Below are 53,928 nucleotides of genomic sequence, written 5' to 3' on the forward strand. Positions count from 1 at the left end.
CGTTCCACCGGCCGACATCGAACGTTCGAAATGCAGACAGATCGTATTCGTGAATATCGGGCCCCGATATAGATAGGCAGATAGGAGTATAATGACGAGGCTGGCTCGTTCGAGCGAGGTACACGTCTATTCGAAGACACTAACTAAGATGGTATCTCGACACCCCGCTGGGACCCCGTGATGTATCGATCCTGTACGGTCCTGGGCAGCCTCCGAAGTCCGCCGCCGCGCCGCGCCGTACCGTCAACGTGAGACTGTGCGGCTCGTGCGGATTCTTATATGAGTATCCGGTGTAACAACGATATCAATACCGAATCGCCGCCCCCTTCAGCGACGCCACCGAAACGGCACGGATTTCCAAATGTATCCTCGAATTTTTCGGCCAAACATTTCAAGAAAAAAATTGTTTATTGATTAAGTTCGACGACATCTGCGTAAATAAGGAAGTGAAACGGCAGCGTCGCCAAGAAGCAAAGCGCCGGAAAATATTTCCTGCAAGAGATCCGCGGAAAGGAATTCCAAATGTTAACAGCGTTTTTCAAAGTTACAATCGCGTCGGTAGTAAATTTAGACAGAGCCGGTTCGGAATTCCACGATGAGAGCTTCCGGTTTCGCGCAATTATGTACCGCAAATCGAAGAATTTATATCGTGACAACTCCTTGGGAAATATTGGAAGGGTTAATACACCGGAGGAAGAAGATTCTCTTTCTATTTATTAATAATATAACTGTACAAACGACGATGCAAATGTAAAATAAATGTAAAAAGGTTCTCGGTATATTTTTACTGAAAGTAAATTAAAATATAGAATGAAATAACCGGAATGTCATATCAAAAACCAATTTGAAGAATCCGAGTCACGAGACGAAGTATAATCATTCTATAATCGACGATTCGAATATATGCGGGACAAAGATTATTCGAAGGGGGCGACGCAGCGCGCAAGAGGGTCGTTTTGAAACCGGAGTCCTGCGAAGGGGTCACGCATGGTCAGCGCCGCTAATGGTACGCTAATAGCCCCGCGTTTTCTCCTAGTTTTAATTTATCGCCTCGCGTTTCAACGGTCCCGGCGACGACGGTCCCTACGATGATTGCGTCGCGTTATTTCGTTTTATACGAGGTGGTCCGAGCTCCTCAAAACGCGTGAGGCGGCGTGACACGATGAATTTGTCACGCGTTTGGGTCAACGCTACGTATATACGCGCTACGGACTACTCGCTCGCTCTTTCTTCCACTCGCGGCCAGCCCCTCTTTTCATTATCGCCTCCTCTCGGCTTCGTTTTTTTTTCCCTACTGAGTTTACTCGCGAGACGGCGTAATAAATTTCCTGAATCCGAGGCACGAGAGGCGATACCACCGCGACATTACCTTTGGTGCCTTCCAGAGTTTATGAATGAGTCGCCTCAAAAAGTCTCCACGGCATCCGCTAGGTGTTTCCGTGGATAACCATAATATATTCTAAATAAATAGTGATAATTACAACTTACTATCTAGTCGCGATTAGCCATTTAAATCGGAGCTCAGTCATCGCGACACAAAATGTGTCGAAATTACAGCATCGGTTCGCCGATTGTTTAAAAATATTAATCACTTAGATTCTTCGTGAAAAGCAGATGAAATAAAGAATTATAATACATGCAGAATACAATTTAATTTGGTCAAAATGAATGGACAGTTGATACTAACTATGCGGAAGATTACATTTATCAAATTTATTTAAAAAATAGATAAGAAGAATCATTCTCTCTTACGACAAAGAGAGATTCTAAAATTTTCTCTCACACATACTTTAATCATCAAATTAATAAATTATTATTACATTTAGAATAAATCTCCTAAAAAAAGGTAATTAAATTGTAATTAAAGTAATTAATAACTGGTTAAAAGTAATTAAAAATTTTGTGCTCCGCTGTGTGGGAACCAACGTTCATGTTCATCGATCCGTACCGCGGATCTCGAAGATCGCTAACATCGTTGACCAACGGTGACGGAAATTGAGCTCGTGCCGTGAAACCGAGAGAAATCGCGGGCATTTCTCTCGATTTCCAGAAAATCGGGATCGGCTCGTCTCGGCACGTCGATCGAGGAGGTCTCGCCTTACAACGAGAAATCGCGATGACCGCGGTGTGGACAAGGTGGGAGCGCGACACAAAGGTGGATCCGGCGCAAGCAAGGGCATGCGCGAATCCGCGTCTAATCACGAGTTTAACGCTTTTTATCACGGCTCTTCGGGCTTCTTTCGCGCCGGGATCGTTTTCCCACAGTCACCGCGATACTATCGCGTACAGTCGGGGCATGAAATCGACGCTGCTCAACTCATTCCTCCTCACCTTTCTCATTCTCTCTCTCACTCTCTTTTTCTTTTCGTCTGTCTCGGTTCAATGTCGACAGTCGACGGTAGCGATCGATCGCGTTACTAGACGCGATTTCGCGCGAAAGCACCGAAACCATCTCGTGTCGAAGCGATGGTAACGTCGATCGATGGATTTGGCGCCGACTGAGATAGAGTCGATGATCGTTTCTTACGCCACGAGCCCTCCCGATCGATGCGATTGCGCGATAAAGATCGATCGTTCGTTTATTAAATACGTACCGGCCTCCAATCAGACTGGTGTGTACTTACAATTAGTAATTATCATTGTCGTCCATATTACGGTGTGCGATAACCATTCGTTACAATCCACGGCATATACGATTAAAACACAAATTAGTCGTTTCCGTTAAAGGGATAGCTCGATCGTATCGCGATCGTTTTTTTTTTTTAAATTGATGGGTTTATTGCAAGTGCTCGAGTCAGTGGCGAATCGACAGAATTTTTTCCGCCACGCCGCGTATCAATTAATTAAACGCGCGAGTAACGGGATAATCGTTGTCTGACATTACTGCTTGCGTTAAAAGTCGATCTGTAAAGCATGTACTTCGACACGGCGAACAGGTTTCAATCGTATTACGCGCGATTATTAGAGTAATGCGTTTTTATCCGTGCTTCCGTGACTAATTGCGACGATTACTCTACCTATAGGTATATTTGTCATGCGCGAGTGCTTCAATTGATTTTGCGTAATTCATTCTTGTTAATTATGACACATGTTACATATTTTTATGGAATAGGCCTAATTCATTCATTTCCTTGTACGAGCTCTTTGTAATAACATAAAGCTAATCTCTTATTATATTAATTATAAATATTTCATTAAATTATCTAGATTTTCAAGACTATAATGTTATTTCTTGTATTCTTAAACTTTAAACTCTTCCGCTTTTATCCCCATAGAAAGAATGGAAATTTGAGTAGGAATCACTGTTGAGACTACAGTCGGATAGAATGTATCAGATCGACTATCTTACAAGTCTTGCAGGTCCGGCTAATACTAAACGTGATGCAACTAGCGCATCTACATTGCAACGTCTGAAATCTTATGCGATCGCGTGATTCCTCCTTTCATGAGTTTCGAGTCGAATGCCTTCCAGCTCCCCTCGCTCCTTTATTAGCATTAAAATTATCATTTTCTTTACACATTTTGTACTTTCCCGCATGTGCGAATGTGAATTCTAAAATATTCTATTTGGAAACAAAAAGGATTTTATCCGATAGCTATAATTCTCTCAAGAATATTTTAAAGGATTTTCATTCTTCTACGTAGTCCTCTTATTCAATCATGAGAGAAAATTTTTTTTTCTTCTAATTACAAAGCAAATTATATAATATGTACTCGGGAATTGAGAGAATATATGTAAATATAGGAAAAGTAATAAAAAAGTAGTAAACTAAGGTCAGGCTCGTATTTGCAAAGCAAAGTGGAAAGGTCGTAGGACAATAAAAAAGCAAAAAAAGATATTATATATTACACGTATATGTATAATTTGATTTATTACCGTCTAATCAAAAGAAGTTAACGGAACGTTTCAAAACCTGTACTAATTGTGAGTCTTCAGCTAAAAAATAAATAATAACATAAAGAAAAATTTGGTCACGAATAATATAAATGCTTAATTTCGAATAATAAGTAACAATAATTAACGGTGAAACTGAACTAGTCCTAACCAGATAAATGAGAATAAAATATAAAATAATAGGATGAAAAGAAGACTAAAAACGAGTTACAATAAATCTAACAATAAGAGGCCACATCGAAGTTAAAAGCAAATAAAAATAAATAAATAAGAAAATTAAAGTGTTAATTACTACACTGAGTTACAATTAGGGTTATAATAGAGTGTAGTAAATAACAATCTAATTTTCTTATTTATTTGTTAGCCTCTTGTTAGACTTATTGTAACGTTTTTAGTCTTCGTTTTTTATACTATTACATTTTATTTTATTTTATCCAATTAGGACTAGTTCTTGTGTTATTCATAACCTAATATCTTTTTATATTATTATTTAATTTTTGGCTAATAAAAACTCAGTGATGTTTGAAACGTTCCGTTAACTTCTTTTGATTAGATAATAATAATAAATCAAATTAAATGAGATATATGTGTAATATCCTTTTTTGCTCATTATTCATTGTCCTAAAAAGTAAAAAATTTGTCTTAAAAATTATTTGTGAATTTAAGATTGCCATTCTCTCGGCGTTTAAATCAAAGTAAAAATAACCCAATCAAAATCTCCAAGGATTATCCGCATGTTTTTACAAATATCAGTGGTATCGAATGTATATAGGTATATACCCTAGACTCGTTTCTAATTGTATTGCGTTCGATCACATGACGCGTTGTCGGACCGCGGCTTGTATAATACATAAAACGGACGCACAAACGCGATGCTATCGCGAGGTTGAAGAAGATTCCGCGTAATCTATCCAATTATCATTTGATCAGAGCCGTATCCCTGGACGCCGGGCCCCTAGGTTGCCACCGGATCCCAGAGGTATCCTCATCCAGAGATAACCAGCTGGTCGGCGCCGCTGGTCATGGCCGGCTATCACAGACTTATTGCCGTGGTGTTATTAAACGCAATGCAAATAGTTATTTTTAAAATTTCAGTATTACATCACCACTAATTGCTTCCCATCGCCACTGTATGTCGGCGATTACTGAAAGGAAACATATACTGTATATATCAGAAAAGGCTATTTATAATATTATCGATAATATACATGGAACAATACTGTTTACTGTATTATTATTATTATTATGTTACATTGTTTCTATTTAAAAAAAATAATTTTGCATCATGTACAAATAATTGCAAAGGCTCTCAATGTCTACGAGAATGATTAATTAGCGATAAATGGCCTGCCGATTAAAAATTTATGTATTATTTTCTTGAAAATTAAATTTAACAGTTTTTTTTTACTTCTGAGGAGGGTAAAATAACGTGACAGTACTTTGGATAATACTTTTTAGTCTCGCGACGCATATCAAACGCGATTACAATTTCATCGAGAAAACCGTTTCTTCCGAGTGCTTCCGCCGCCGATCGCGACAGGATCGCGGGGGATCGATGCTAGCTGGCGGCGTGGGTTCGCCAATAGAGCCAGCTAAGGTTTTCCATGGTGTACGGCAACGTCCACGGTCCAAGCTGTGTAGGGTGGGGTCATCGAAGGTTGCGCAACTCGCGGCTATTGCGCGGCGGCGTTGCCTTCCACACGATTGCCACTTTAAGTGCGCCATAATGGCAGCGGGGCTCGCTAAGAAGAACGCGATCTTAAGAAACAGCTCACGGGGCTGCCTCACCGGCAAGGCCCTTCGTCGTCTCGGTTTTACACGCTCGCTCTTTCTCTCTCCATCTTCTTTTCGCTCGCCGAGAGAGTACAGGCCCGCCGGCTCTGCGCCGCCGATCTCACTCTCTTTCTCTCTCTCTCTCTCTCTCTCTCTTGCGCACTCCGTCTTCCTCTTCCTCGCTCTCGCTTAGGTCTGGCTCAGAGCCCCGCGGATGCGGATCGCCGTTGGGCCTTTCACTGAGGCCTATGGGCTACGGGTCGCGACCTCACCGTGGTCCACCACTCCCTCTTCGCCTTCCTCCGGCTCCCTCTCGTGTCTTCCTCCTTCCTCTCTTCCACGCTCGCCTCCTCTCTTTCTTTTTCTTCAAACATTTTTACCTTCCTCCCTGCCGCCTCTTCCTCCCCCGACCACCTCCTTCGCCTTTGTGCTTTAGCTTAACTCGGCTCCCTTTGCCTACACTTCGCTCTTTTCCGTCCTTTTCTTTACCGTCGTCCACTACCGCTTCTTCTTCTTCTTCTTCTTCTTCTTCTGCTTCTTCTTTTCCTCGCTCTTCCTACTACTCCCGTCGAGATCCTCGTTTATTCCACGTTATTCTTGTTACGTTTAGACAGCGAAAATCAACGCGTCGTATGTAGCGTGACTTTTTCAGTTTGAACGCGAGAGACGTGGACGTCCTTGATTCCTCGGCACGTCCAGCCAGAGCCCCGAGAAAGCTGCATATATTAGTGCGTTTGTTCGTTATTAACGGTTACCCGCGTAGCAATAATCAATATAAATCTCGCGAATAGCACGTGATGATTTTGACGAGGCGAATTTGTGCGAGCGACGCGAACAGCTTTTTACATCGCGCCGCGCTACAGAGAACGCTATACGTCGAACGGATCTTCTGAATCTCTTCTCCGTGTACCGTGACGATCCGCCTGGCCTGATTCCGCATATTCATAGCCTGCTCGTGATCATGACCCGCGCGATCGGAAGAACTTAATCATTGCGGTAGAGAACGTGTGCGAACGCGCGCGTCCGAGTGTGAGAGACTGGTTCGCCTCGGCGATGGAATCGCCTATTCGAGAAATGCTTAATTTCTCGCCCGGCCGCGATTAACTTGCGCGTTCCACTTCTATTTATTTGACGGAGTCAAGTCGAGAGTACATGCTAAAGCATCTCGTGTAATTGAATCACTGGTCAAAAATAATTTCAGCTTAAAAGTTAAAACTGTTTCTGAATGATAAATGTTATACATTCATTTTTAGGATCAACGAATTAGCGTGAAATCATATATGGCAGCGTTCTCCACAACACGCAAAATTTGTCACATCGGCTAATTTAAAGAGATAATCTGTAAATCTTTAATTTAAAAAATATATCGTTGCTAATTAATAATTTTCTTAAACATTAAGTGTCTTTAAAATAATTTCTAATGTGTAATGAAAAGTTATCTTTTTTGCGGAAATAATATATCATAATAAATATTGCTTATTAACTTGTTAACAGTAGACAGCACTGTTTGATGTATACAGTACATTAATGAACGTGTACAAAAAGTAGCACATTTTCGCCGCTCGTTATTGCGATTATCGACGGTTATCACAGAGACCGCAGTACCTTCTGCATTATTATCGAGTGAAAGCCTGGACTCACGCGACCAGCCTGATTACAAGCTGGTCCAATTAGACAGCAAGTTAAACTCGTTCTGATATAATAACATTATTGATTTAATCTCGTAACGAGAGTACGTGACGAAGGAAAAGAGAGGAGAGGTCGGAGAGGACTTTCTCCCGTCCGCGAGATTCTCTGGTAATTTGCAAATTATTACGGATTACACGATGCACCGCACGAACCGCGTTGTCCAAGCGAAAAGTTCAAGTACCGGCCTGTATACCCGGGATGTAGTCTAAATAACGGCGTAATGGATAAGAGAGGCATTCCTGCTCGCCCAGCAGGTATTTGCGCGCGAGGCTTGCACCTTGCGGTTGTTGCGCGGCTCTACGATAGTCCATACCCCATTACGACCGCTTTCATTCTCCTCTAAAGTGTTTTAGAGCTTCTCGAAGTGGGTGCTCGATCGTTTTCCTCGAGGCAAACTGCCTCATCGTCTCGCGGATCCTTGAAGCGAGTTGCAACGGCGTCGCTAACTCGGTTCTCTTTCTCTTCTTCTTCTTCTTCTTCTCTCTTTCTCTCGAAGATGCACCCCGCATGTCCCGTATCGGCGCACCAAGATCTTATAGTTTCTGATAACGACCTTTTCCGATCCACGTACGTGATTTAATAAATCACGTGAAGAACGAGCAAATAAACGAACGTTGCATATTGCATTTTGTGTACTTAACGGTTGACCCAAAGACGAGTGAAAAACGTACGTATCTTCATTCGTATGTATAATCGTGATTCGCTTGATTCCCCCGTTTTTGCCGCGGGAAGGATATTATCGTGGTGGCTGCACCGAGCTCGAACCACGACGGAGATATAACTAAAACGCGATTAACGCCGATGGGAGTTATCATTAAAGCGGAACTCGACTACAACCCATGAACATTTTAATTATATCTACCTTGTTTTTATTTCGATTAGCCGACGAGCCATTGCGACACGTAATTATCGATAATTGCAGATTTTTCCGAGAATAATGAAGGTATCAGGGGCGATCTCCTCTTAACGATCGCTGATTTCTGTGTGTCAAGAGCTTCCATATTTCATCGATCACGCTCATTGTTATCGCCCATCGTTGTTGCCATCGATTCCGTGTAATGTCATTAATCAATGTAATATCACTAATCGCCTGCCATTTTTCCGCGATTCCGAAAGCAAGAAAGGAGACAATAGTGACCAGCGAACAATTATTCACATACCGATAATTCGTGAAATTAAGAGCGTTCACGTTCTAATAATTGATCAAAGTTATCTTGTTAAAAGAAATCTAATAATACTTTACGATGTATGTGCTTCGATTATATTATTTGATCACGTGCTTTTAAACATAGAATTACTATATATATTATATAAATATTATCTCACAGAAACTTATTAAATATATTGATTGCAAAAAAGTATTAAGAAATTAAGTTTATCTTTCGTATAATTTTTACGTAGATAGGTACAGATAAATAAAAATATTCATTTTCGATTAAATCTAAGAATATACTCTGTCTAAAGAGATACAGAAAAAAAGTTTTATCGCTACATATTTGTTAACTACAGCAATTTTCATTTGGTTGCGCGTCATATCACGTATCATTCCATCATTCCAAAACACGCCTTTCGGCACGATTACCGTAACGTGTTGTCATAAAAAGATTATGAAACCGTGAGTTTGCCAGGATGGAAGATTGCACGTATAACACACTTGGTGCGTAAAAGCTCACGATCAAAACGTGTTTCCCGTTCCCAGGCGAAGGTGCAGAAACGTGAACGCTAACGTAAAGCGGACGGGAGGACGGCCTTGAGATTTAAACGCGCCTGTTCATTTTGGCGGTAAGTCTCTTTGTCGCTTCCAACGAAAATGATTGTTAAGGACGGTTTAACCGCCATGGAAGACCGTCATAACATAAATGTCAAGTCTAACGCAATTACCGCCCGGGTATTGCTGGGAGTCGTTGTCGTCACGAGTCATGGCGTTGGTCATTAATTCTCTTAATTTGTGACACAACCGAGCAAGAGAATCTGAAAGCAGTATCTTGGGTAAAGAATATCCCCGTCGTTCTTTTCCAGGTTCTTCTTTTCTCGAAGGTACGTACACGAGCATGAATGAGTTTACCTAACGAGACAGGGGAATATTTTTCGCGTCTTTTTCGTTGACAATTAACATACAATGGCATATTATCCTTGATATCATAACGGTACGCTTAACTATATGACAGTTAATCACGTCGAGTGGCGAATAATGGGGTGTTAATTCGTGCGGGCCATCTGTCGCGGATTAAACGTATGTTTAGCTTTTGCAAAAGTATAGGAATCATTCTTCCCGTAATCATTCGTGATACTATCTCTCTAAGAGTTCATTTTGTTCAATAATTTCGTAAAAGCTATGGTTTATAAGTCGCAGCGACGAGAAAAATACGGATCGCACCCGTTATTCTGCTATCGCATAATAATAATCTTTCAAATCGGAGCGTGAGAAAGACGAAGCAGACCTTGCCTTTTAACATCGCGTATGTCACATGCCATTAAATTCTGTCGTCACAGTTATGTGTTATATTTTCCATAATAACTTAATTTATACAATTTCGCATTTTGCAGCGTCAGCGTAACATATCGCGAACACCGTCTAATTAACTGCTATATTATAATAAATAGGCCGCGTTGCATAGTAATGCAATGTTATTTCACCTTAAGGCGAACTAAGCCGGTCGGCGAGGGGTTAAACATGGTAACGTCAATCTTTAACCTTTTATACTATCGCATCGACCGGGGCCTGCCTGGTAGCCCCGATACGGGATAACTATCCACTCATCGTCCGGTGAAACAATCTCCTAGCGAGCCACCTACGGCTCTTTCAGCGTGTTCGGGACACGCACGAGAACAAATTAGGATCCGCCGGTTGTTTGACAAATTTCGTCTAGCGCCGCAGGAGAAAATATCTTTTAATAGACCGATTATCCCTCTTTCTCTCTCTCTTTCTCTCTTTCTCTCTCCCTCGTTTTCTCTTTCTCTCCGTTCCATCTCACGACGGGCTGTCTCGTTTCATCACCACGAGACCTAGTTGGTCCGCCACGTAGTCATCGAGCAACGTCGGTTGCACTCTCAGGTATTCGTTGCACGAATACATTCCCCGGCCCTGCTCGGATACGAACCGCGCGGCGCGGCGCGGCGCATCGTCCACGAATACATTCGCGCGCAACGGGGAAACGTCTGTACTGGAGCGTGGAGAGATACCTACACCATTCTCGCGCGCGAGGGGAGATAGGCGGTAGGACGAGAGAGGCCTACCTCCGCGCAGAGAGGAAGGTACCGCTATCGCCCTCTGACCTCTCGAAGCGAGCGAACGAGGCCTCCTTCCACCGGCACCGGTAATTTTGTCTTCGATCCCCGGCTTCCTGGTGCTACCCAGATCTAGATCATCGAAAATCCGACTCCAGCTACGCTCGTGACGTCTTGTTTTTTTTTTATTCCGGCGAGCAATCGCGTCGCACGATCGCGATTCTCGCGAACGTACTCTCTTTCGAATTGATCACGTACTACTTAATGTTAATTAAATTGCTGTTGCATATGTAACTCGGGTAACGTTTTATCATTTAATAAATTTCGCATTGTCTAATAACGATTTTTTGGTTAAAATAACTTCAGACAAAACAGATAATACATATAATACTATATAATATAATATTTACAAAAAGATATCTTTTATTAGCATTTAAAAAAAATCCCTCAAAAGATGCTTTATTAAAGTTAATATTATGTAATATTCATGTTATGCGTTTAGAGTAATTGATAATTAGCAGTGATAATGAATTTGAACTGAATGTTATATGTCTTTTAAGATTAAATATTTCCACTAATAAAGTCTAAAAAGTCCATTCATTTTGATCCGTTGAGGCAACAGATTAATGAAATATTATAATGCAGTTTTAAACTCATAACTTGAATTTTTAGCTTTCCTCAAATATGACAATAACTACAAGAATAAATGATGAATTTATACATCGAGCAGTTTAAAAATGAATAATGCAGAATATTGTACATCTATTTTTACTATTGCAAATTGAAATTTTTATATAATAGCGAAAGAGACTTTTAATTTAACTCAGTTTTTTCTCATATCTTTTTTTATATGTACACAATACACAGGTCTGATGTAATTTTCACAAATCCATTGCCTCAAGATTTAAAAAATAATTAAACTCACCGGTACGATGTGCAGGCAGCGGAGTTGTAGTACACAATATTAATCTGTAACACACAAATTGATCCAAATTCAAACAATGTCCAAACTAATCAAAATATTTAAAAATAATTATTTTGCGTATTCCATTATTTTACAAACAGGTATATTTAATAAGAAATTACATAATTTCGAAAAACTTTTTTGATATATAAATATAAACTTGTGTAAAATATTAATATCTAACGATATATGCATGAGAGTTCATTTAATTATTAAGTACACGACGAACTAATATGCGAACTCAAATACAGGGTGAACGCTTTGGGTAAATTCCCGGGTAAATTATTAATATACCGCGAGTGACAAATAGATAAATAAATAAATAAATTACTCACACACACGGTGCTCCGCCGTTGCCCGATGCCTCCCAGGCCTCCTCCTCCTCCTCTCTCGTTTCTCCACGGCAGTTTCCTCGTTGCACCGGCACACACACTCGCGAAAATCGACTTACGATCGGGCACTATAATGATAATCGCGGAATGTAGTAACGTCGCGCGATACTTTGCACGGCACTCCCGACAGTCCCGACATTGTCGCGACGCGTTCGTTAACATTTTACAACGTAACGAAGTAATACTCGGTTTAAAAAAAAAAGCGATTGAACGAAGCTAACCAAGATTTGCTATTTGCTAACAATTTACTTGACAGTCTTGACACTCGTCAGATCTCCTTCCTCCTCCCTTGTTTGTCCGTGACGCCTTCTCACTCGCAGCACTCGCGCAAATAAGGTTATGATCGCGCTATCGCGCATTTTGATGACCGAAACTGACCGAAACGCAACGATCGTTGCGCGACGTACGCTTTGCGCAACACCGCCGATGGTTGATCACTTAATTCGTAACGTCGCGACGGATCAACACTAAAGAATCGAACGAAGCTACATCTCCGCTTGATCTCGCGACTCGTCCTACTCCTGTCGTCCTGTCCTGTAAATCCAGACGCAACGGGTGAACCTCGGGGGCCGGGGCGCAGGTGTAGGGAAGTGCGCGGGAACCGAGAACTATATTGCGTGACGACGCGCGCATAAGTAATTTCACGCACCACCGTGACGACGCGACGTTTACACTTGTCGCCCCCCAACCTGCATTTTCTTACATTTCCAGCATTTAATAAACAGTATATGCTCGCGTTTAAGATCGATTGCTATTCCGTGTTACAAGACGAACGAACACGCGAGTTAAAATCGAGGATAAAGAACGTCCGCGAAATATGTAGTATCCGAGAATATGGTTACATGGCCGTTGCCTTGCCGACTGCTCGCGCCGATAGATTTCGATCGAACGAATCTCGCGAGATACACGTTCCAAGACATTGCCGGCATTTTAACGCCGAATTTGTGTTAACGGCTACCGAAACATGGGGGGAGGAGATTAATTATGACGGTACTTACTAATTAAGCGGCACCCGAACGCGGAATCTCTCTCTCTCTCGTACCTCGGACGCTCCGCGAATGGCGCGAATGACCGAGAATGCCGAAACATCGTCGCCAACTTCATTCCGATACCGCGCGGTACGGCGCGAGTCATACTAATGTGTAACTAGAACGCGAGTCGTCTAAAAATATTAAATATTCTCATTATTCTCAATATGATATTAACATATAATTTATGTAAACTATTAGTATATAAATTAAATTATAATTAAATGCTTTGAATCTAAAAATGAGAAACAAATCACGTTTAGACTGTATAGGCAACGTTAAAGCGCGAATTCAAAGAGCGTTAAAGAGACGAATTCCGCAACGACAGAATAATTCGTAATCGTATTTCAAGGGAATTTATGAATAAATCACGCGAAATATTCGCCTTGACGAACGCCCGTCGCTTACGATAAGCTCGCGCATCGTTCGTCGCGGTGTACCTAATCGCGCAGATTGAGAGATCGTCGCGAATTTCTCTCGATACCTCTCGTAGTCACGTCTCGAGGGACAATGATACGGCGCGACGCGCGCGACACACCAATTGTGACTTGTGACTCCGCGCCCTGCCTCACCCCTCCCCCCCCCCCCCGCGAATGATAACAGGCTCGCCGCCTACATCACAACAATACGAGCTCCGACTCGGGTGGGGGGAGGGGACGATGACGCGCTGTTTACTTAACACACCCTCTGTAACGAACGCGCGCCGAACTCTTTCAATTATTGTACGCATGCCTCGCGCTTCGTTTCGCGAATATTATATCGTTCAATCTCTGATCAAAAAATATTTCATAAATTGGGACTTATGGAAAATTCAAAAAATATATATATAATTTCTTAGATACTTTTAGAAATAATTAGACTAAGGTTTTCGAAATATTTCAGTATGTACATAAAAATATCTGATAAATTGCACAGATTTTCGTGTATTTATTCAGATTTCTACAAAAATATATTAGCGCGAAATATTTTATTCTTATATCTTGTCTGAGTTTTTCTGAAAAACGTTTCAATTCGTATAAAAAGTCTGAAAAATTCTGAGCATTTTGAGAAAGTCTGAAAATTTTTATAGAAATTCTAATTAAATAATATGAAAAATTATGATATTTTTCTACCAGGGACACAATAACGATCCATTGATAAAATCTCATCAATTAATAAAATTTTTGCCTCGCGAGAATGCGCTGTCGAAGTACGCGTGGCTGTCGCGGGTATGAAGAACGCGATGAGAGATCTTAAATTTAAAAGTATCTTGCGAAGGTGAGATAAGTTTCTTCCAACATAAAGGATCTCTCGAAATTAACGTTCAGAAAATTGCGGTGCTAATAAATTCACGATACATGCAGAGTATATATTTACATCTTTAATTAATATAAACTAATGAAGCTATCTTTTCGCTTAAAAGCCTAATATTTTCTTAAATGTCACTTTGAAATCAATATCGTTAATAGCCGCAATATGCACGTATTATTTTTTGAATGTTAAATAAATGTTAAATAAATAAATTATCCACATTATTATCATATTATCTCGAAAGTGCAGCAATCGTTTTAAACCCAAGAAGAAAAACTTGCTCGCGTTCAATCGCGTTCGTACACGAGAACCAAGACAAGTATCATTTGATAAAAAGCAATATAGTGTTAGACGAAACGAGAAATCGTTTTCTCGGGAGAAAATTATTCAAATTGCCGATGAACCCCGAGACTCCGGCAGAGAACTCCGTTCTCCGTGTATTGTAACAAGTACGTAGAGACGAAGAGAAGAGCTACCTATGTACATATAACGAGAAGTCAAATAACTGGCGTAGCACGTCGTGGGATCGACTTCGTGCGCGACGAAGATTTCTCTACGATGTTCATAATTAAGCGGCGCGACCACTTAGCAGCGGGAGAAAATAGATTCAACGTCGCAATACATTTGGGTCGTAATGCGAGAGAGAAGAAGAGAGATCTACATGAGGTTTTCATCCTGTTGCAAAATGTATTTCATTGGTTCTCTTAAGCGCAATCCCCTTGAATATGTTATACAGATTCCGAGATAACGGTCATCGATGGAACCGGAAATAGGGGGTACCGCGCGTCGCAGCGCGCTATCGTGGAAAGATCGCTGATTACAGTGATTAATCCTTAAGCGGACGCGCGACACTTAATTTGATTACGGACTATTCTTCGAGTACTGTTGCCATTGTTCGAGCTTGGACTTGTGAGTTTCTCGCGTAAATACACTACAAATTACGACAGCGACGGCGGCGGAGTGCTATATATGATATCAGTCCTGAATTACCGCGTAATTACCGCCAGCGTTGTTGAATTCTTTGAAAATCCGCTGTTTGCACAGCGTCTTATTTGGGATAACACTAGCGTGTATGCTAATTGACATTCGCCGCGGCAGGAAACGGCGTAATTCGTTGCTTGAGAATAAAAGCTTAAATAAGGACCACGGAGGACATTGTGCGGGACCAAAACAGGAGTTGGTCTTTAAGATTATACGAGCGACGCGAATGCTAGAAGAACGATAAGTTCCTTCCGGTATAAAGAACCCACGGGTGAATTAACGTCCACCCGTTCGATCGTTATTTCCGGTCGTTCGAATACCGCGCTGCGATTATCGCCGCGGACCCTCAGGCAGCTCAGATTCCCAGGCGCGCCCTCGTAAAGAAACAACCACGAGCGAATCAACGAGGAAAGCGATCCAGACGGTCGGGTCGCACGATTAAAAGAGGTTTCTTTCGCGGAGAGAAAAAGGCGGCTGCAGGAAGCGAGAGGATCGTCACCGTCGGCCCCGAGGCCACGGGACAAAACGGATGAGCGACGCGTCGGGGGCTCCTCTAAGACGCCAGACATTATGGATCCCGTCCGCGCGGTTAGGAAGAAGAAAGGAAAAGGGCAGCGAGATGGGAGAGCGGGACCGGCCGTGGAGAGCGGTGATACATACATCCGTTCGTTTTAATCGCTAATCACCAATTATCCGAGAAGCGTCCCGCGCCCAAAACCCCCAGAAGCATTTTAACGAGCCGCCGTGTCGCCCGGGCCCGGAATTTCACTTCGGTCCGAGGCCCGATGGGCTTCCACCGCGCTCCAGACGAACGTCCACGGTTCGGAATATATATTTCGTGCTCCGCGGCCCATCCTGTTCACTTTGTCGTCCACCTATCTCGCCTCCGAACCGTGTGCGTTCGTCTGTGCGTGCGCGCGCGCGCGCGCGCGCCCGTACCAATTAGCGCATACTTCGGCTCTCGGTGTTTTAAGGGCCCCTCGGGGTGCTGCTCCCGCCGAAATCTACGGAATGGGATCCCTTGTTCCAAACGATCCAGAAATCTCGTCGGCGGGATTACTCTCGTTGCCGGTCTGACGATTGATTCTCAAACGATGGAAATAATTTGAGATAGATACGTTTCATTCAGCGAATAAAGAAAGAGAATGAAATAGAATGACAATATTGTGAATAAATTTTTATTTTTATTTTTATTATATGAGGCACAGTATTATCGTTTTATATTTATTTAATAAAAAATTTAAAAGCTTTTTAATAGAGATTTTATTTCTCCTTGGCAAAAACTTATTTGCATCCCTCTCATATTGTTTTCTTTATTTTCAAATTAAAAAGATTTGGTCGTTGCCAATTGAAAGGACCGGCAATAAGCGAATCGCGCGTTTCGTAAGCACGAAGAACACGTGGGCGTTCGTGGAGATTATTCTTCCTAATGAGGAATACGGAAAGCATGAATTTGCGAGGGTGTCTTTCTCGCAGGTTTTCGTAACGGTTCTAGCGGCATCTTTCGCGCGCCGTCGACTTTAAGTATATACCACCTTGGGAGCTAGGTAATAACTAATTCCAGTGGAATTAGAGACGCCGAAGAGTCGCGCGGATAGTGAATGTACGTGACCGTAAGTTGATAAGTTTTTTCCCCCGTTCGCATTCGATGACAGCATATGCGTGCGCACGCGGAAGAGGCTGAGAGAGGCATTTAAAATCTAATCTTCGCATTAGGAGAATATATTATACGCGACGTCGATTAAATTAATCTTCTTTGATCGTTATCTCATTTCTCCCAGTAAAGTTTCAATTTGTTCTGTATATAAAATTCAGCGAGACGTTCAGCGAATGACACTCTGTATTGGCGACAAGGCAATGGGAATAAACTCGAGTTAATTGCTGATTACCACGTTGACGTAAACCGCCATTCTTCTGTTACCTTCCATCTGTCAACCATATCCACGATACTTTCGAACCTCCAAATTTTCGGCAAAAAATTCTCTCCGTTTTACACAATTATTGTCCGGACCTTCAACACTTTCGCTACAAAATTATTTCAGCCACCTCGATGGAAATATCAACGACTCGATCGAATCTATCTTAATCACAGATACGACTTGATTCTCCGCGCGAGAAACGCCCCGAGTCAACGTCATGTCCTGTTTCGGCGGTCACGACGAGCAGATCTATCTAATCGAGATACTGATCGATAAATTGACGTTGACGCCCGTTAAAATCAAAGACGTCGGCGGGCACCCTATCGTGATCAAGATCAAACTCTTAGATTTCCCCGTGTTCGAGTTCACGCGAGACGACGACTCAGACGCATCGAGGCGCGATCAGGATGTGCGCTTTATGATCGGTAAATGCTGTCTATTCGTCAAGCGACCGCGGGATCTGGTCCAAGGACTACGCTCGTCGAGCTTGAAGATCGGTGTGTTTCGCGCGGACGACACCTATCCCACGGCGGAGACCGAATTAACTCTGCCGGGTTGCCTGTGCGACCAGATCGCCATGATCGGTAACGATCCCGAGAATCAACCGAGACCGTTCGTGATGAAGGGCGGTGTCCACCTCGTAGATCCGGGCGAAAATCCATCCGGTACGCTGTACATGGAACTTACCGTCGCATGCCTTGGACGCATCTTCAGGACGCAGCACGAACTGCTACCTAAATCTCTCGTTTCCGGCGAGCAGGACAAGGAACGGGAGATCTGCGTGAAGCGATTCGTATTGCCCGAGCTTCTCGATGAGAAAATTCCCAAGGACGCGGTATTGCAGGAGATCGCTCCGAAACCGAAAGCTAAAAAAGCGAAAGTACCGAAAGGTAAGAAAGGGAAGAAAGGTAAAAAGAAGAAAGGCAAGAAGTGATCTTTGTAAATATCTTCCAAGAGGTCTGAAGTGCGATTCCCTATACATTCGTCGAGTAATCACTTTCGATTCGTCGTTATGGCAACTATATATGACAACTGGAAATGTCAATTGACCGATTTGATGCGCGCGCGGGGAGATCGTTCGATTTCGGACCCGAAACGCTTGCAAAATTAATGGCGCGATTGATAAAGACGCATCGTTAACGTCGATCCGGAGTCACCTTCCAAATTTGTCGTGTGGCCGACAACGTGCGCGTGCATACATTCCCGCGTTCGACTCATCCGAAATGGCCTTCAAGAAAAAGATGTCATTATTAGAAAGGGAACAATTGTACATGTTTGAAATTCTCATTGACGGTCTACATCTATATCCCGAGAAAATTATTAATACTCAAGAGTGCCATTTAATGGTACGTATAAACTTCGTCGATCTCAAACCCGTCGACGTCGTAGTTGAAGAATCAATCAAGGTTAACGACAGAGGAACTAGGAATAAAGAAAATCGATTTTCCGACGAGTACGTCAGTTTCGAAGGCAAGACGTGTCTGCTCGTCCGGACACCGAGCGATTTAATACGATCCGTAAAATCGACTCCTCTTAGTATCGAAGTGTATCGGATTCTTCGCGGAGAGGACCACAACCCGCGAGACGATGCCGGACACGTTCTTCTCTGCGCGGCAATGGCATTTTTGCCAGGATGTTTCTGCGATCGCATAGCCGCGGCCAGAGGCAAGATAGACGGGCTATCAAAGTCGTACACATTGACGAAGATTTACACCTTGACCGATGAACATGGGAACCCGTGCGGGTCCATATCGATGTGCCTGAGGCTGTCGTGTTTCGGAAGCTCCATTATAAATCATCTTACGCTTCACGAAAAGTCATTCGTACTTCGAGGATTTCCTCTCGGTTGGGAGGTTCCTTGCACGAAACTGTCCGACGAAGATGTAAACGACGAGAGGCACAAGACAAAATGTGACAACAACACATCATTATTGTGCAAAATTCTGGATCCTACGTATTCGAAATTACACGACCAGAACGATGGTACAGAGGCAAAGTCCGTGATGTTGACGAGACCGGAATCTCCGCCTCGCGTATCGATGGACCAGCCGGGATTCGAGAAATTAACGAGCGCCGAGAAACTGAACGATCACAAGTATCGCGGTTTAATTTACGAGACCTATCACGACGAGCCGACTTGTTCGTGTCTACCGACAGACCGATCGACGCATCCAATGATGTGTCGTTCCGGATGCGTCCGTTCTTGTTGCATGGCTCTGAGAAATCCCGACGCTCTTAAAAAGTATCCATCGCTTGCTACGCTCGCTCCCGACTGTTTAAAACCGGATGTGGGACGAAACATGACTTATCATGACTCTGCGAGGATGAGAGGTGGCGATGACACGGATGATAGTTACCTAAACAACGAAGCTTTATGGGACGAGGAGTACACGTGCCACGGGGATGATATTAATTTAAAAAATCGTATGATGGGTGGAAGTGACTACGACGCATCAGCCTATGCGCTTTCCGAAGCGGCAACAGTCATCTATGAGAAGAACAAGGAAACGGGTGCTGGTTCGCCATGCAGACCGCGACCAAGAACGGCGGACGGAATTAAAGCGCCAGACTGCATTTGTCCGGGGAAAGTTTCGTCGCCTTGGAGAACGGATACATCTAGGTGTACGAAAAAACCGTGCGTAGGCGCAGATTGCATGATTCGCGCCTTCAAGGAGGCCCAAGAATTCGTGGATTCAATCGGCAAAGTGCCAGGCCTGGTGGGTCTCGGCCTGATGGATCCATCCGAGAGTCCTTACTTCGGCCGTGACGTACAGAGGGATTATGTCATTCAAGAAGCACCGAGTGAGAGAAAGCGAGGATATCCCGTCTCGGCACCGCCAACGCTGCCGATTCAATGTCCCGCACCTTGCAACACGCAGATCGGTAGAGTCATCGCCGGCACCGTCTCCACACTCTACGTCGCACCCACTGCCGTAACGACAGTGATTCCTGGACGCCCTGGTGTCGTACGCGAGGCGATACCAACGTTACCGGAAGCTCTCCCGCTACTCCCGGTCGCCGTCAAGCCGAAGAAGAAGGAGGACAAGAAGGAAGAAAAGTTGGAAAAGCAGAAAGAGCTGGACGTTACGACCTCCGCGCCGCTGGACGTCGACATTGGTCCCTGCGGCGAGCCGAAATGCAAATCTCGCCGGAAGAAACCCAAAGACGACCGGACGGTGCCGCACGACGTCGTCGAGGAATCGCAGAAAAAACCGATACAGTCAACCCCGCCAAGCAGTACAATCTCCGCGAAAGCAGTTGGCAAATTCACCGAAAAGGGACGGTATCCGAGGGGTAAGGCAGGCCCGGGTGGTGACAGGGGCCCTATCAAGGTCAGCAAGCGAGTGATGCGATACGTTTATTCCATCGGCGACGTCTATCCCGGGACTAATTACGGCCACAAGAACTGCATCGATCCGCGATTCAGGGTGCCGGCGAACATGGGCTGGCTGTGGAACACGAGCGCGACGGTGGGCAAGCTGAAGCCGCGAATCGGCTGGAAGCCGGGCGCGATCAGCCGTTACCTGAACGAGCTGCTGAAGGAGGCGAAAGGCGCCTCCACGCTGGAGCATCATCGGGCGAGGTCGATACCCTCGCGCACCAGCCTGCGACGCGGCAAGACGTACAAGAGCATGAGCTACGTGTCGCAGGTGAAGAAGGAGGGCGAGGAGGACGCGGAACCGCCGCCTACCCTGCACATTCACCGTAAGGACGGCACGTACTACGTGACGATGTACCCGATCAGGCAGGAGACGGCCGCGGACGTGTCGCGGCTCGAGGAGCCGATGAAGCCGCTGCAGTTCAAGATAGCGCGCAACAAGGACGACGCTTCCGTGGCGTCGAGCTCCACGGCGTCGGACATGGAGATCGAATTCTCGCCCCCGGCGGCGGTAAACAGGTACCGCAGGAAGCCCGACGTCATTCACGTGGACACCCAGGTCAGGCAGCAGGAGATCCTCGACGCGTTCAAGCCGGCGCGGGCGGCCGACGCGCCGAGGAAGGAGAGAAAAGGCAAAAGAGAAAAGAAGGGAAAGAAGTAACGAAAACCGCGTCCTCCCACCCCGTGCCCTTCGCTCATTATCCCCATCCCCCCGCACGATCGGGGAAAGGGAAGCAGCTTTATCGGAGGTTTGTATCTCGCCGAAAATATATAATAGTGCCGCGCGCACGTTTTGCGCGACCGGTTTGCGTTACACCGATCCTAATTTTACACGACGCGTTAAATTCGATTACGCGCAACCCATACTTTTCGTAAGCTCAGTCGACTAATTGCGAGAATAATTTGCCGAGAGGAGAGGAGATGAAACGATTACATCCCTCGTAAATTTAATATCTCGCAGATCTCGCTGTTAAAATGACCGACATTACTTAAAGCGGATGAAAGGAGAAATGTGTCTGTACAACGTTTATTTCTAGCCGTTTCCAAACTGTCGCGATTAAATTAGCTCTTCTGGAAGATTCATTATTCCCACCGCGCTCGAGATATAATTTCAGATAGTATTTATTTTTATTTTGCAATTATAACGATATGATCTCAATTAAACGTATATTTCAGTTAAATTTTGCGGACTCTATCGTGTCGATTGAAGAATGCGCAACGGGAAAACAAGATTAGATTGTTCAGATTTGCGTTGGTATAAATATATATACATATCATACTGGACTCGAAGGTGTGAGAGGTTATATTTGACTTCTACGGCGAATTTGTATTCTGGCGCAGGTGCCATGCGCGGCATCTATGGATGAGTCCAAAGTTCTGTCGTTCACCATCATCTACCATTATCGACGGGAGTTAAGGCCTAAAGGGAAGGTCTAGTCGTTGCTTCGTGACACTTCGAGCCGTTTGACAGGAGAGATGAATGCACAGGATTACAGAAACCAGGTCGTGCGTAAGAGGATGCTCGATCTGCATGATGTCCGCGTGGGAAAGGTCCCGCAGGACTCGCCGTGGTTGAAAAGCGTCCGCTTGAACTTCACGCAGGACCATCGGTCCAAGGAATGGGATATAATAAAGATCCACGACAGCGTGTGTATAATTGTCTTCAACACGACTCGAAGGAAGCTCGTGTTTGTCAGGCAATTCCGGCCGGCGGTGTATTACGCGTCCCTACCGGAGGAGCAAGATGCGATCGACGTCGAGCATTATCCTGCGACACTGGGACTGACCTTGGAACTCTGCGCTGGTATCGTAGACAAGGACAAGTCTCTCGTGGAGATCGCGAAGGAAGAGTTGAAGGAGGAGTGCGGCTACGAAGTACCTACTTCGGAATTTGAGGAAATTACTACTTACCTGTAAGTTCAGAGTGTTTACTATGCTTTAGTCATTGTCTTCTGTCATTGCGTAAAAGATGAAATCAAATTTAGAAGTAACGAGAGATGTCTGGCACAACTTGTACAATATAACTCTTGATATATAATTGTTAACTGCCCTGACGAGTAAAATAAGCTATATCTAGAATATACAGGTATTAAATAGTTTATTCTTGTGTTTTTCTAGATCCAGTGCTTCTGCTAGCGCAAAGCAAACTCTTTTCTATGTAGAAGTCACAGATGACATGCGAAAACATCCTGGTAAATATGATTAGTAAATGTTTTTTCTTAAAATAATCTTAAAGTAGTTTCAAAGAATATTATTTTCATAATATAATCGACACAGATCGTATTTCAAATATACAAAATTTTTCTAATCCAACTTGAATCTTCCATTAAAGGTGGTGGTGACGAGTCTGAAGGTGAAGTCATAGAAGTGGTGGAATTGAGCATTTCTGAGGTAAAGGATTACATTGGATCCAGAAAAATACAAAGTCCCTCCAGCTTTCTCTTTGGTGTGTCTTGGTTCCTCCTTAATAAATCTGTATACTGTAAAATACAGTACTAAAGAGAGAATTGAGCTTGTTCGACAATTTAAAATAAATAAAAAAAACGGCAAATTAATTGCAAGTAAAGACCAATACTATTGTTCAACCGCATTTATTTACAAATAGAGCATTTATACACAAGCAATGATAGTTGCACAGTTAAAGTTACATAAAATTACAGGGCGACTGACATTCAATTAGTATTCAGTTCATCCTTCGTGAATTGAGAGCTAACCCACGCAAGACCCCATTTCAAATTTGTTAGTAGGAATTTTAAGGCCTTGGTCCACTGTTCTTCTGAATTGAATTGTATTCTGAAAAAGAGAAGAGATATATCAGATAAGCTTCTTAGGTTAAGTAAATTTTTTCACCTTGTAGATTAAGTCATGACAAAGATATCCATATTTGTGAACTCAAATATACTTTATAGAATAGGAGTTGCCCGTCGCGGAATCTTCAATTTTGCCTCGATCCATTCTGTATGGCAGACAAAATTCACTGTCTCCTTTCTCCACTTGTTCCTTAAATTGTTGCAAACAATCCAGAAATGCCACCATAGCTGCGTCAAATTTCGTGTCCCATAAAAATTTAAATCCTCCACTTCCGTATAGTGGGAGCTCTTTGTTTTGATCCAAAGCCTCGATATAACTGTGATTGCCAAATGGCACTAAACGGAAACGCTTGAACGTTAAATTCATTTTGCGCGCAAGAGCCACCAGCAAAAGGGTCGTTTGTCCCCACGCGGCGTTTATCTCGCTCCAATCCACTGGCGCGCTCGGCAGTCGTCCCAGTCGAAATGAATTTATAGTTCCAAAGTGTCCTGAATGCCAGATATGAAATGTGGCGTTAAAAACGTTCGTCTTCTTCAACCTTTCGAGCTGCAAGGCTGCGTACGCCAGTTGATTATCCAGACTGTGGAAAAAAAATTCGACTTTACGTAACATAACAGAAATAAAAATACCTATTAATAAACAATTACTGTTTTACTTGAGAAAAAATAATATCTAACTATGTGTTTTGAGATGCTTTATATACCTGCGACATTCATCGTCAGCTAACATGAGATCTCTTCTGTGTTTTGAATATTCTTTCCAATACCTGTCCTCCTCACTTTGCAATCTTTCCTTTTCTTTCTCCTGATCCTCTATGATACGCTTAATGGCCTTTTCCTCATTTCTCAATGCTTCCAGCTCCCTTTTCATTCTTTCTTCCTCGGCCTTCACATCCTGCAATTCCTTTGTAAGATTCTCCATCTCCACATCTTCATGTCCCTGATATTGTTGCTCAATTTCCAATTTCTTCAGATACTCATTATAATCTGACCATTCTCCTTCTGTCATTCGTAATTGCTGATCCATCAGCAACAAAAGGCTATCTGTACATTCATCGCAAAGTGGATGATCCGCCGAACTGCTACTGCTGAGAATATCGAATAACGTTGCTCGTACCTAAGAAAATACAGATCTGATTGTAGCTACACAGGTTTCACATTTAAAATATTCCCCAATATACCTCTGTATATATACCTTTAAGTGATGACTTAAACTTTCCGTTTCACCGGAATCGCCAACCAACATAAATCCATTTGTACCATTTCCTGACTCAGTCAATCTGAATGGTGGAACTAAGTGTTCTATACTGTCACTTTGGGGCTCTAATTCTCCAACAACTTGCTGCTGTATGGGAACTACAATAAGATAATAATTATATAACTTGCTTGGGTCCCAACTGCAGTAAATTAAATGATCACATTTTGTATTTATTGTTGGATATTTAGTGAACCTTATTAATAAGTGTAGTGTGCAGCTAATGCTGTGCATCTGTGTGTAAATAATGTATATATATGTATACATATAAAATAAAATTTATACTTTTAAGCATGGTTTAAAATAATACATTTAATATAGTCGAACTACAAGTAATTAAGAGCTAACATTGTTTCTTTCTATATGACACAGCATGCAAAGTTTAGATATATGTATGTATTATGTAAAAGTCATTATTTATACACAGATGCACAGCATTAGCTGTATTTATTAATAGGGTTCGCGCTCACTACAAAATTAACAAGAAAATCCAATGCAGATTAGCGCGTCGTATGCTAGTCGTGTGAGCAACCAGTGCGTATATAGAAACGTTATCAGCACGAAGGTACCGAGTGGGACAATCGGATCGGTGATGAACGCAAAGTCGCCAGTACAAAATAGAAATTACCTACGTGAGAGTTCGGCCAGCGTGTGCTCCCCGAGGTGGTCGAAGCTCGAGTCCAGTCTCAGCGGCTGCAGACACCGTTGGCACGCGAAACTGACGTTTGTCTTTAAGTCTACCATATTGCGTATGTCGCTTATCGAAGAGGAGCCTGCTCATGCAACCTGTCCGTGCGCGTCGTTATTTACGAATGTTTACGAAACGAATACGCGTCTGCTGAGTCTGCTCTGCCGCTACCCGCGACGCTTGGGGGTCAGCTGATGGTGCCTTGCCGAGCGACCATCAGCTGGCGCTGTCGCATCACTATCGTCATCACGTCGGTAGGTCGGTACAGACAACGTTCTGTATTGCGATCGGATCGGGCTATAGATATGTATATACATAGGTATATAATATATATACCCCGATAACCAAGCGTGCTAGCACGACAGCGCACGCTGTGCTCAGCATGTCATGCAAAAACTATACTGTCTCTGTGTCACTTTTATATGCAATATGCTTTTCTATCTATAAAAGTCTCACATTAAAAACCTTTAATGTGAAAAAATATTTAAATTTAATATTTAAATGCATAACAATAATTATATTATTAACTATATCGAGAAAAAAAATGGTAGTTTATAATGTTCCTTTTACTCTTATTAAATTTATTTCAGCTATGCATGTTCAAGCGGCCAAATTACGAGCAACAACAGAAGGATATTGGATAAAAATATAAACACTTTATTAAATAAACAATACACATGGGTAACATTTCGACTGTACTTATAATTAGTCTTCTTCGGAACGGATTACAATGAATATAAAAGAAGGTCTCGTTCTTTGTCATCAGCCGAACGCTGCTTTTGCGGCAACTCAATGCAAAATCTTAACCATGTAATATTTAATTGCAAATTGTACTGTAGTAAAGCCTCTTATTTAATCAAATACATTGAGAAAACCTTTCCTCAATCTCCAAGAGATATTCTCCCATTTTTTAATAATCCCCCTCATCAATTCATCTGTCTTCTCCTAGCAACTTGCATTGCAAGTCTATATGGATTTCCCCTCCCCCTTAGAAAACGGTGAATCGGCTCATATTTGCAGTGAGGAAATAATAATCAATATCGAGTCGAAATCGATTTATTCTGAGTCGAAAAGTCATCGAAAGTTGTGCCATAAATTAATCGATATCGATGAATATTTCAGTTACTTTTCGACGTCAATTAGACATCGATTCGATGGGTCATTTCTCGCTGGATTTACCTTTTCAAATATTGTTTCCAGAATAACAATATTTGAAAATGCTCAGAATATGTATAGAAAAAGATAAAGTTGTTATACTAACAATAAGTCTTTAATGAATATGTTAAAAAAGTTTATTACATCAGAGATTGCAATGAAATTTACTGGCTCTTATTATATTTGAAGAAAATTATTTGTTCAAATGTATTTAAATAAATGTATTATAAATGTATTTAATTTATATCTTATATGTACAGGATAAATTTCAATATAATTAAAAAATTTATTTAATTAATCATTTTTACGTTTTAATTGTGACATAATCAAGAAACACGATAATGTCTCGCGCCTAGTGCGGAAAGGGACACGCGAAGACGCGAGTAAGACGCGCGAGTCGAGCACGATAGGATTTTGCGATTCTCGTGGCTGGCGACGATAGCTCGAGCAAGAAAGAGACGGCAGATGTATATCTGCGCTCTTCGGCCGCTCAAAGCCGGCCAAACACCGAGCGCACAGCCGCCGCACACGTACATGGCTGCTCGCTTGTGTGCGTTGTGCTGCTGCTTGCTGCAGTAAGCGGCTTGAAATTGGCATCTCTGCCTCCACTCTCTAGCTAGTATTTTTTTTGCTCTCCAGTAATTTATCTGAATCTCTATAGGATGTAACACTTTTCAGGACCATGTATTTTGTCGGAGTCGCAGTCTAGTATATAATATAGATGTGAATTTACACAGAAGTAGTATGCGCTCACCACGTGTTCCAACTTTTCTCTCTTTTATGATTTTTTTATTTTATACGGAAAAAATCAAATCTGCCTTGTTGATAAAGTGAGTTGACAGTGAGTAGTATGAAAATCGATAGAAATTAGTTTTCTAATTAATTTTTTGATACAGTTCCGAGTTAAATTTCCGGTGATCCTCTTTATCCACTCTGTCATCTTGTTTGACTTATTATTGTTAGATCACTATAAAATATCCTGTATCAAACAATGAGATAAAAGATATATTACATAAATGAAAAAATACATTTTGAAAAATTGTTTAGTCACTTATCGTTAGAAGCGTAAGCGTAAGTGTAGCGAACGTGAGCAATTTAAATTTTGCAATTTATTTTTCTTTGGTGCTCGTGCACGCGTGTATATGTTCTTCTACCACGTGGAACATGCTACCATTCTACTTAAGCCCATTTTCCAATAGCCGTAAAAGTATGCGTTAAGACGTAAGCAGTAAAAATTGACCAACTACATCGATTATTCTTGGATTGTAAAAATCCCATTAGTCAATAGCTGCTTACTGCTTACGTCTTACATTTACTCTTACGGCTATTGTAATAGAATGTACCTTAGTCATTCAGAAATTGAGTGTAAGTATGGCAAATGTGAGCAATTTAAATTTTGTAACTTTTGTTTTATCTTTTGTGCTCGTTGCTCGTGCACGTGTGCCACGTGGTGGTTGAAGAACATAGATCTCGCGGCATTTCAGGGCTGCGTTCCAGAACCACACTCTTAACGCGTCGTTAATCTTTGTTACTCACAGAAAGTTAAACAAGGACAGAGCATCCTTATATCGCTAAGAGCGTGGTTCTGGAACGCAGCCCAGATTAATAATAAAAAAAAACATTTTTCTATATTTAAAAAATATAAAAAATTGTTATTTTCTTTAAAATAATTAATTATTTAATAATGATATACATGCAGACAATATTATAATGTCAGTACTAGCAATGTGAATGGAAGCAGGATAAACTTAGATTATATAATCTTATCGCTATAATTATATGATATTACAATGTGATAAAAATATGATATTACATTACATTTTAGCATATACTACAAAACAAGAATTTTTACTCTCCATATTTTTTTTCTTTTTTCAGAGAGAAAATATGATGTTTCATCACTTTTATACTGCAATAGTTGTAGTCGATATCCCTATGTTGGTAGAGTATCCGTAGGAGAGGAGGATAATGTTGACTTCATCTATCAATATGTGAAGGAAATATCTGTTGCCAAGAAACACTATAATATTAGCATATTTGATACTGCCCCTTACATAATTGGACCACCTAAATTTCTAAACTATGGACAACTATTTCATTTACCACCTTTCTTTAAAAAAAATGGTGGTATGTGTATTTTCTGGTATTATACGTAAAAAGTAATTGGAATTTAAACTTACAAGAGTTTGTAGTATTTAACACTTTTTGACTTTTTATTACAGAAATATATTACAGATGCCGGTATCTCAATATCTCCATAGCTAGACAAAGAAATTTCTGAACTTGATTTTATAAGATGGAAGAATATGGCGCCGATAGAAAATGAGTATATTATTAGTATGTAATATTTGAATTAACAAATAAGATATATTGTTAAAGGAGATACGCTTTTGTTGAGAAGAGAGTATAATTATATTTTCTATTTTAAAGATATTGAGTTTCATGAAGCTGTATATCCAATCAGAATCTGTATTTACGAAATATATCATCCTGGAAGCGTAATTCAAATTTTGGCTCAAGATTCTAATAAGTCGTGGCATGAATTGTGGAAGCCTTCTCAGCCTTCTCAGAATGTACCCCCGACATCAAGATTATTTTCTCCACCGTTGTCGCATCCGTGTAACTTTAAAACCAAAATGCTCAGACTAGTATTTAAGAACAAAATAATTTAAGAAAAAAATAGTTCGCCTGAAACTTACACAAAGATAGATGCTGTGATGCTTATCGGTACATCAGAATTGATTCTTTCTAGAAATGCTAATGAGAGTTTAACAAATGTGTTAAAAAGAATTAACTCCATGTACTCTCCATGCCATGACAATGTTTATAATTTAACGGCAGATTTAAAAAGTGCACACTTGGATATAGTTCATCTGCAAGAAAATTTCTCAGAATATTGCGTTGTTTATAAAAGGTATTATAATCGAAGATAATAAGTATTTTTTCAATATTTTTTATTCTTTTAATAATAAATATTAATTTGTTCCAATGTTGTTTGCAGCGATATACGAAGGAAGACTTCTTATAAGAATAATATGAGGCACAAAGAAGTACCTCAGGAGGTAATTCCTGCCTACCTGCAACCTAATGGAGAGAAAAACTCGCGTCATAATTTATCAAAAAGTCATTCAAATTATGACAAGGGTTTGAAACTCTCTTCGGATGAATCCAAGGAGCTATCACTTTGCAGTTTGTCTGCGCTCCCTGTAAGTATTCTAAGAAGTCTATTTCTCATCATAATATTTATTGCGATGTCATCTCGTGTATTGAAGTTTTATATTTTATCTTTGTAGGATGAAGTACTACTAATGATATTAAAAAACTTGGAATTCATGACGTTATTCCGCATGAGTTATGTAGATAAGCGCTTCAATAATTTAATTCGGGACCTTGAACTCTATACACGTTTGAACATGCGATGTATTGTATCTTGCAAATATATGTGCGATATATTTTGGTACTTTTCATCTAGATGTAAATATTTGCGACAGTTAGATCTTACAAGAAGCATCTTTTATGTTGAGGATTTTGTAATCTTTCTTGATAATTGCGGAATACGTTTAACGCACTTAAGATTAAGTAAATGCGGCGTGTCTATTAACAGTCGTACTCTACTTAAAATTTCAGAGATATGCAAAAATTTGAAAGGTATGTATATTTATGCATAAAGTATATATATGTATATAATTGTCAAGAATGTGTGTAAATTGCATATAACTTATACAAATTTTTCTTAGAATTGGACCTAAATGGTTGTTATATGGTATAGACAACGAAGGATTTTCGTATCTTGAGAGGTTAAATGGTTTGGAGTATTTAAATCTTCATAGTACAAATATAAGAACTGAACGTCTCTGCAAAATACTGCAAAAAAATCAACGGATGCGTGAGTTACATTGGGTCTCAATGCATATTGTATTAGACGCAGTTGCAATAGAGTTGGGAAATTTGTGTCGTGACTTGGAAGCAATAAAATTATCTGCACGTGATCTTATACCTCAGGGTATTTATAGTGTCCTCACTAACTGTAAGAATTTACGAAAAGTGAATCTTATTTTTCCGTAAGTATGTGCGCCACATTTTCTTTTAAAATATATATTGTATTCTTTATTGGAATTTGTGCGTTGAAAAAGTTACATGAATGTTCTTTTTGCAATTAAAGTACTGTACTAATTATATGATTTTTTTTACAGATACAAATACCCAGTTACTGATGACAGCTTATTTAGATTACTTTCCTTTTATCAACACTTGCAAGAAGTTTATTTGTCTAATACTGTCCTCACTGATCATAGGTTGCAATTACTAGCGCAGTGCAAAAACTTGAAAAAGTTACATTTTTATGACATGAAGATTGATATACCTTATAATTGTTCCGTTATTTTCAAACAATGTCTTAAACTGCAAGAGTTTTATCTCATATACTGTGATATAAGCGATCAATTGGTTAATCAGTGGAAGAAAAGATATCCGCATGTATCCGTCTATACATACCGCTAATAATTTGAATAGTTTTTTTTACTAGTTTAGGACATGTATCAATCCACTTCTTACTTACATTTTTATTTTTATTTTTATAATTACATTACATTACATACACAATTACATTATAATTACAAATACATATAATTATAATTACAAATTTACTTTGTAAAAATTATGTGGTTGTAAAAGAAGTTAATGTCTAATAAAAACAAAATATTTGATTATATTTATTTATAATTTTGTTATTTTCGAACAGTTTTATCTTTCTTACCTTTTTCATAATTTGACTTTTTTAATGCGATGGTGACATTTTTTGCTTGGAATAGTTCGGCGAAATATTGCAAAAGCTATATTAATAACATCATCAGTAAATTCTTGGTATTTTTTTCGCAACTACATGTCTCTTCCCAAAATTTATTTAGAAATGGATTACTTGTGATATCTCTTTTATATATATAGCCACAGTTTCTAAAACAGAAATTAGTAATAATTAAGCATATAAGTATAATGATTTATAAATTCAGTAGGTACTTACTATAGATATTGCAAATATTACTCACGCTAATTAGTAATTTATGAATTTCTATAGTGCGTCACAATTTTCTCAAATTATGTAAACAAATGCATTCGTTTAATTCATTATTATTTTATCAATTCTTTTTATAACGTTGAAGATACTCGATTAAAGTTATATTATTGGCTTACAATTTTCACGAGCGATCAAACTTAACCCTCAGTTACCTCACCAGGGTCTGAGAGACTCTGCACGTTGTTAAAACGTGGATGGTTTTTAAAACGTTCATAAAACCCTTGTATCTTTTTTTAGTCAGTTTACGTCAATTTGAAAAAAAGCAAATTTTTTCGCTCCTTCAGAAAAACAAGTTTTCTTTTTTTTAAATAACATTTACATTTTTTAATTTGGAATAATCTAACTTACCGTCTTGTAGATCTTTAAAAGATGTATTGATTAAAAAAAAGACGTAAAATTGATGCATTTGTCTTTTCAAACGATAGTATACAGTCTTAAAAATAAAGTCCTTTTTGTCGGAATGTAAAATTCGAAGTATTTACGACTGTACAGCCGATTAAAGGGAAGCGCGCCGGTGCGCCACAGGTAGGCTCCGAACAGTTCGAAGCGACTGACTTTTCAGGTACAAAGGGACGAAGCCTTAAAATCAGACAGAAAAGGGGCAGAGAAAGCTGAAGCCGACATAGAAGGACAATTATATGGCGCAGGAATAGCAGACTAAAGGTAATTTTTCAATTTTAATTTTATACACGAAATATATCTACGTAAAACTTTAAACGCGTTTTTCTCGAAATTACATTTTTCAAATCGGCGTGCAGCATAACTTCTACAATTTTCATCCGATTCACTTAAAATTTTGACAGACTCTTTTTATCTAAATTATCTAAAGAAATGTGTAGGGGTTTTGCGATATATTAAAAATTGTCTTTGCTACGGATATTTTTATACTAAATTTTTAGGTAAAAAATGACACTCTTTTTTCAAATGTTCACCATTTTAACAAAAAACCATATTTTTTAAAACCCCTACATATTTCTTTAGTAAATACTGTGTAGAAATTAAAAATTTTTGGTTTTTTGTTCTAGGTCCAACTGCTTTGCAGTTATCCTGCACGCCGATTTGGCGTTCCTGAAAAACAAGCTTCAATGGATTAGCCCCAGCAACGCCATCTTGTTTGAAAAATAAAATTAGAAATATTTTTTATGTACTCAAATAGATGTAGAATCAATACCTTTTTATAGATTTTTTATTTACTTTACCATTGTCTAAAAAAAAATCTCAAAAATAGCTGCTTTTTTTAAGCTTCAATGTGGTGTAACCCCTTAAGAAAAACGTTTTTCTTTAAATTGTTTTAGTGTTATATGGTTCTAGGTAGTTTTCCAAAAGTAGAAAACGCTATGGGTGCATTTGTTTACGTAGGGCTGCGTGCAGAAACATCACCCAAGTGCTAAAAATCCTACAGTATATGTTACGTGCACTATAGATTTTCAGCGCTCGGGTGATGTTTCTGCACGCAGCCCTGCGTAAACTAATGCACCCTATATGTATTTATCTGCTTGCGTCCTTCCATATCCCCACCCTCTAGCTATTTTTTTCTTTGCTTTCCAGTAATTTACCTGAATCCATGGGTTTGGATGTAACACTTCTTAGGTCCATCAGGACCATGCATTTCATGGGAGTTGGCATCAGTCTTGTATATAATAAAGATGTGGATTGTGGACCCGCACAGAAGTGTAGGCTCACTAACCACATGTTCCGACATTTCATCACTCTCGTGATTTTTTTATTTTATACAAAAAAATTAAATCTGTCGCGCTGATAAACAGTAAGTATAAAAATCGATAGAAATTAGGTATTCTGATTAATTTTTTGGTTTAGTTCCGAGTTAAATTTTCGGTAATTCTCATTATTTACTGTAAAATCCTTTGTTCGATTGTTATATCACTGTATCAAACAATAAGATAAAATTTTTATTAAATAAGTGAAAAAATACATTTAAAAAAATGTTAGTCACTTAGAAGCGTAAGTGTAGAGAACGTAAACTAAACAATTTAAATTCTGCAATCTTTTTCTTTTGGTGCTCGTGTAATAAGCACGTGTATGCCGTATGTTCTTCTCCGACGTGGTGAAACACTCTACTACGTAGTGAAACACACTACAACGTATATCGGAAAATGAAATCAAAAATACATTTTATTCTAAGTAAGATAAATAATACATTTCGGAAAATCTTAAGGGGTAACGCCACTCTAGAGTCCCCAAAAAAAGCCAATTTTTGATAATTTTTTTCAGAAATACAATAATTATAAATGAAAATCGGTTTAATTCTATTTATTATCTATATATTAAAGTATAAAAAAAAACAATAATCAAACAAAGGGCTTGCGAACCAGCAGGATGTTTATGCTATCGTGTATATATATTTCGAAAAATGACACAAACGTTTCGGCCATAACTGTGGCCTTCTTCAGTGTAATAAATAAATAGTCGTTAAAATTTAAAACATACCCCCCTACAGTAATAAAAACGCCCTTCGCTTACAAAATCAGATTATAAATCCCCTTACAACAATTCAAACGCCATTCGCTTACATCGTCCTTACAATTGTCGTCTCACGTCCGATAACGGCTCGTCGACGTAACATCGTGTCTGGTTATTAATACGAGCCTTCCCTGAGTCGATCGAGAAAGAATACGTCTCTAATTTGTCCACACATTGCGTTGGTAAGGAGGGACTGAGGTTGAAAATCCTTATCCTTAGAAGTGAAATGAAATATCTAATTTGAAGTTGAATTCAACGTATACACTCAATTCTTAAGTACCTTCAACCGTAGAAACGCTCCTCGAGAGACCCATGTTTGGCTGTGTTCGGTCAGATGTCAAATGCGAGAGTCAGAGCATTATCGAGAGGAACATGTGGAGGGGACTGCGTATGGTAGGGGAACGAAACCTTGGTGGGAATCAGCAAGGCGGGAGAGCGTTAAGAATCGGGAGATACGCTTCTGGCAATAATTCCGTGTCACTATGTTTATTAAGACCCTCACTCTGTCTTTTAATATGCAGCATTTCAGAGATAAGACGTTTATTATATATGGGTTCATTATCTAAGATTTTTACTCCTTCCCAATCTAATCTGTGATCCGTTTTGAGGCGATGTTCGGTAATGACTGAAGGAGATCCGCTTCTCTTCATAATGTCGGATTTATGCTCTTTAATCCTGGTTTTAAGCTGTCTTTTCGATTGCCCTACATAAGTGGTTTCACAATCAACACAACTTATCTTATACACTATTCCACAGTGTGCCGATTTTTCTAATATATCCTTACCCGTCGTGATAAACTTGTTCAACTTGAACGGAATCGTGAAAGCCGGGCGGAAATTAATTTTTTTGGCTAACGTTGTAAAGCCATCCGAAATAGATTTTATATACGGAATAGTAAAATTCGAAGTCTTAACAGATTGACTGTTAGGTTGTGTATTGTGAGCAAGGAATTTAATCCTTCTTCTGATCGTAGAAAAAATAAAGCCAAGCGGATATCCGTTATTAAGTAATATGTTAATCGTATCTTCTAAATTTTTCTTATGAAACTGCGGGTGGGACAGAGAGATGATCTTATCTGTGAGACCGTATATTACGCCTCTTTTGTGACAAAGGGGATGGTTCGAATTGAAATTTAAATATCTGCCAGAGTAAGTAGGTTTGTGGAAATGGTCGAAAATAATCCTCTCATCCTCTATTACAATGGTGACATCCAAGAAATTAAGTCTGCCCTCCCGTCCGATTTCACACGTAAATTGCAACCGTTCATGCAAGGAGTTAAAGATCTCCAATGTATTCTCGATCTCATTACATGGGGCATCCATTGCAATGTCATCAACATATCGAAAATAAAATTGTGGAACGTAATTGAGTTGTGAGATTGCAACCTGCTCTAGGTCACACATGACCATGTCCGCCGCTATCGGTGATAGGGGAGAGCCCATTGGACTGCCAAAAATTTGTTTGTAGAATTTGTTATTAAACGAAAAATATGTCGAGTTGAGAATCAGTCGGATTGCATAAATCCGACATTATGAAGAGAAGCGGATCTCCTTCAGTCATTACCGAACATCGCCTCAAAACGGATCACAGATTAGATTGGGAAGGAGTAAAAATCTTAGATAATGAACCCATATATAATAAACGTCTTATCTCTGAAATGCTGCATATTAAAAGACAGAGTGAGGGTCTTAATAAACATAGTGACACGGAATTATTGCCAGAAGCGTATCTCCCGATTCTTAACGCTCTCCCGCCTTGCTGATTCCCACCAAGGTTTCGTTCCCCTACCATACGCAGTCCCCTCCACATGTTCCTCTCGATAATGCTCTGACTCTCGCATTTGACATCTGACCGAACACAGCCAAACATGGGTCTCTCGAGGAGCGTTTCTACGGTTGAAGGTACTTAAGAATTGAGTGTATACGTTGAATTCAACTTCAAATTAGATATTTCATTTCACTTCTAAGGATAAGGATTTTCAACCTCAGTCCCTCCTTACCAACGCAATGTGTGGACAAATTAGAGACGTATTCTTTCTCGATCGACTCAGGGAAGGCTCGTATTAATAACCAGACACGATGTTACGTCGACGAGCCGTTATCGGACGTGAGACGACAATTGTAAGGACGATGTAAGCGAATGGCGTTTGAATTGTTGTAAGGGGATTTATAATCTGATTTTGTAAGCGAAGGGCGTTTTTATTACTGTAGGGGGGTATGTTTTAAATTTTAACGACTATTTATTTATTACACTGAAGAAGGCCACAGTTATGGCCGAAACGTTTGTGTCATTTTTCGAAATATATATACACGATAGCATAAACATCCTGCTGGTTCGCAAGCCCTTTGTTTGATTATTGTTATTCTAAGCGAACACTATATACTAATTTGTTTATAAAAAAAAATTTTTATTAATTTTTTATTAACAAAATGGCGGCGCCAGAGTCATTGATCCAAAGTTCCTTTTTGCGGAAGTCGTCCAACGGGCGGAATCAAAGCTCCTATAATTTCTGAGTTGGAACAAAAATTCAAAGATTTTTGAAAAATATATAAGATTTTCTATAGAAGTACCTATGGGAATTGCGAAATATCATTTTTTGTAAGAATGGTGCATGTTGGAAAAAAATGTTTCATTTTTCGCTAAAAAATTTCGCACAAAATTGTTTATAAAAAAAGTTTTGTTCAACTTATCGCAAAATCCATAGGTACTTCTAAAGATACTGTTATTGTAAAGTTTCACTCAAAATTTCAAGTCAATCGGATAAAAGATGTTCGAGTTCTGATTCCGCCTGATTTTAAAAAAGCGATTTCGAGAAAAACGAGTTTAAAGAGTTTCAGTTAACATTCACAGATGCATTCCGCGCCGGCAGACGGATTACGAAAAAGGGATAACAAAGATTTTTCCGAGCTTTGAAACCAAGTGTACCTTATTTCTAAGACCTTAAAGTATCGTTTAAGCAAAAAAATTGATTTTTTGAAAATTCTAGAGTGGCGTTACCCCTTAAGTTCTACATAGACGTAAGAGTATTCGATAAGACGTAAGCAGTAAAAGTTGACCAACTACATTCAATTATTCCTGGATTGTAAAAATTTTATTAGTCAATAGCTTACTGCTTACAGTGCTTACGTTTTACATCTACTCTTACATATGACTATTGTAGAATGGACCTTACTTAGAAATTAAGCGTACCTACTTGATTGTGGCGAATTTGAGCAATCTAAATTTTGTAATTCTTTTGTCTTTTTCTTTGTGCTCGTGCACGTGTACCACGCGTGCTGGTAGAAGAACACAGAGCTCGCGATATTTCAGATTTATAAAAAAAACATTTTTCTATATTATAAAACTGTAATTTTCTTTAGAATAATCAATTATTTAATATTTAATAATAATATACATGCAGACTATGTAATAATAATGTCAGTACTAGCCATGTGAATGCAAGCAGGTGAATGCATAAATTTAGATTATATAATCTAATCTAATTATATAATCTTACCGCTTTAATTAAAAATTCCATGATATTACAATGCATTTTAGCATATACTACAAAAGCAAGGATTATATTATTCTCCATATTATTTGTCTTCTTTCAGAGAGAAAGTATGACATCCCATTATCAACCTTTATATTGCGAGAGCTGTAGTCGATATCCCTATGTCGGCAGACTATCAGTAGAAGAAGAGGATAGTGTTGACTTCATCTATCAATTTGTGAAGAAGAGATTTGTTGCCGTGAACAACGAGAATCTTAGCATATATCACACTGCCCCTGACATAATTGGGCCACCTAAATTTCCAAACTATGGACAACTATTTCATTTACCATATTTTTCTGAAAAAATGGTGGTATGTATATTTCCTGGTATTATACATTATTGTCCCGTAAAAAGTAATTGGAATTTAAACTTTCAAGAGTTTGTAGAATTTAACACTTTTCAACTTTTCATTACAGAGCCATATTACAGATATCTCAATATCTCCATGGCAAGACAAAACAATTGCTTTTCATTTTATATGTTGGAGGAATTTGGCGTTCAAAAAGGGATATATTGGTATGTAATATTTGAATTAACAAATAAGATATTGTTAAAAAAGATTCGCTTTTGTTGAGAAGAAAGTATAATTATATTTTCTATTTTGAAGATATCGAGTTTCATGAAGCTGTATATCCAATCAGAGTCTGTATTTACGAAATATATAATCCTGGAAGCGTAATGCAAATTTGGGCTCAAGATTCTAATAATAAGTGGTTTAAATTGTGGGATGAATCGTCTCATATTGTACCCCCGACATCAAGATTATTTTCTCCACCGTTGTCGCATCCGTGTAACTTTAAAACCAAAATGCTCAGACTAGTATTTAAGGAGAGTTTGCCTAAAACTTACACAAAGATAGATGCTGTGATGCTTATCGGTACATCAGAATTGATTCTTTCTAAAAATGCTAATGAGAGTTTAACAAATGTGTTAAAAAGAATTAACTTCATGTACTCTCCATGCCATGACGATGTTTATAATTTAACGGCAGATTTAAAAAGTGCACACTTGGATATAGTTCATCTGCAAGAAAGTTTCTCAGAATATTGTGTTATTTGTAAAAGGTATTATAATCGAAGATAATAAGTATTTTTTCAATATTTTTTATTCTTTTAATAATAAATATTAATTTGTTCCAATGTTTGCAGCGATATACGAAGGAAGACTTCTTATAAGAATAATATGAGGCACAAAGAAGTACCTCAGGAGGTAATTCCTGCTTACCTGCAACCTAATGGAGAGAAAAACTCGCGTCATAATTTATTAAAAAGTAATTCAAATTATGACAAGGGTTTGAAACTCTCTTCGGATGAATCCAAGGAGCTATCACTTTGCAGTTTGTCTGCGCTCCCTGTAAAGTATTCCAAGAAGTCTATTTCTCATTATAATATTTATTGCAATGCCATCTCGTGTATTGAAGTTTTATATTTTATCTTTGTAGGATGAAGTACTACTAATGATATTAAAAAACTTGGAATTTATGTCGTTATTCCGCATGAGTTATGTAGATAAGCGCTTCAATAATTTAATACGGGACCCTGAACTCTATACACGTTTGAGTATACGTATTGTTGTATCGGACAAACGTATGGGCGATATATTTTGTTACTTTTCATCTAGATGTAAATATTTGCGACAGTTAGATCTTACAGAAAGCATCTTTTATGTTGAGGATTTTGTAATCTTTCTTGATAATTGCGGAATGCGTTTAACGCACTTAAGATTAAGTAAATGCAGCGAATCTGTTAACAGTTGTACTCTACTTAAAATTTCAGAGATATGCAAAAATTTGAAAGGTACGTATGTATATTGTATATGTATGATTGTCAATATTACGGGTAAATTGCATATATCCAAAACATGTTCTTTTTTTTTTAGAATTGGATCTAAATAATTGTCCTCTCATAGACGACGAAGGATTTTCGTATCTCGAGAGGTTAAATGGTTTGGAGTGTTTAGATCTTCGTAATACGGATATAAGAACTGAACGTCTCAGCAAAATACTGCAAAGAAATCAACGGATGCGTGAGTTACATTGGTACTCAACGGGTATTTTATTAGACGCAGTTCCAATAGATTTGGGAAATTTGTGTCATAACTTGGAAATAATAAATTCATCTGCAAGTTATCTTACACCTCAGGGTATTAGTGCCCTCACAAACTGTAAGAATTTACGGAAAGTGCACCTTTATCTGTAAGTGTGTGTGCTACATTTTCTTTTAAAATACATATTATTGTATTCTTTATTGAAATTTGTTTGCTTCTCTTGCGAGCATGTTGAAAAAGGAGCATGAATTTTCTCTTTGAAATTGAAGTGTTGTGATAATTATATAATTTTTGTTACAGATACGAATACCCATTTACTTATGATAGCTTATTTAAATTACTTTCCTCTTATCAAAACTTGCAAAACTTGCAAGAAGTTTATTTGCACCAGGGTAATCTCACTGATCACGGATTGGAATTACTAGCGCAGTGCAGAAACCTGAAGAAGTTATATTTTCGGAGTCTGAGATTTCATACACCTGATAATTATTTCGTTATTTTCGAACAATGTCCTAAACTGCAAGAGTTTTATCTCATACGCTGTCATATAAGCGATCGATTGGTTAATCGATGGAAAAAAAGATATCCGCATGTGTCCGTCTACACATACGACTTTACGCCTATAGACTGATAATTTGAATAGTTTTTGTTTACTATAAGTTTACTATAGTTTAGGACATATATCAATCTATTTCTTGCTTATGTTTATTTTTTATATTTTTATACTTACAAATTTACTTTGCAAAAATTATGTGGTAAATTAGGTTGTAAAAGAAGTTAATGTCTAATGAAAACAAAATATTTGATTATATTTATTTATAATTTTGTTATTTTCAAACAGTTTTATCTTTCTTATCTTTTTCATAATTTGACTTTTTTAATGCGATGGTGACATTTTTTGCTTGGAATATTTCGGCGAAATATTGCAAAAGCTATATTAATAATATTATCAGTAAATTCTTGATATTTTTTTCGCAACTACATGTCTCTTCCAAAAATTTATTTAGAAATGGATTACTTGTGATTGAAAGGATTGCTATATCGCATTGTCTCAATTCTTCTATATGAATAAGTTGCGATTATGTATTTAATACGTGCATTAAATGAGGAGGTATTTCGTTTCAAGTGCAGGCATTTCGTGAAATATAAAATGCATTTGGAGTAATCAATGTCGCTATCTCTTTTTCATTTAATTAAAATGTATACTGGATGTATAAATATTAAAATACAAAAATTGCATTAACTATGGGCATGTATGATGTGTTTTATGTATTGAATTAGTATATCAATCTTAGTACGAATAACAAAAAAGAGAGTTTATGATAAACAATTTTGGAATTTTAGTTTTAGCATCACCTTTTATTTTATTTCTTATTTTTTCTTATACTGCTTGATGCTTTGTCAGTTTTTCAAAGTTTGGAAAGTATGAGAATTTTTATTTTGCAAAAACTAGTGTCGTTGAAATCTAAGCTCAAAAAAATATGAACAAAGAATAAAAAGAGTCAAGCGATAGGTGGCACTTGATAACTGTAGCAATTTCAAAATTTAAACAGCAAAACACCCAGAGTCTGAAAAATTGGCAAGATAAATTAGACGAGAGTTCACATTGGCTTATACTCCTAAAATATTGTTCCCAAAAACCGCAAAATTTGGTAGAGTATCGAGAAATTTAGGTAATCAGGTAAAACATGTCGCGGCTCAAGATCTCTTGTAATCTATATTACAAAATCACATCACGTTACTTCAGGATGACGCAGTCGGACATGATGCATGAACATTTAGATGAATGCACGCCCAGGCACGTTCTAACCAGCACGTGTCCAAGCATTTACTACCTTTGACTAGAGGGTCTCTACCTTTGACCAGAGAGAAGGCTTCTCTCTGCTCTGACTATAAAAGTATGAATTGTCAGTTGCTACCAATCCCCCTATTTCTCCTATGAGATTTATAGGCGTCGCCAGAGAGGAACCTCTGGCAAGTGGCAACGCAATAATGGTCGCATTCGGCGGAAAAGCATGGCTACATGGCCATTTTATACCAATATTGATTGACTTTAATCTCGGTTTAATTTACTTTTTACCTTTTTCTAATTGTTAGAACTAGAAAAAGACTAAAAGTAAGAGTTTAGAGATTAAAGTTAATCGGCATTGATAGAAATGGACATCAGTAAACATTCAATAGTTTTTTATTACGATTGGTTTCTATTTAGATCCAAGAAGAGACTAAAAGCAAGAACTAATCATTAAGGCCCAGTTTTACAAGTGTCGGTTAACTTTTAATTTTAGATTATCTCACTCTTCGTCTCTTTCTAAAGGAGACGTTAGAAGGAGATGAAGAGTGAGTTAATCTAAGGTTAAAAGTTAACCGACACTTGTGAAGCTGGGCCAAAGAATCTGTCTATAAAAGTGCTTATTAAGCTGCTCTACAACTGTTGCAAAAAGTGGATCTGATTGGTAGGCGTTTATAATTTTTGCCGAAGAGTAAACACCAATCAAATTGCCTCTCTCTGTATATACTATGTATTTGACGTTATGAATACATATTGATATAATTATTATGTCACGTACTTCTGCTATCGGATTTTGCGGAATTAATACTTTCTTTCAAAAGGAAACAATAAAAAAAGGAACGGAAGGAAATTTCCATGCATTGATCTACGAATTGTTTCGCTATATACTCATAGGAACGTCAAAGCTCGATAATTATTTCCATTGGGATATATATATATGTATATGACGTATATGTCAATTGTTCTTATTAAAGCTTACAATTTATTTCATATTTTTTTTGCTCATAATTTTCAACTTTTCATCCAATCTCTCATAAACTTTCCTAGATGTATGAAATGATAATTAGGAGTTAATTATATCCATGCAAAATTCTTCGTTACACGTTGAATAATTTTATATGGGATCAGAAATTTCTCTTTATTCGAAATGTAATAATATAAGTACATATTATGATCTAAACACATTCATCGCTATGACATTGAATTTCTTATTTATGTCATTGTTGATCACTAGTGATCATCATCGTACGACAGTTAAATAACATTCACAAATTCTTTTTTACAACCCAATAATATGTTAAATTTAATTTAAAATTCAATATTACTTATTCTATTGTCGAGGTGCTGAATAAGTCAGATGCTAGACTAATTTATACCTGCAATGTCAAGGAGAAATCCGGATTCCTGGACTTATCACCCCATATATTAAAATATTTTACTGTAATTTTAAATATAAATATATCTATCCAACGTAAATCGAAAGGTAAAATACAATAGCAATGAATGTGTTAAGGAGATTCACTTCCTGTTTGTCGAAAGTCAACTTAGTGCCTTAATTCTTTTATATGATTTACATAAATAATCCCAAAAGTTGATCAATATTGACCGTATCGTTTTTTTGTAATATTATTCAGAAGTTGACCACTTCGAGTCTATCGCCTCATGAGAAACGGTCGCTCTGAGGTAAATGATCACTGACTTAGTACACACTTAGCCAACTTAGGACTTTGAAAGACTAGCATTTGACAGATGAAACATCAAAGATTGCATACAAACTGTAAAAATAGGATTTTACCGTGTGGATTTAAAGCTTTATATATATTGTCACAAATTTTACTTTTACCTCGTGGCTCGAATTAATAATGACAGACGTTGCCATTGGCAACGCAACAGCTGTTGCGAACCCAAACTCACAAACAGTGTTTAACCACTAATCATGAATCCACGACACGCAATCATCAATGTATTAATCATTTTAAGTCTTTAGTATTCTCTGACAATTGTTCATATAGGTTCATTATACTAATATTGCATATAATTCGGGATCGCTGTATTGACATTATTATTCAATCGCATTTTTGACTTCAGAATAGTAGGCGAATCTCCTTAAAACAACAAATTGAAATTAGATCTAAAAAAGATCAAAATTCTAAAAATTCGATTTGAAAAATTCGTTCACTTTACGCATGACCATGTTTTTCATATATGTATCTAACCGTTTAAACATATTTGTCAGTCTCACATTCTTCCTATTTTTCAAATTAAATTGGGAGCAATATTCCTCCAATTCCTGAAAATTATATATATATATATAAATAGAAAAACATACAGAATATACAATTCTAGTATTCCTAGCGTGCGATAATTGGGGAGTATTCAATAACTTAATTGTACAGCAGATTGTTTGCAAAAGACTTGGAAATCAATTCCTGGTCTTGCTAGTTCCCGTATAATATAATAGTATATTGTGCACCAAGGGGCGAAAGTAGCGTTTTTCATACGAGTGTGAAGTTTGCCGCCCGAGCCAAAGGCGAGGGCGGCAATCACACGAGTCTGAAAAAGCTTTCGCCCCGAGGTGCACACGATATTTTTCACAATACCTTTACGGAAAGTTCGACTTCCATGCCTAGAGAGGGGCGAAAGCGGTCAATTTCACGCCAAGGCGGCATAGCGGGCGGAAAGTAACCACTTTCCTCCCTAGGGCGGAAAGTGACCACTTTCCACCCGCTAAACAGGGAGGAAAGTGGTCACCCGCTAAACAGGGAGGAAAGTGGTTACTTTCCACCCGCTATGCCGCCTTGGCGTGAAATTGACCACTCTCGCCTCTCTCTAGGCATGGAAGTCGAACTTTCCGTAAAGGTATTGTGAAAAATATCGTGTGCACCTCGGGGCGAAAGCTTTTTCAGACTCGTGTGATTGCCGCCCTCGCCTTTGGCTCGGGCGGCAAACTTCACACTTGTCTGAAAAACGCTACGTTTGCCCCTTGGTGCACAATATACTATTTCTGAAAATATATATTATTACAATACGATAGTAACAAAAAAATACAAATAAATATATCAGTCTCATTATAAACAGTATTCTATGTATTTTGTCCTAGAAAAGAAATTCACACGATATAAAAAAAGAAATCAGCTGATACCGTCAGTTACCTTGATATTGTACCAATTTGTCATCTTGTAAATAAAGATTACGTTTGACACAGTAAGTAATTTCTTTCTTTATCATCCGAATGCAAAACTTTCTCGAGATCTTTTTCGCAGTATTTGTCAGCTAATGTCAGGAAGTCTGCAACAAAAAAACATTTTAGTTGCAAATTGTAAACGATAAAGATATAATATATGCGGCATATCTAACTTACCAAATTTGCATTTCCACAGATTCTCCACACACTGAAAAAAAAATTTATTACAATCAACGAAATTTGACTTGATTCAAGTAAATGATTTACTCCAATAGTCCTAATCACATATTTATTTGAATCAAGAATACAATTTGTCTTTGGAACAAATAAATATTTCTTAGAAAATGAAAAATTATGAATTGAAATGCAATAAATATTTCGTTGGTTCAAGACAATCAGATCTTGCCTCAAGATCTGCATTTCTGAAATCAAATAAATATTAATCTAAAGAAAATAAATATTTACTTGAGAATACAAAACCATTTCGATTTATGAATTAAAATGCAATAAATTTTTGCCTACTTATAGTAAATATTTCGTTAATTCAAGACAATCAGATCTTGCCTCAAGATCTGCATTTCTTAAATCAAATAAATATTAACCTAAAGAAAATAAATATTTACTTGAGAATACAAAACCATTTCGATTTATGAATTGAAATGCAATAAATTTTTGCCTACTTATAGTAAATATTTCGTTAATTCAAGACAATCAGATCTTGCCTCAAGATCTGCATTTTTTAAATCAAATAAATATTAACCTAAAGAAAATAAATATTTACTTGAGAATACAAAACCATTTCGATGTATGAATTACAATTCAGTGAATTGTTACTTACTTACAGTTAATATTTCGTTGATTCAAGACAATCAGATCTTGCCTCAAGATCTGCATTTCTTAAATCAAATAAATATTAACCTAAAAAAAATAAATATTTTTAAATAGTTTTTATTTTTTTTTTTAAATATTTTTATAGTGTAGTCTGTATTTATTGTTTCGTATATATATTCTATTTTATATTACAATTAATTAAAATAACGCATTTATTTAAAATTTTTGAGAACGCATCGACGGGATTTGAACCTCAGATGTTCGGGGTCGTAACCTAACACGCTAACGCTGAGCTAATCGTACGCTTGTGGTATCTATCATTATAACAATATATATATTTCTACTCTTTATCAGAAGTTTCTTTGTTTCAAGTAAATTTTTACTGCCGCCAGAAACAAGAGTGCCGTTACTGCAAATTGTTACTTTTGTCGTAATATTTATGTAAAGTTCAGAAGATTTTCCATCAAATCATATTTATATTTTCTATAAATTTTCAATAAATTTTCCATAAAATCTATATATTTTGATCATATACGTTTAAGGCTTAAATTGAAAACAAACTTGATTTCGGTAAATAATAAACTTCTGAACTTTACATAAATATTATCATAAAAATTAAATTGTAGTTACGGACATTCTTGCTTCCGGCGACAGTATATTGATAATTTTAAAATGCTAACACTTTGATTTAAGCAAAAATTATCTTAGATTAAGTAAATACTTTTTAATTTCGAACGAATGGTTTCTGTGGTCATTAAATATTTGTTTACTGATCACAAAGAAATATATTGTCGGTTTCAAAAAACCAAATCTTTGATTTGAGCAAATATTTTCTTAGAAAAAGTAAATATTTGTTAAACATATTTATCGATATTAAGTAATGTATTTTCTGGTTTGAAGTAAATATGTTCTGATACCAAGCTAATGATTTCTGTCATTTAAGTAAATATTTGTTAAACATATTTATCGATATTAAGTAATGTATTTTCTGGTTTGAAGTAAATATGTTCTGACACCAAGCTAATGATTTCTGTCATTTAAGTAAATATTTGTTAAACATATTTATCGATATTAAGTAATGTATTTTCTGGTTTGAAGTAAATATGTTCTGATACCAAGCTAATGATTTCTGTCATTTAAGTAAATATTGTTCAAACATATTTATCGATACTAAGTAATTTATTTACTGGATAAAAGTGAATATTTTCTAATTCCAAAGTAATGGTATCTTTGATTCAAGTACATAATTATTTACCAATTATAAAGTAATATATTCTTTGTTTTCAAACACCAACGCTTTGATTCAAGTTAACATTCTCTCAGATCAAGTAAATGATTTTGTAGTTGAATTTTTCAAAAACCAAAGTTTTCATTTTATTTATTCAAAATAATATTTATTTTCATCAAGTAAATATATATGCCTAAAATATTTAATTATGTACAGATATTTTCGTAGATGAATTGCTTGAGTCAAAGAAATATTTATTAAAACAAAATATATATTTCGTTATTGAAAGTGAATATTTGTTTGCTTTTAGTATCTCAGTATTACTAAATTGGTGTTCTTGAATTAAATAAATATTTTTTTATTCAAGTAATTTAAAAACTAAAATTAAACAAATATTTATTTTAAATTGGCTACTACTTTTAAGTAAATGCATTTATTACATGTAAGAAAATTATTTCACAGTTTTAAGAAAATATTATTTGATTTAAAATAACGTTTTCTTCATGTGAGTAAATATTTATTAAGGACATGAATTACTTTTACGCAAATAAATATTTTCTTGGAAGTAAAAAAATTTGTTAGATTTTAATAAATAATTATTTAATTCAAGTAAATAAATTTCAAGATAATATATATACTTAAATCAAGTAAATTTTTTTTTCAGTGCAGGTGACAGATCGATTACGCCGGTGTATAAATATTTGAAATAGGCTTTATACACAACGTATGAATAATCATTATACTTGATCACACTGTTAAGATAAATACGTTGAAATGCCACAAATCAAATACAAAAAATGTCAAAAAATACACGTATTTCTTTGTAAAAATATACCTTTTATTATTTTCAGTCCAACCAGACTGGAACATGTTTCTGAAGTATAGAGAACGTATCTTCAGGATAGCTTTGTGAACGTAAATGCATCGCTTGTCGACTTCTATCTTAAGATTGCTCGTCGACTTCAGAGAAAAGAAACAAGAATTAAACATAAATATATACATATATATATATATATATATATATATTTATTTATGAGTAAATTGCATATAACTAATACAAATTTTTCTTAGAATTGGATCTATATAATTGTCTTAACATAGACAACGAAGGATTTTCGTACCTCGAGAAGCTGAAAGGTTTGGAACGTTTAAACCTTTGTTGTACACGTATAAACGCTAAATAACTTTGCAAAATATTGCAAAAAAATCAACGGATAGGTGAGTTATATTCTGGAATTCTTATAAACGAAGAAGCAGTTATGCTAGAGTTGGGAAATTCGTGTCGTGACTTGGAAGTAATAAATTCATTGGACGCACGTGATCTTACATCTCAGGATATTAATGCCCTCGCTAACTGTAAGAATTTACGAAAAACGCATCTTTTTTTCTGTAAGTGTGTGTGTGCTACATTGTCTTTTAAAATACATATTATTATATTTTTTATTAAAATTTGTTTGCTTCTCTTGCGTGCATGTTGAAAAAGTTACTTTAATTTTCTCTTTGCAATATTAATTACTGTGTAATAATTATATGATTTTTGTTACAGACTGGGCGTACGCCCAGTTACTGATGAGAAATTATTGAGATTACTTCTTTCCTGTAAATACTTGGACGATGCTTATTTGTTCTTTACTGTCCTCACTGATAGCAATTTAGAAGTACTAGCGCAGTGCAAAAACTTGAAAAAGTTATATTTTCATGACGTGAAATTTCATACACCTGATAATTATTTCGTTATTTTCGAACAATGTCCTAAACTGCAAGAGTCTTATCTCATATACTGTACTATATAAGCATTATAAGCGATCAATTGGTTAATCAATGGAAAGAAAGATATTCGAATGTGTCCGTCTATACATACGACTGCGACTAATTTGAATAGTTTTTGTTTACTAGTTTAAAACATATCAATTTAGTTTTTACTTACGTTTACTTTTTAAATTTTTATACTTACAAACTTACTTTGTAAAAATTATCTAGTAAATTTGGTTGTAAAAGAAGTTTTTAATTTTGTTATTTTTAAACAATTTTCTTTTTTTTTCTTTTTTATAATTTGACTTTCTTCGGGCGATAGTGTCATTCCTTTGTTTGAAATAATTGTTCGGCGAAATACTGTAAAAAAGCTACATTAGTAACATCGTCAGTAAATTCTTGGTATGTTTTTCCGCAACCGTATGTCTCTTTCAAGAATTTGTTTAGAAATATATCTCCTGTGATACTTTTTCTAGCCACTAGTTTCTAAAATAAAACAGTTTCTAAGGCCGGTATTCATAGTCGGTTCTCATATTTAAGACCATCTTAAGTACAATCTTAAGATGTCATTAACCAATCACAGAGCCGTATTAGCATCTTAAGATATTACTTAAGACGGTCTTGAAATAAGATCTGATTATGAATACCGGCCTAAAACAGCTTTTTGTAAAGTTTGTTGTGAAAATGTATTTTTATACTGTTCTGAAACTAAACTCATCAAAGCTATTTTGAATATTGGTAAAATTTGTTTACTATTTCCTCTTAAAAATTACACTATAATCTTTGTACATTGAATTTTTAAATACTCAACCTTGCGCTCGTCGCAAAACATAGTAAAATTATATAATTTATCTGTACTCATCTTATTATTCTGTACATAAATGTGTTAAGGTAGGTACACTGTTATCAAGAAACAAAATAACCTTTATGTGTTCTGAAAAAATCGACTTTTTTCAAAAATTGGTTTTACCATTGTTTGTTCCTCTTGATATTCTACAACTTTTGTCTAAAACGTTTTTCTATATTTTTCGAGATATTTGTCTGGAGCTTTAAAAATGGCATACCCCATATATTGATTATATTCAACATTATATGTCATTTATACTACATTCTTCCTACAAGAGATTTACGAAGAAATCGATGTGCTTTATAGTCAAGCCAGAGACACGAGCACGGCGCGATGCGGCGCCTCAGTTATTAAAAAAATATATAGAAAATAGAATCCATTGTTTTTCTATAAAATAAAAAATATGTATACTTTTAGAATAAAATAAATCATGATATAGTATTATTTTGAAAATTTAAAAATAGTATATTGTGCACCAAGGGGCGAAAGTAGCGTTTTTCAGACGAGTGTGAAGTTTGCCGCCCGAGCCGAAGGCGAGGGCGGCAATCATACGAGTCTGAAAAAGCTTTCGCCCCGAGGTGCACACGATATTTTTCACAATACCTTTACGGAAAGTTCGACTTCCATGCCTAGAGAGAGGCGAGAGTGGTCAATTTCACGCTAAGGCGGCATAGCGGGCGGAAAGTAACCACTTTCCTCCCTAGGGCGGAAAGTGACCACTTTCCACCCGCTAAACGGGGAGGAAAGTTGTTACTTTCCTCCCTAGGGAGGAAAGTGGTTACTTTCCGCCCGCTATGCCGCCTTGGCGTGAAATTGACCGCTTTCGTCCCTCTCTACAGGCATGGAAAGTCGAACTTTCCGTGGAGGTGTTGTGAAAATGTATTTTTCGGTTTTTTGCTTCCTCATAGAGGAAGCTTTGTTTTCGTAAATTTCGTATATGACCCTTTGATTGCGTATAAAGTTGGGTTTAGTCAACCAAATTTAAATGAATTATATATGAAATAGAGGTAAAAGAAACTAAAGAAAAGATTTTGCTTCCTCATAGAGGAAGCTTTGTTTTCGTGAATTTCGTATATGAACCTTTGATTGCGTATAAAGTTGGGTCTAGTCAACCAAATTTAAATAAATTATATATGAAATAGGGGTAGAAGAAACCAAAGAAAAGATTGTTTTTTGAGTTTTTAATACCAATATGTTCAGAGTGTTTTAAAATGTCGAAACATCGCATTAAAATCGCATATCCGTATGTGTGTGTGTGTCTGTGCAGATTTGATGTGGTTGCTCTAACTTCCGTAAATATTGAGATATCGGGCTGTTTTTTTTTAATCGATAGAGTATCATTCAAGGAAGGTTGGTATTGAATTTGGCGATGATCGGTAAAGGGGTTCTTTTTTAAAAAATTTTTGAATTTTTTTAGAAATGCCCGTGCTTGCTCTAACTTTTGTAAATTTTGAAATATTGGGCTATTTCTAATTTTATTATATTCTTCAGTCTTTTCTACCCCTATTTCATATATAATTCTTTAAAATTTGATTCATCAGTTCTCGTGTTACACACATTTGAAATTTCGGAGAATTTGTACATACATAGAAACTTTATAAAGCTGGGTCTAATCAACAAAATCTTAAATAATTATATATAAAATAGGGGTAGAAAGTTGCCAAGAATATAATAAAACTATAAATAGCCCGATATTTCAAAATTTGCCACACATATTTCACGTATATAAAAAATTATAGACCTTTGATCGTGTATAAAAATGGATCTAATCAATCAAATCTTAAAGAATTATATATGAAATAGGGGTAGAAAAGACCTAAGAATACAATAGAAATAGAAAAAAAATTTCCAATATAATAAAAAAGTGTGAAAGTTAGAAATTTGTACATTGCTTCCTATGTACGAATTCTCCAAAATTTTAAAAAGCTATGGTAATTATGCATATTAAGACCTCACCTGCCAATGACCTTGACCTTGACATATGTTGTCAAGGTCACCGTCCTGAGTGACCTTCAGAAGTTTTTAGTCGGAGGTCGTTATTCGTTAAAAAGTTATTAACAAAAAAAGTTTTGAAAATATAGCAGTTATTTTGAGTATGTTGTTTTAAATTAATTATTTAAAATTGTCTAATATTTAAAGTTGCTAATAAAACTTAAATATTAGCTTTTATAACATTATATGTACAAAATTGAAGGTAATTGAAAATAGCTGCGTTCAGCAGAGAAAGCTGCTTTGCAACTGTTGTAAAATTCGTGAATTTAATTGGCAAATATTTTTAGCTCCGGTAAAAATTAAAAGCATACATGCCATACATTGATCTGCAGATTCCTAAATTTTACAACAGTTGCACAAAACAGCTTTCTCCGCTGAACGCAGCGAATGACTACTAACTGTCTAAACGGATTATCTCGCAATAAGCACAATAAAATTAATAAAACAGTTTTTACTGTTTCAATCGATATATTGAGTTTCAATGTTTAATATAAATATAAAACAATAATATAAAATAATAGTTATTTTTGAATGGCTGGAAAGATATTTTTAATACGTTTTTCAATAAGATCAAAAGGTGTCTTTTACACATTTTTTGTTTTGTCAAAAAGAAGATAACTTAAGAGGTCACACCACTTTGAAAATTTCAAAAAATTAAAAATTTTTTTTTCCGTTTAAACGATAGTATAGTCTTAAAAATAAAGTCCTTTTTGTCGGAATGTAAAATTCGAAGTATTTACGACTGTACAGCCGATTAAAGGGAAGCGCGCCGGTGCGCCACAGGTAGGCTCCGAACAGTTCGAAGCGACTGACTTTTCAGGTACAAAGGAACGAAGCCTTAAAATCAGACAGAAAAGGGGCAGAGAAAGCTGAAGTCGACATAGAAGGACAATTATATGGCGCAGGAATAGCAGACTAAAGGTAATTTTTCAATTTTAATTTTATACACGAAATATATCTACGTAAAACTTTAAACGCGTTTTTCTCGAAATGACATTTTTCAAATCGGCGTGCAGCATAACTTCTACAATTTTCATCCGATTCACTTAAAATTTTGACAGACTCTTTTTATCTAAATTATCTAAAAAAATGTGTAGGGGTTTTGCGATATATTAAAAATTGTCTTTGCTACGGATATTTTTATACTAAATTTTTAGGTAAAAAATGACACTCTTTTTTCAAATGTTCACCATTTTAACAAAAAACCATATTTTTTAAAACCCCTACATATTTCTTTAGTAAATATATACTGTGTAGAAATTAAAAATTTTTGGTTTTTTGTTCTAGGTCCAACTGCTTTGCAGTTATCCTGCACGCCGATTTGGCGTTCCTGAAAAACAAGCTTCAATGGATTAGCCCCAGCAACGCCATCTTGTTTGAAAAATAAAATTAGAAATATTTTTTATGTACTCAAATAGATGTAGAATCAATACCTTTTTATAGATTTTTTATTTACTTTACCATTGTCTAAAAAAAAATCTCAAAAATAGCTGCTTTTTTTAAGCTTCAATGTGGTGTAACCCCTTAAGAAAAACGTTTTTCTTTAAATTGTTTTAGTGTTATATGGTTCTAGGTAGTTTTCCAAAAGTAGAAAACGCTATGGGTGCATTTGTTTACGTAGGGCTGCGTGCAGAAACATCACCCAAGTGCTAAAAATCCTACAGTATATGTTACGTGCACTATAGATTTTCAGCGCTCGGGTGATGTTTCTGCACGCAGCCCTGCGTAAACTAATGCACCCTATATGTATTTATCTGCTTGCGTCCTTCCATATCCCCACCCTCTAGCTATTTTTTTCTTTGCTTTCCAGTAATTTACCTGAATCCATGGGTTTGGATGTAACACTTCTTAGGTCCATCAGGACCATGCATTTCATGGGAGTTGGCATCAGTCTTGTATATAATAAAGATGTGGATTGTGGACCCGCACAGAAGTGTAGGCTCACTAACCACATGTTCCGACATTTCATATCACTCTCGTGATTTTTTAATTTTATACAAAAAAATTAAATCTGTCGCGCTGATAAACAGTAAGTATAAAAATCGATAGAAATTAGGTATTCTGATTAATTTTTTGATTCAGTTCCGAGTTAAATTTTCGGTAATTCTCATTATTTACTGTAAAATCCTTTGTTCGATTGTTATATCACTGTATCAAACAATAAGATAAAAGATTATATTAAATAAGTGAAAAAATACATTTTAAAAATGTTAGTCACTTAGAAGCGTAAGTGTAGAGAACGTAAACTAAACAATTTAAATTCTGCAATCTTTTTCCTTTTGGTGCTCGTGTAATAAGCACGTGTATGCCGTATGTTCTTCTCCGACGTGGTGAAACACTCTACTACGTAGTGAAACACACTACAACGTATATCGGAAAATGAAATCAAAAATACATTTTATTCTAAGTAAGATAAATAATACATTTCGGAAAATCTTAACGGGGTAACACCACTCTAGAGTCCCCAAAAAAAGCCAATTTTTGATAATTTTTTTCAGAAATACAATAATTATAAATGAAAATCGGTTTAATTCTATTTATTATCTATATATTAAAGTATAAAAAAAATTTTTATTAATTTTTTATTAACAAAATGGCGGCGCCAGAGCCATTGATCCAAAGTTCCTTTTTGCGGAAGTCGTCCAACGGGCGGAATCAAAGCTCCTATAATTTCTGAGTTGGAACAAAAATTCAAAGATTTTTGAAAAATATATAAGATTTTC

At 37.2% G+C, this 53,928-nt stretch overlaps 5 protein-coding genes and 3 long non-coding RNA genes across 13 annotated transcripts; 6 read left to right on the forward strand and 2 right to left on the reverse strand.

Annotated features, from left to right (window-relative positions):
- Positions 1 to 17,376: 17,376 nt before the first annotated feature.
- LOC139778421 (uncharacterized) lies at positions 17,377 to 18,179 on the forward strand. The gene has a single exon (XM_071716341.1). It carries the CDS (start codon positions 17,377 to 17,379, stop codon positions 18,091 to 18,093), a length of 717 nt encoding a protein of 238 aa, XP_071572442.1. The 3' UTR covers positions 18,094 to 18,179.
- A 203-nt stretch (positions 18,180 to 18,382) lies between these two features.
- Positions 18,383 to 21,281, forward strand: LOC139778417 (uncharacterized). Its single transcript, XM_071716336.1, has one exon. The coding sequence runs from the start codon at positions 18,383 to 18,385 to the stop codon at positions 21,197 to 21,199; it is 2,817 nt and encodes a 938-aa protein (XP_071572437.1). The 3' UTR covers positions 21,200 to 21,281.
- A 632-nt stretch (positions 21,282 to 21,913) lies between these two features.
- On the forward strand, positions 21,914 to 23,110 carry LOC139778419 (uridine diphosphate glucose pyrophosphatase NUDT14). Its single transcript, XM_071716340.1, has 3 exons — positions 21,914 to 22,451; positions 22,657 to 22,730; positions 22,871 to 23,110. Exons 1-3 carry the CDS (start codon positions 22,015 to 22,017, stop codon positions 23,035 to 23,037), a joined length of 678 nt encoding a protein of 225 aa, XP_071572441.1. The 5' UTR covers positions 21,914 to 22,014; the 3' UTR covers positions 23,038 to 23,110.
- A 3-nt stretch (positions 23,111 to 23,113) lies between these two features.
- On the reverse strand, positions 23,114 to 25,485 carry Atg6 (Beclin-1-like Atg6). 2 transcript variants are annotated; one of them, XM_071716338.1, is made up of 5 exons: positions 25,236 to 25,485; positions 24,544 to 24,704; positions 24,053 to 24,465; positions 23,441 to 23,929; positions 23,114 to 23,331 (listed from the first exon to the last, which is right to left on the reverse strand). In XM_071716338.1, the coding sequence occupies exons 1-5, from the start codon at positions 25,345 to 25,347 to the stop codon at positions 23,211 to 23,213; spliced, it is 1,296 nt and encodes a 431-aa protein (XP_071572439.1). In that variant the 5' UTR covers positions 25,348 to 25,485; the 3' UTR covers positions 23,114 to 23,210. The 2 variants fall into 2 exon arrangements, with proteins under 2 accessions (XP_071572439.1, XP_071572440.1); XM_071716339.1 differs by having other exon boundaries at positions 25,232 to 25,367.
- LOC139778420 (uncharacterized) lies at positions 25,470 to 26,187 on the forward strand. Its single transcript, XR_011719560.1, has 2 exons — positions 25,470 to 25,545; positions 25,882 to 26,187. It is a non-coding gene; the product is annotated as an uncharacterized lncRNA (long non-coding RNA).
- A 2,131-nt stretch (positions 26,188 to 28,318) lies between these two features.
- LOC139778444 (uncharacterized) lies at positions 28,319 to 29,354 on the forward strand. The gene is made up of 3 exons (XR_011719566.1): positions 28,319 to 28,573; positions 28,669 to 28,783; positions 28,877 to 29,354. It is a non-coding gene; the product is annotated as an uncharacterized lncRNA (long non-coding RNA).
- A 1,787-nt stretch (positions 29,355 to 31,141) lies between these two features.
- Positions 31,142 to 34,447, reverse strand: LOC139778432 (uncharacterized). 2 transcript variants are annotated; one of them, XR_011719562.1, is made up of 3 exons: positions 34,282 to 34,432; positions 34,052 to 34,215; positions 31,142 to 31,399 (listed from the first exon to the last, which is right to left on the reverse strand). It is a non-coding gene; the product is annotated as an uncharacterized lncRNA (long non-coding RNA). The 2 variants fall into 2 exon arrangements; XR_011719561.1 differs by lacking the exon at positions 31,142 to 31,399 and having other exon boundaries at positions 33,628 to 34,215; positions 34,282 to 34,447.
- Positions 34,448 to 35,741: 1,294 nt separating this feature from the next.
- Positions 35,742 to 40,826, forward strand: LOC139778428 (F-box/LRR-repeat protein 4-like). 4 transcript variants are annotated; one of them, XM_071716352.1, is made up of 10 exons: positions 35,744 to 35,902; positions 35,969 to 36,121; positions 37,595 to 37,846; positions 37,953 to 38,052; positions 38,144 to 38,600; positions 38,685 to 38,889; positions 38,978 to 39,122; positions 39,312 to 39,332; positions 39,415 to 39,730; positions 39,883 to 40,826. In XM_071716352.1, the coding sequence occupies exons 2-10, from the start codon at positions 36,080 to 36,082 to the stop codon at positions 40,211 to 40,213; spliced, it is 1,869 nt and encodes a 622-aa protein (XP_071572453.1). In that variant the 5' UTR covers positions 35,744 to 35,902; positions 35,969 to 36,079; the 3' UTR covers positions 40,214 to 40,826. The 4 variants fall into 4 exon arrangements, with proteins under 4 accessions (XP_071572452.1, XP_071572451.1, XP_071572453.1 ...); XM_071716351.1 differs by having other exon boundaries at positions 35,742 to 35,902; positions 35,948 to 36,132; positions 38,978 to 39,332; XM_071716350.1 differs by having other exon boundaries at positions 35,742 to 35,902; positions 35,948 to 36,121; positions 38,978 to 39,332.
- The last annotated feature ends 13,102 nt before the right edge of the window (positions 40,827 to 53,928 follow it).

Source organism: Temnothorax nylanderi, unplaced genomic scaffold (assembly GCF_030848795.1).
Source record: "Temnothorax nylanderi isolate EJ_2023f unplaced genomic scaffold, tnyl_v1.0 TNYL_tig0183_pilon, whole genome shotgun sequence".
Taxonomy (NCBI): Eukaryota; Metazoa; Arthropoda; class Insecta; order Hymenoptera; family Formicidae; genus Temnothorax; species Temnothorax nylanderi.

Excerpts from the sequence above, each read along its gene's own strand:
- LOC139778417 (XM_071716336.1), top strand. The coding sequence starts at position 18,383 with ATGGCCTTCAAGAAAAAGATGTCATTATTAGAAAGGGAACAATTGTAC.
- Atg6 (XM_071716338.1), bottom strand. The coding sequence starts at position 25,347 with ATGGTAGACTTAAAGACAAACGTCAGTTTCGCGTGCCAACGGTGTCTG. Across the intron at positions 24,705-25,235 it reads CACGCTGGCCGAACTCTCAC|TTCCCATACAGCAGCAAGTT; the intron begins GTAGGTAATTTC and ends ATCTTATTGTAG. Across the intron at positions 23,930-24,052 it reads GCTGACGATGAATGTCGCAG|TCTGGATAATCAACTGGCGT; the intron begins GTATATAAAGCA and ends TTTTTTCCACAG.
- LOC139778419 (XM_071716340.1), top strand. The coding sequence starts at position 22,015 with ATGAATGCACAGGATTACAGAAACCAGGTCGTGCGTAAGAGGATGCTC. Across the intron at positions 22,452-22,656 it reads GAGGAAATTACTACTTACCT|ATCCAGTGCTTCTGCTAGCG; the intron begins GTAAGTTCAGAG and ends GTGTTTTTCTAG. Across the intron at positions 22,731-22,870 it reads TGACATGCGAAAACATCCTG|GTGGTGGTGACGAGTCTGAA; the intron begins GTAAATATGATT and ends CTTCCATTAAAG.
- LOC139778428 (XM_071716350.1), top strand. The coding sequence starts at position 36,080 with ATGTTACGTCGACGAGCCGTTATCGGACGTGAGACGACAATT. Across the intron at positions 36,122-37,594 it reads TCGGACGTGAGACGACAATT|AGAGAAAGTATGACATCCCA; the intron begins GTAAGGACGATG and ends GTCTTCTTTCAG. Across the intron at positions 39,731-39,882 it reads CGGAAAGTGCACCTTTATCT|ATACGAATACCCATTTACTT; the intron begins GTAAGTGTGTGT and ends TTTTTGTTACAG.
- LOC139778421 (XM_071716341.1), top strand. The coding sequence starts at position 17,377 with ATGTCCTGTTTCGGCGGTCACGACGAGCAGATCTATCTAATCGAGATA.